Source organism: Protomyctophum parallelum (assembly GCF_964188405.1).
Source record: "Protomyctophum parallelum genome assembly, chromosome: 1".
NCBI classification, from domain to species: domain Eukaryota; kingdom Metazoa; phylum Chordata; class Actinopteri; order Myctophiformes; family Myctophidae; genus Protomyctophum; species Protomyctophum parallelum.
In genome coordinates, this window is record NC_139697.1 from 12503650 (window position 1) to 12575738 (window position 72089).

Consider the following 72089-nt stretch of genomic DNA (forward strand, 5'->3'; position numbering starts at 1 on the left):
CCCCCAGGAGGAAGTCACTAATGTTGCTCTGGAGAGGGAAGTCTGGAACACTCTGGTGGAGCTGTTGCCCCCACGACCCGACTAGGGATAAGCGGTTGAAGATGGATGGATGGATGAATGGAGACTGGGGTCCCAGTCCAGAGATGAAAATCATAATAAAATGGCCTAGGCTACTTTCTATCAATTTAATTTGGGGGTCCTTGAAATGAAAATAGCTGAGAAGCAATGGGTTAAACTGTAGACTATAGTTAATTGAAATTCACAAAATACAATAATGGCACATAAGCATTTTTGGAAACAGGGCTTGGTTTAGAAAAGCCTATATTTTGCGCTAAAGTAATTATTGAATAACATAAATGTAGGTTTTAAGGCTAGAATGGCATTGTAGTGGACTGTAGTGAGAGGCGAGATTGTCTCTCCTTCATTGCGGGACTGCAGGACTAGTCTGGAGATAGTTAGTCGTGAATCAGCTTCAGTCAGTGTTTTGGTTCGTACCTGGAGTTGTGCATTATCTCCGGAATCTCCGCTGTGCACAGCAGCACAGGGGAACTGTCTGTAATATATCCATGGTCGTTTTCAGTTGCTTTCCATGTGCGACACAAAAGTACCATGTGTTTGTTTTGGTAATGGCCTACTGCAGGCGCAGCCACGCTGATTCACGTAATCGCGTAGGACAAAACGAAACCAGCCGGACAAACATTAATGGCATTTTCAAAATGTCCACAAGTTGCGACGGACCCGAGTGATTCTTGCAGCGCGCTGATAGCTAACACTAGTAGTGTGTGTGTGTGTGTGTGTGTGTGTGTGTGTGCAGTGTAGCCTAATGGGGCTTTGCTAGGCAGACAAAGTAACGCAACAGAGTTACAGAATCAAACCACTTTGCAACCAAACTACAATACACAAGCTATCTCTCTGGTGTTGTTCAATCATGACTGTGTGCTACACAGTGACAGATTTGTTATGCTCTGGACGTTCCTGAGCCGCGCGCACGGGCGCATGTTAGGGGGAACACTAACATGCGTTAATTGCGTTAAATATTTTAACGCAATTGATTAATGCCATTAACGCGTTATTTTTGACAGCCTTAGTCTAAACATTAGCTGATCTGTGCACCTCCATGTGTTAGGTGGTGCTGAACGTTACATAGTGCAACTGATGTAATCTCAACAGTCTTTTATAGCATTTCCATTTTTGCAATAAGCATTGAAAAAATTGTAGAACAATGTGTACATTGTGGATGGTTTGGACACGTACAGAGGACGGATAGTGAATATATCGGTAGAAGGATGTTGAGGTTAGAACTGCCAGACAGAAGGCCTAGTGGAAGACCAAAGAGATTTAAAGGCGCAGTGAAACGGAAATGGTGAACAACATGAAAATGGTGTTTCCACATAAACACCGATCTGAAGTTTCTGAACCAATCAGAGCGTCGCATCCCTTCAGGCGATTGGACAGTAGCTAGGGACGTTAGCTATGCTATACGCAACAGCGTGGTATGTGTTTGTTTATAAATCAGATGGTTGGCCAGCTACACCAGTTTACTGTTATGTGGCTTATTTCTACCCTATAATGTTTTCAGATACATATTTTAGCGTGATGAGTTGAAACCGAGTAATACACTGTCTGGATGATATCTTGAATGGAAATAATAATGTATTCTGTAATCAGTAGCAGCTGTGATGGACGGAGGCGCAAATATGGGGAATTAAACGGGTGAGCTTCATTGTTATTGGCTTTTATCGATGTGTATCTCTACACGTCATCACGCAGCACGTTTTCGTTTTAATAAATAAATAATGCAATCGTTTTTATGGACCTTTGATATAAAAACACACAGAAATGAGAATTTTCAAAAACAATTGGCATCCATTGTTAAGGCCCTAAGGATGTGACGGTTTGAAAATTACAAAACCGGGTCGATATTGAATAAAAAATCGACCGAAACGGTAAAACCGACTTTGGCCACTGGAGGGCGCACTTGAGTCATTTTCGTTTTTTTCCATAGCGGTGTAAAGACCATAATTTGAACAACAAAGTGACAGATTTAACACATTTGTCTTTATTTCTCAATGCTCACACAAATGGAAACAAGCCATAGTGTTTTCTTGCCTACTTGGGATCAATTCTTTAAGCATTGTATTTGTATTAAACAATTAACACATCGTGATGCATCTGCACCAGGCCAGCTATATAGGGCTCGTTCGCTAATAGCGCACTGAGCCCACTGTGCAATGCAAACTAATAGGAGAGTGCGCTCCGGTGTGGTATTTCCGAACGCGCCCATAGGGTCCATGAGAGTCCAAAACATATCGCTGTCGTGTCCAGTGTCCAGTCCAAATGTGAGCAACTGTACCTACTGTTTAAAGCCACTGGCCGCTTGCCCGCTTGACTTTTCGCTGACGAGAAACCCCTCTCCCCTGTCGCAGGGTAAACAAAACGTCATATATAGCACATGGCTAATGTGCCAGGGAGGAGGAGGAGGCGGCGCGGCGGCTGTAACTTTCTCCAGGCCAATAATGGATTTAATCATTCCAAATAGGTCTCTCCATTCATTGCTACGGTCGACATGCTCGTCTCGCTGTCTGTTTAGTTTTGACTAACGCAAAGCTACTGCTGCGCTAGTGCGCTGTGCAGAAGAGCCATTGAAGTTTAAGACTCCCAGATTTGCGACATTGATGGGCAGAAAACTGAGCGCTCGAGCACTGTTCATGCAGCCTGGAGTTAAGCGGAGTGGGACTAGCTGAGTTGAGATTGTAGAGCTTGTAGATCTGTCTGTTTTTGCAGCGCCGGTGTCAGGGTAACACAATAAGAAATTACAGGCAGAGATGAAGGAACTGCCAAGCAGCAGCAAGCTACGCTAAGCTATTAGCTAAGTTAGCTAACATCACCACCACCATGGCTGGTGTTGTGTTAGCTTAGCAGCTAAGCCTTAGCTTCTTGCTTCTCTCACTGTGCGGTCTCATGGTGCGGGAACTGTGGGCTGCTGCTTGGGGAGATGAGGGGTTTCTACAGGCGGCTGCTATGACCAAATTGATTGTGTGCAACATCAACATGACAACTGTTTTAAATTATTGTACAGTGACTATTGAAACTTTATTGTAAACAAACAACACTGCGTGGTCCACCCAGCTCCACCCCCCTGCCCCCATTCACTTGAAACCTGACACCTGGTGTGTGTGTGCTGGGCTGCTGGCCGCTCTGCAGGCTACAGCAGGCAGCCAGCAGTGAGCCTGAGCACCGCGGCGAGCGTTGCGACCGCTTCCGTCGGCAAACATAAAAATACGGTTCGGTCGGTTTAAATAAATTAATCCGGTTTACTAGATGAAACCGGATCGTTCCGGTTGAACCGGAAACCGTCACATTCCTTAGTATGCCCATATGATGACCACGGATATGGTCTAAAAGTGTGAAAAACTTCTTTTTCATTTCACTGCGCCTTTAAGGATGTAGTGAAATAGGACATTAAGTTAGTTGGTGTGAGAGAAGAGGAGGCAGAGGACAGGTTGAGATGGAGGCAGATGATTCGCTGTGGCAACCCCTGAAGGGAAAAGCCGAAAGGAAAAGAAGAGGAGACGCTCTTAATTTAGAGCGATTTACAGTAAGCAAGTACGGCACATGGGTGATACATCAAATAGCCTACATAGTCATCGAGAACATCCGGCTAATGAAATTATGCATATACACTATAGGGTGCTATGTCTACATAAATCTAATCAATATCTAAATGGCTTAAGTTGAGCTTTTGCATATGCCTGTAAGGTCGTCGAGGCTAGGGCAAGTGCTACGGCAACTGCTACAGGCTAAGATGGAGTCTGAAGAGGTGGGTTTTCAGACTATGGCGGAAGATTGGCAGTTAGTGTTCGTTAGAGTTCTGATTGCAGTGGGAAGTGCATTCCATAATTTTGGAATTCCTGCGTTGGCTGATCTGAGCAGACGGGAGGGTTTGTAGGGTTCGATCAGACTTGCAAGATATGTGGGTGCTGTCCCTTTGATTGCTTTGAAGGCCAGCATCAGAGTCTTGTACTCTGTGCGGGCAGCAACCGGGAGCCAATGGAGAAGGGGTGAGACGTGAGAATTTTGGCTGGTTGAAGACCAAGCGAGCTGGATCAATTGGAGAGGCTTATGTGCGCATGCCAGTAAGCCAGTAAGGAGAAAGTTGCAATAGTCAAGTTCTGATATGACTGATGTCTGGATAAGTAGCTGGGCTGACTCCTGCGTGAGCAAGGGTCTAATTCGTCGCTGTTGGAACCAAAGTTACCAAAGCATTGTCTATGGAAATAGTTAGCTCCTTGCATGGGGCAAGACTTAGCTGGGAAGAGAAGCACAGTCTTGTCTGGGTTCAGCTTGAGGTGGTGAGAAGACATCCACTGTGAGATGTCAACCAGGCATGCAGTGATGCGCTCTTCCACCTGAGGAGCAGAGGGGTCGAAGGATAGAAACATTTGAGTATCATTGGCATAGCAGTGATAAGATAGATTGTGAGCAGAGTTGACAGTGCCAAGGGATTTAGTATACAGGGAGAAAAGGAGGGGACCAAGTACAGATCCCTGTGGGACCCAAGTTAGGAGGGTTCGGGGGGGATGAAAGCAAGAAACCTGGTAGGTTAGGTAGGAGGAGAACCATGCTAGAAAAATCAGGACTGCAGAATCAGACTGCATGTAGTGCTTCTGTGACTGCAAGGAGTGCAGTTTCCATGTATTGGTCTGGTTTGAATCCTGACTGGTTGGGATCCAGCAGGTTGTTCTGTGAGAGATTGAGAGAAAGCTGGTTAGAGACAATGCATTCAAGAGTTTTGGAAATAAAGGAATGGACTGGGTCTAGTTCTTGACGTTTTGAGGGGTCAAGATTTGGTTTCTTGAGGAGCGGTGTTACTCTGGCTGACTTGAAGGCAGATGGGACCCAGCTTGAGGTAATCAAACTGTTGATGGACGTGATGATGATGGACGTGATGATGTTGATCACGTGCGATGGTCTGGAAAATTGGAGAAGGGATGGGCCTAGTAGAGGTCACTAGTTTTAGGACCTTGTCTGGGGATAGCGGAGAGAAGGACATGCATGGTATGTTGGGGTTACAATTTAAAATTTAGGCATTTAGCAGACACTCTTAATCCAGAGCGACTTACATTTAAGCAAGAACAAAAGCATGGGAATACATCACATAAAAGCATTTATCATGAAACATGCGTAAGCTAAGAAAGTAACAGTGGAATATCTCTATAATGAAACTATACATACACTATAAATATAAACTATACATATTTACTACTATGCTATACATATGTACTATGGCGTGCTATGACTATATACAATACAATTATAGTGCTGTCTACATAACATGCTATAAGTCTGTGTCAAATGCTATCTAAGTCAACAGAAATGCTATCTAAGGGGTTAGGGTAAGTGCTATGGGCCATGATGGAGTCTGAAAAGGTGGGTTTTCAGGCTATGGCGGAAGATTGGGAGTGATGCTGCAGTTCTGACTGCAATGGGAAGTGCATTCCACAGTTTTGGAGCCAGAAGGGAGAAGAGTTTGGGACGTGTGGAGCGTTGTCCCGGCGTTTTTAGTGAGGGTACTTCCAGCTTCCCTGCGTTGGCTGATCTGAGTGCGCGGGAGGGTTTGTAGGGTTCAATCATACTTGCAAGATATGGGGGAGCCATACCTTTGGTTGCTTTGAATGCCAGAATCAGAGTTTTGTATTCTGTGCGGCCAGTGGAGGGAGCGGAGCAGGGGGGAGACATGTGAGAATTTTGGCTGGTTGAAGACCAGGCGAGCTGCTGCATTTTGGATCAGCTGGAGAGGCTTAAGTGCACATGCTGGTAGGCCAGTAAGGAGGGAGTTACAATAGTCGAGTTTTGACAAGACTGTTGTCTGGATTAGGAGCTGGGCTGATTCCTGGGTGAGGAACGGTCTAATTCGTCGTATGTTATAGAGTGTGAACCTACAGGATTGAGTGACAGCTGTGATGTGAGCTTTGAACGAGAGCTGACTGTCCAGGACAACACCAAGATTCCTGGCTGTTGGGACAGATGTTACCAGGGCGTTGTCTACAGAAATAGTTAGCTCCCGCATAGGGCAGGACTTAGCTGGGAAGAAGAGAAGCTCAGTCTTGTCTGGGTTCAGCTTGAGGTGGTTGGAGGACATCCACTGTGAGATGTCAGCCAGGCATGCAGTGATGCGCTCTTCCAACTGAGTGGCAGAGGGGGGGAAGGATAGGAACAGTTGTGTGTCATCGGCGTAGCAGTGATAGGATATATTGTGAGCAGAGATGATAGTGCCAAGGGATTTAGTGTACAGTGAGAAAAGGAGCGGACCAAGTACAGATCCCTGTGGGACCCCAGTTTGGAGGGTTCGGGGGGAAGATAACAGACCTTTCCAGGAAACCTGGTAGGTCCGGTCGGTGAGGTAGGAGAACCACTTTAGTGCCGTTCCACCGATGCCTAGCTCCGCTAGGGTGTCTAGGAGCAGCTGGTGGTTCACTGTGTCAAATGCTGCCGATAGGTCTAGGAGAATCAGTACTGCAGAGTGGGAAGCAGCTTGGGCAGCATGTAGTGCTTCTGTGACTGCCAGCAGGGCAGTTTCTGTGGAGTGGGCCTTCTTGAATCCGGACTGGTTGGGATCCAGCAGGTTGTTCTGTGAGAGATGGAGAGAGAGCTGGTTGGAGACAACACGTTCAATGGTTTTAGAAATAAATGAAAGGAGTGATACCGGTCTGTAGTTCTTGACATCTGAGGGGTCAAGGGTTGGTTTCTTGAGGAGTGGTGTTACTGGCTGACTTGAGGGCAGATGGGACGCAGCCTGAGGTTACTGAGGTGTTGATGATGGAGGTGATGAAGGGGAGCAGATCAGGTGCGATGGTCTGGAAGATTGGAGACGGGACAGGGTCAAGAGGACAAGTGGTAGGTCTAGAGGATGTTACTAGTTGTAGAACCTCGTCTGGGGAAAGAGGAGAGAAGGAGGACATGCATGGTATGTTGGGGTTGGTGTTGGTTGAGTCAGATGCCACTTTATGTGGGAGGGGAGGAAAGGAGCTGCTGATATCATCAACCTTCTTCTCGAAGTAGTTGACAAAAACATCAGCAGTGAGGGATGAAGGTTGAGTGGGGGGAGGGGGTTTAAGGAGGGAGGAGAAAGTGGAGAAGAGCTTCCTTGGGTTAGAAGTATAGGATTGGATTTTGGTGTGGTAGAAAGAGGTTTTAGCAGTGGTTAGTGAGTGGGCAAAGGCAGAGAGGAGTCAGTGAAAGTGTGAAAGGTCATCTGGTAGCTTTGTCTTGTGCCACTTTCTTTCGGCTGCCCTTGGAGGTGTTCGTTCAGATCTGAGAGTTTCAGATAGCCAGGGAGCCGGTGGACATGAGCGAGCTGGCCTGGATGAGAGCGGGTAGTGTTGGTCGAATGCAGATGAGATAGAGGAGAGGAAGGATGAGGTTGCAGTGTCAGGTGAGAGGGAGAGGAATGACTCCAGGGAGGGCAGAGAGGAGAGAATAGAGGATGAGAGGGAGGAGGGGTTTAGGGACTTGAGATTGCGTCGGGAGGTGACGTTTGGAGGGTTAGTAGGTTTAGGCGGGAGGATGGAGAGAGAGAGAGAGAGAGGGAGAAGGTTATGAAGTGGTGGTCAGACCTAATTAAGGGGTTAACAGAGAGTGTGGAGGGAGAGCAGGCTCTGGAGAACACAAGGTCCAAAACATTACCAGCCTTGTGAGTGGGAGGGGAGGGAGATAGGGAGAGGTCAAATGAGGCCAGAAGGGATGTAACGGGCGGTAGGAAGGTTTAAGTCACCCAGTAGAATCAGAGGGGTGCCATCCTCCGGAAACGAGCTGATCAGAGAGTCTAGTTCTTCCAGGAAGTTCCCGAGAGTTCCAGGAGGGCGATAGAGCACAATGAGGATGAGGAGGACTGGCTGTGATATTGAGATAGCATGAAATTCACATGTGGACAGAGAAAGGTGAGAGAGATTTAAGACACGGAAATTCCATTTGGGGGATGTTAGTAGCCCTGTACCACCCCCTGTACCTGTTTGGCGAGGGGTGTGGGTGAACTTGTGTGAAACAGAGAGCGCGGCGGGAGTTGCAGTGTTATCTGGGGTGATCCAGGTTTCAGTCAGAGCAAGGAAATGCAGAGACTTGAGGGAGGCGTGGCCTGAAATGAATTCAGGCATATTCTTTTTGGTAGCTGCGTGGCAGTTCCATAGGCCTCCCTCCACCACAATGTGGTGACTGGGTGAACGAGCTGGATAGATGAGATTTGAGGGATCTCTGTGACTGGAGAGGTAGTGTCTAGGGCGACATGAGGAGGACAGTATAGGGACGGTGGGAAAGCACATTCTAAACAGGTATAAGAGATAATAATAAAGTAATAATAATAAGGTACAATAATAATAAGGTACAACTAATAATTATAACATAATAATAGTAATAATAATAGGAAGTAGGAAGTAAGTTGATACAGAACCCCTAGGACGGCCTCCTTCGATGTGTCTGGGTGTCCAGGTCTTTGGATTGGACACTAGGCTATATTAGTCGGCCTGTGTGATATTTTTTGGATTGGAAATTGGAACGATGCAGTGAAGAAATTGGAACGATACAGCGGAGAAATTGGAACGATACAGCGGAGAAATTGGAACGATACAGAGAGGAGATTGGAACGATACAGAAAGGAAAAGTATAGAAAAGGTTCGGAGTATTGTGTTCACTTACTGTGTACCAAGGAGCAGGTTAACAAAGCAAATGCAGAGTGAGACCGTTAGTCAGATTGTATTTGAAACTGGCCACTATATATAGTGTTGGAGAGATATTTTCAGAAAATTGAGGGCGGAGCTAAGCGTTCAAATGAGCTTGTTGATAGCTGAGTTGATAGCAATTAGTCAGTCCTAATCCCTTTGTTCAGGTTTAAAGGTACAATGTGATTAGTGTGTCAACTAAAACACAGACAGAAGACAACAGATAGTACAAAAATAATAAAGAGAGGAAAAGTATAGAAAGGTTCAGAGTATTGTGTTCACTTACTTTGTACCAAGGAGCAGGTTAACAAAGCAAATGCAGAGTGAGACCGTTAGTTTTGGGTGAATCAGACTCTTCATTATGGGGACGAAGGGAAAAGGTGCTGCTGATGTAATCAACCTTCTTATTGACGTAGGTAACCAAAGCATCAGCAGAGAGCGATAAAGGTTGAGTGAAGGAAGGGGGTTTGGGAGGGAGGAGAAAGTGGAGAAGAGCTTCCTTGGTTTAGAGGTACAGGATTGGATTTTGGTCTGGTAGAAAGAGGTTTTTGCAGTGGATAGTGAGAGGGAGAATGTAGAAAGGAGTGAGTGAAAGTGGGAGAGGACTGGTAGCTTTGTCCTATGCCACTTCCTTTCAGCTGCCCTGAGAGGTGTTCGTTCACATCTGAGGGTTTCAGATAACACACTAAGATAGTGTGGAACATAGTGGAACAGATCATGCAATCTCTCTCAACAGTCTCTCATAGCATTTCCTTTTGGTGTGCAAGTGTTTATTTATTTATTCTTCCAGTCTCTTGATGGTTCTCACATTATTCAGAACTTCTCCTATGCGGTTGTAAGCAGTCAGTTCAGTCGTCTAAACTTCTCCATCATGCTCTGTGTGTTGACAGATTTAAGGAAAGAGAAAGAGCTCGTTGCTGAACAGGAAACTAACCACCTCAACCTGCTTCTGAGGTGACTCACAACGTCCAAGTCAGCCCAACGCATCCGTCCACATCTGGCGGTCAAGCCCAGGCAAGTGTATTTAAACTGGCAAAAACATCATACCGTTAATACTGTATAAAACTGGAGACAAACACGACTTTACAAATTACAGGCCCGTTTCATTGCTGCCTCAGTTTTCTAAGATATTCACAGTGTTGGGAAAGTTCTTTTTATTTAGGAACTAGTCCAGTTCACAGTTCAAAAATTTAAAAATGAACTATTGGAAGCTATTTTTCGTGGCACATTATGTTTAATCAAACAACAACAACTTTCCTCAGTGTTTGTGTTGAGTTGGACCGTGTCTGCTGTCTGTCAGCGTGCATGATCATCATGCAGTAGCTAGAGATGCAGTCCAGTGACGGCTGAGAAAGATTAGTTAATTTGTGTCGGATAGGGATTTATTGGTGGGTTTTCCGATAGATATTAAGGCATGTTTAGGGTGTGCTTTCGCCTGGAAGGCTCACCCTTGAACGAAAGTTGAACGTGGAAAAGTGACGTTCACACACGCCAGAAATGAACGCGTTCACAATGACGTTCATCAAACAGAAATACAGTGCGTTCACGTTCACCCTAAATATGAACAAGTTCGTGAACGATCGTTCTTTGAACACGTTCGGGTACAACACTGGATATTCAATACAAGACTGGACGCATTCATTGAGAAACAAACTGCTGACTGACAGCCATGGCTTCAGAGAAAACATCTCTTTAGTAGAGCCCGACCGATCCGTCGGTCGCACCGATGTATCGGTCATTTTGGGCGCCGATGCCCGCCATCGGACATCAGTGTTTATTTAATCCGATGTCCCGATGTTTATAGTCAGTGACATGTTCTCTGTTTGACATGCACATGAACGTTGAAATGCATTTACACAAACTATCCAGCCGAGGGAGATAGGCTATAACGAGTCCACAGTCAACGAAGAAGCGCATGTTGCGGCCACAACATGCGTTTCTTCGTTGACTCAATTCCTCTTCCTTGAGTCTGCACCGGTAAAGCCAAAAGGTGTGTATATTTATAATCCACAAATGTTTTTCTCATCAACCTCTCGATTATACTGACTGATGTTAAAGTTATCTATGACTAATGCCTTCCCAAGTTCCCAAAGAGAGTTCTATACTATATAATAAACCGAGAAAAACTAGGCGGCATTTGTCGCATGGGACGGGGGAAAAGGCCCCGACCTCCTGGGCTCCGAGGGACTTCCAGGGGCAGAAAACAGAAAACATAATAAGCCCAATGAATTAATCCTTTTTTCTTTGTGTGCACACTACAATCGTAATCGTCTAGGCAGGATACTTGTACAACGCCAAATAAATAGAAATTAACAATTAAGTTTTGTATGAGACGTTAATTACCCACGCTGTGTGTGCTGCGCAGTGCCACACCAACTTCTACAAACTTCAGCAGTTCGTTTAGCCAACTAAAACCCCGACATTTTGTTCAACGACAAATACAAAACGCAGCATAACCCTCAAATTACGAGAGATACCTGAAAGCAAATTCAAAGTTTGGCATGAAAGCAGCAGTCATTACTAGTGGCCTCGTTCCTCCGACGGACGAGAAGAAAATGTAATCATCCCATTATTTGTGTAGCAAAACAATCATTTTCTGTTCGTTTGACGACGGTAGCTTAATCCAATCCAAATGGTTTTTTTTTCCCCCCAGTCAACAGCCATAAGAATACACAATCATGACAGTTTGACGTGCCAAACTTGTGCACATAATGATCCGTGTTCACTATGTTCAGCTGTTGTCTGCGCAGTGCGCACATAATTATATAAATTAATATCCCTCATTGAACGTCATGCTAACTGACTTCACGTTATTTTATGACACAAAGTCACAAACACGTTTTGCTATTCACTTATTGCACAGCCATGGCCTCATTCATACCAAGCAACAACTTAACATGAATAAAAAAAATCACACCTGAGGGAAGTGAGTGCCCCTCAAAACCAGAATAAATAATGTCATTGTGTCAAATAAATTACTGTAATGTAGGCTATTATTGCAAGGTGCAATTTAGTCATGTGTCATATAATATATAGTATTTATTTTTTCCAACCACAGAATTGTATGTACAGAGAAGCTTGCTAAATGGACTTTATGATGGAGTTCGAATAAAATACAATTATTAATTTATTTGGGCAGGCACTGGGGAGGCACTGGGAAGGCACTGGGGAGACACTGGGAAGACACTGGGGAGGCACTGGGGAGACACTGGGGAGGCACTGGGGAGGAAATCAGGGGCACACTGGGGAGGCACTGGGAAGGCACTGGGAAGACACTGGGAAGACACTGGGGAGGCACTGGGAAGACACTGGGGAGACACTGGGAAGACACTGGGAAGACACTGGGGAGGCACTGGGAAGGCACTGGGAAGGCACTGGGAAGACACTGGGGAGACACTGGGAAGACACTGGGGAGGCACTGGGAAGACACTGGGGAGACACTGGGGAGGCACTGGGAAGACACTGGGGAGACACTGGGGAGACACTGGGGAGGAAATCAGGGGCACACTGGGGAGGCACTGGGGAGACACTGCGGGGGAGGCTCTGGGCAGGCACTGGGGGGGCACTGCGGGGGAGGCTCTGGGCAGGCACTGGGGAGACACTGGGGAGGAAATCAGGGGCACACTGGGGAGGCACTGGGGAGACACTGCGGGGTGAGGCTCTGGGCAGGCACTGGGGAGGCACTGGGGAGGCACTGGGGGGGCACTGCGGGGGAGGCTCTGGGCAGGCACTGGGGAGACACTGGGGAGGCACTCGGGGGCACACTGGGGAGGCACTGGGCAGACACTGGGGGAGGCACTGGGGAGGTACTGGACATTTCATATCACACACACACCATGATTCACTAGCCCCCTCAAAAAAAAGCCTTATGTGCCAATGTCAATGTATTCTATTGTTAACCTAAAAAAAACATATTTTTAAGTTTAGAAGTTTTTAAAATGTATTTTTTATTATTTTTATTAATGACTAAACATCGGTCCAAAACATCGGCATCGTATCGGCATTGGTGGTGTAGGTCTCTCCAAAATCGGTATCGGCATCGGACCCAAAAATATGGCATCGGTCGGGCTCTACTCTTTAGCACGAATGGAATTAAAACGGAATCCCACTTTCTTCGTTAAATTAATTTGGTTAATTGAAGAGATCACTTATTGTATAGATAAAAAGAAGTGTGCTATGGGACTATTTGTAGATTTAAAAAAGGCATTTGATCCTATTATCACATATTAGATACATTGGAAAATTAGAGGTGTTATTATTTATTATTTAATTTGTCCCTCCTATACACAGGTTTAATGTTTGTCTTTAGTTCAATGTTTGTTTTGTAAACGCCATTGACAATGAAGGGAACATTTATGTCATAATGTGCCATTTGTCATATTGTCTATATTGTTAATGGCGTTTAATGTTTGTGTTTGCACCTTTTGTTTTACATCACCATTAAATCACCTATTCAACATGAGTTAGACTTTAATATATTAGCGCCCCTCACTTCACACGGATGTGATTTTTTTTTTTTTTTTTTTTTAAGATATTTTTTTTTGCGGCTTACGCCTTTTTATTGATTTTTGAAGGGACAGACAGTAGGCTGACAGGAAACGGGAGAGAGATGGGGGGATGACATGCAGTAAAGGCCGTGTCGGGTCCGGGAGTCGAACCCGCGGCACACTGCGACTGGATTACCAGTCCGGTGCCCAGACCGTTACGCTACGGCCTGGGCACGGATGTGATTTTTAAATATAAAAAAGGCATTTGATCCTATTATCACATTATTAGATACATTGGAAAGGTATGGTATTAGAGGTGTAGAGTTGAACCTAATCATCGTCAAGCTGGCAGACCAAGGCATAAGAGGTCCGGGGGGGATGCAAGTCCATGCCAGGACGGGTGTACATCCAGACGGTCGACCACCAAGGTCTGGCAGTGCTCCAGCTAAACGTCGAGGGCCTCACCATTGCCAAACTCGAGATCATACGCCACCTCTCCGACTCCCACAAGGTTGCAGCCGTCCTATAGGATACCCACTGTATGGCTGAAGACACCCTCAAGCTGCCCCGGTTCCACCTCGCTGGTTCCATCCTCAGACAGCATGGGATTGCAACCTTTGTGAGGTCTGATCTTAGGTGGACAGCCTCTGGCCAATTTCCATCAGGCGTCAGCGTTGAGTGGCTGTCCACCAGGATACAGGCAACATCGGTCGTAAATGTGTATAAGCCGCCACCATCTACACTGACCATGTCGGACCTCCCGCTTGCCCAGGCACCCGCCATCTATGCAGGGCTCCCACACGACACCAGATGGAGAGACGCTGTTTGAGTGGGCCTCCAACGCCAATGCCCAGATCCTGTTTGACCCCAAAGAGCCACCAAGTTTCCACTCCGCAAGATGGAACACCTTCACCAACCCAGACCTCGCCTTTGCTGTGCACGGCAACAGCGACCCTATTCCGGAGAGACAGGTCATCAAAGTGCCCTCTCTGGTGCAGCCAGTAGAGGGTAAACATGTCCGTAGGTGGAACTTCTGGAAAGCCAACTGCCAGGCATTCACTGCGGAGACACAAAGATCATCAGCCCGTCTCCCGGACCCAGACATCGCCGATGTTTACTCAGCCTATGCAGCCTACTGCAAAGTTCTTAAGTGCAGCAAAGAAAACCATCCCGCGCGGCTACAATGCGAGATACATTCCGGGCTGGGACGAAGAGTGCAACCACCTCCTGCAGGAACATCAGCAGGCTGGCTCAAGGGAGGATGTGGACGCGACTGCAACGGCACTACTCAACAAGCTGGATGCCACTCAAAGGGCCAGCCGTAAGGCATGGCAGGTTATCAACCAGCTCACTGGCAGGAAAACAACACCCTCCAAGTGCCCGTTACAGCAGACGCCATTGCAGCCCAGCTCCTGAAGAATAGCCAATTCCAAGGTGCAGACAAGAACTTTGCCGGCCTCACTCTGCGCGGGGTATATTGTTTATTGTTTATTGAATGGATCCCCATTAGCTGACGCCGTGGCGACAGCTAATCTTCCTGGGGTCCATATAAAAAAATACATACAAAAAATACATAAGGTAATTACAAATACATTCAACAAAGTTAAATACATGAAAATACAGAATTACAATTTATTCTATAAAATTAAATGCAACATAATGAGAATAACATTATGGTCATGTGGTCAGCTGTAGCAAGTGTTCCTTTAAAGCATATTTGAAAGATAATTTGTTATGTTAATGTGAGGTGGTAACATGTTCCAAAATGATATTGATCGATACATAACTGTTTGTTTAAGGAGGTTCATTTTTGGAGCAGGGAGTGATAAATGACAGAGGCTTGCAATTCTGGTGTTATGATTATGTCTGTCACTTGATTTTAATAACTGTTTGAAAAAGTAATCTGGTGTCTGATTAGAAATTGTGTTTCTTACAAACATGAGGACACTGCAATGGAGTTGGTTTTTGACAGATAACCAGGACAGGCGTTTATGCATATATTCAATATTTGTGCGAGTAGAACAATGAAGTGCCAGTCTAGCAGCTCGGTTCTGAACAAGTTGTAGTTTGTTCAGGTCTGCTTGAGTCGCCGCTGACCATACAACAGGACAATAATAAAGGTGACAAAACACCAATGACTGCATCACTTGACCCATGACTGAGGATGTCAAGTATGAGCACTTCCTGACCATGGCTATACCTCTACCCATCTTAGTTACAATGCCATCAATATGGTCTGACCATGACAATATACTATCCAGTAGAACTCCAAGCAGTTTAGTTTTCTTAACCTGTTCTATTGGTATACCTGACATTGATAGGTGCAGCTGAGGGTCACCAATAAGCATATGCCTGGTGCCAAAAACAATACTTTTTGTTTTGGCAACATTCAGTGCTAGTTTGTTATTTTTCACCCAGTTAGATACCCTCTCAAGATCCAGATTTAAATTACTCACTAACTCATTCAATGAAGGGGCAGTACTATACAGAGTTGTGTCATCAGCATACATTACCATATGGGTGTTCATAGCCACACAAGGGAGATCATTAGTAAAAATAATGAAAAGTAAAGGACCCAAACAGCTTCCTTGTGGAACCCCACAATAATTATACTTGCATTCGGATAGGCTACCATTAAAAACACTCTCTGTGATCTCTCCGATAAGTAGCTCACCATCCAATCAAGTGCCATATTGCTAAATCCATATGTTTTTAGTTTAGATATCATTATGCCAAATGCTGCACTGAAATCAAGTAAGACAGTGCCAACCATCTTCTTGATGTCCATTTGAGTCAGCTAGTCATCAGTCAACTGAGCTAAAGAAGTTGACGTGGAATGACCTTGCCTATAAGCGTGCTGGGAACTAGTGATCAATTTGTTATAAATAAAATATTCTTGAATTTGCTTAAAAACTACCTTTTCCATTAATTTGCTCAGAACAGGGAGTATGCTTATTGGCCGACTGTTTGGCCCTGTGAATTGTTTCTTTTTATCCTTGGGCAAAGGAATGATCTTTGCCTCCTTCCAAGCCTTAAGACAAACTCCATAGGTTAAGCACCTATATGCCCTCTCTAGGGCACCCAGTGTCGATTCTGACACATCCGGAGCCTTTACAACAGCTGAGCTTAAAGCAAGGCAAGTCCCCGGGGCAGGATAACATCCATCCAAAGTTCATGATCCATCAGAGCAATGTCTACCTTCATCTACCTGGCTCTGCTCCTTTTTCTTGTCTCCATCCATCCATGGACCTCCCGGGGGACCCAGTCATACGCCTTCTCCAATTCCACAAAACACATGTAGATCGGATATGCATACTCCCAGGCCTTCTCCAGGATTCCTGCAAGAGTAAAGATCTGGTCAGTTGTTCCACGGCCAAGACGGAATCCACATTGCTCCTCCTGAATCTGAGGTTCGACTATCGGCCGGACCCTCCTTTCCAGCACCTTGGCGTAGACTTTCCTAAGTAATGTGATACCTCTGTAATTGGCACACACCCTGTGCTCTACACACCCTCCACCAACCTAGTCCCCATATATGGGGGACAAGGGGAGAGCAACGGACTTGAACTCATGCTTCCCGGCACACACCCTCTGATCCCCCTTTTTAAACAGTGGGACCACCACCCCTGTCTGCCACTCCCTCTGCACTGCCCCAGACTTCCACGCAATGTTGAAAAGGCGTATCAACCAAGACAGCCCCTCAACACCCAGGGCCTTCAGAATTTCTGGACGAATCTCATCAACCCCTGGAGCTTTGCCACAGTGGAGCTGCTTAACTACCTCAGTGACTTCCTTCCGGGAGATTGACGACGATCCCCCATCATCCTCAGGCTCTACTCCTGTCAGGGAGAGTGGGTCTGATGTTATTGGGTTTAGGAGTTCATCAAAGTGTTCCTTCCAGCACCATACGACCTCCTCATTTGAAGTCAGCAGAGTCCCATCCTTACTGTACACGGCTTGGATGATTCCCCGCTTTCCCCTCCTGAGGTGTCGTACGGTCCTCCAGAACAACTTTGGTGCCGCCCGAAAATCCTTCTCCATGGATTCCCCGAACTCCTCCCACACCCGCTGCTTTGCCTCAGTCACAGCCGCAGCCCTTCGAGCCTGTCGGTACCCTGCAACTGCCTCCCCCCGGGATAACATATCCCGGTAGGCCTCCTTCTTCAGTCGGACGGCTTCCCTGACCTCCACTGTCCACCAGGGAGTTCGAGGCTTACCTCCCCTTGAGGCACCTATGACCTTCTGGCCACAGCTCACAGCTGCAGCTTCAGCAATAGAGGCTTTGAACATTGCCCATTCCTGTTCAATGTCCCCAACCTCCACAGGGATGCCAGAGAAGTCCCTCCAGAGGTGGGTGTTGAAGTCCTTCCGGACAGAGGTCTCCTCCAAACGTTCCCAGTTCACCCGCACTACACGCTTGGGTTCGACAGGTCTGTCCAGAGGTTTCCCCCGCCATCTGAACCAACTCACTACCAGATGGTGATCAGTTGACAGTTCAGCCACTCTCTTCACCCGAGTGTCCAAAACATACGGCCTTAGATCAGCTGACACGATTACAAAATCTTTGGCCTAAGGTGCTCTGGTACCAAGTACACTTATGAGCATCCTTATGCTTGAACATGGTGTTTGTTATGGTCAGTCCATGACTAGCACAGAAGTCCAATAACAAGCCACCACTCGGGTTAAGATCCGGGAGACCGTTCCTCCCAATCACGCCAGCCCAAGTATCTCTGTCATTGCCCACGTGTGCGTTGTCCCCCAGTAAGACTATGGAATCCCCCACAGGTGCCCCATTCAGGACCCCATGTATGGTGTCCATGAAGGCCGGATACTCTGTACTCCTGTTCGGTGCGTACGCACAAACAACAGTCAGAGTATTCTCCCCTCCAACCCTAAGGCGGAGGGAAGTGACCCTCTTGTCCACCGGGGTAAACTCCAACATACTGGCACTCAACCGGGGCCTTGTGAGTATCCCCACACCCGCCTGAGCCCTCACACCCTGGGCAACTCCTGAAAAGAACAAGGTGTACTCCTTGTCCAAGAGTTTGGTTCCAGAATCTTTACTGTGTGTGGAGGTGAGCCCCTACCAGGTCTAACCTTTAGAGCTCAGCCTCCCGCACCAGGTCCGGTTCCTTCCCCACCAGTGTAATGAAGTTCCAAGTCCCCAAAGTCAGCCTCTGCTGCCCGGGTCTGGTCCATCCAAACACTCCAGTGTCACTGCCACCCTTTTTCTCGTCTTGCTTCCAGAAGTCTGCCGAAGACCTGGCGCCAGAGCCAGTAGTGGACCCACAGCATCCCAGGGAGTAGGCTGGTTTCCGACGGGGCAGGTCAACGGTGGACCGGGTGACACTACTCACCCAGGACATTGAGGACAGCTTTCAAGCCAATGAGAAAGCTGGAGTAGGGTTGCTTGATTTAACGGCCACATACGATACTGTCTGGCTCCGTGGACTTCACCTGAAGCTGCTATGGACAATTCCAGACCGGCGTATGGTGAAGTTGGAGATGCTGTCCAGCCACAGCTTCATCCTCCGGACCAGCGATGGCCAGCGAAGCAGATTGAGGAGATTGAGAAACGTCCTCTCACCGCTGCTATTTAACATCTACATCTATGACCTCCCGGAGACAACATCCAGGCAATTAGGTTATGCTGATGACCTAGCAATCATGTTGCGTCAACCAACATGGTCAGCAGTGGAAGAGGGTCTTAACCTGGACATGAGCATCTTGGATGACTACCTGCGCAAGTGGCGTCTGCAGCTCAGTACCAGGAAGACAGTGTCGGCCGCATACCATTTGTGCAACAGAGAGGCAAAGAGGGAACTGTCGGTGTCCGTTGACAACAAGCGCCTAGAGTACCGACTAACCCCCAAGTACCTCAGGGTTTGGCTGGAAAGGACACTGTCCTACAAACAACACCTGCAGGAAGTTGGATCCAAAGTATCATCAAGGGTCTTGCTTATCTGCCGCCTCGCTGGCACAACTTGCCAGGACACTACGGATATCCACACATGTCTTGGTGTTCTCTGCTGCCGAGTACTGTGCTCCAGTCTGGAGTAGAAGCCCACATGTGATAGAGATGTCCCGATACCATTTCTTTCAGACCGAGCACGAGTACTTTCTTTTAAGTACTTGCCGATACCGAGTACCGATACGAGTACTTTTTTATTTTTGTTGAGTAACCACTTATTTTACCCCCTTTTTTCACCTATTTAATTTAATTTTCATGCCTTGTACTTCTAATGATACTTTAATGTTGAATTACCACAATAATAATAGCCTGAAATGATTTAGAAAAAAATCCAAAATGTTATTAATTTTTCTTATTAGCAATGAAACATTTTGTTCTATTCAAACCATACATTCAAACACAGTAACGCACTATTATTATCGTTTTGAAAGAAAAATGTTGATCTTGTATAGGTGCCTTTCTTTCATTATGCTCAAGGCAAAAATAAATCACCTATGGTCCCTGACTCCCTGCACATGTGCGGGGGAGGGGTGGGGGTGCTGTCGCAAAGAAAAACAACACATGCCAGTTTTCTTTACAGCAAAATAAACTTGCTGCGGCTTTTATATCTTTATAAGGATTTTAAGGATGTTGTGCTTATAACTACAAGAAGATTCCCCTATCCGCCTATACAGTCATGGATTACTTTGTTGGAACTCGTCTGATGGAAATTGTAACTGCTCCTAAGCCATCTTCATCTGGTGCAGTAATAAGACCACCTTCCAACTGATATCTCTAGGGCTTTTTATTTTCCCAAGTGACAACGTGAAAAACTGTAAAGTAATCACATATACTCACATATACTTTTAAATACAATGAAACAATGAAATGTGAATGTCTTTGTCAATCCTGATGTCCGTATTATATAAACACAATGAAATGTACACAAACTATAAACGATACAACGGCAATTAAACTTTTACAGACAAACAAAACAACTGGGAACATATACCGTATGCACCTGCTACACAGATTTTTCGGAGTTCAGTTAAGTTCTTGTTTATATTATTTTCTCTCTTGTCTTTGTCATGTCAGACTCTCTGACAAGTGCAGTACTTTTATCCGACGGAGCACGACAACCTACCTCCTCCCTCACCCTAACCCTAACCTCCCCCGGGGCAGACACCTAAACCTAACCGCAACCCTCTCCCGACCCGCAGCGCACCAACTCGGATGATAGTATGCCTCCCCTCTCTGACATGAAAGAGCTCCTCTCTTCAGCTCTGCTCTGTTTGTTCTGCTCTGACATGCCCAAGACCCGAACAGGTGATTTAAATGAGGTGATTAGAGCAGGTGGGCCTAATTCGACCTGCCCATGAACCAGACAGACCACAAAAACAGAGCACAGTAGATGGCACTATATCACCATGCATTTACCATACAGTATGTACCCAAATAAACACACACATAATGTTCACGTATACATTTTCAGATAGGTGAGCAATAAAATAAAATAGAATAGAAAATAGAAATAGAATATTACAAAATACCCATTGCTGGGACAGTTACAGAAATAACTTTTAATGACCTGCGGCTGCATCGAGACGAGTGGAGAGTCACAACGTAGGTTAATTAATGCTCATTTATTAATCTAATAATGCTGCCCGCTGAATATACAGACACAAATCTAATCATGGAGTACTTTTTTTTTGACCTGGTGGTCTGATATAAATGAAATAAATACTTTTAATGTGCTCCTGCTACAAGTAGAAAGGAAAACTATAACTATCAAAATGTGATTGTAACTGGCTGTCTGAAGCCCACCCCTGTGTCCTACCTGCTGGTCCTAGCGGGAATTGCCCTGGCCGGCCTCCAACGAGAGGCCGCAACCCTCGCACTTGCAAGGAAAGCCCAAGAATACGACTAGCATATCCTGCACGAAACTACAACTAAGGCAGTGTCCCCATGCAGACTCAAATACCGCCACCCCTATAACAGGAGAGCACAATAGATGCTTGGTTCCATCCCTGGGGACCTGTCTACAACACCTGGCAACCACCTGGAAGCGGGAATGGGAGTCGCCTGAGCCAACACGTCTGCACTGCTACATCCAAGTCCCGGGAGATGGAGTTGAAGGAGAACACCTACCATGCCGGCATTGGACCCTGCTAAACCGCCTCCGTCTTGGGGTTGGACGCTTCAAATCGTCCATGAAGGAGTGGGGCCTGGCAGACAGCTCAGCATGCGAGTGTGGCGAGCCTGAGCAGACTGCCGACCACATGATCACCTCTGTACAGACCTCCTTCAGAGGTTGGCCTCTTCCACGTGGGACCAGAGAGACATATGACGAGGATGCACGATGCTAGCTATTTGATGTCAATCAACACTCATAAAGATCAAGTGTGGGGTTCCTCAAGGTTACATTTTGGGTCAAACTGTTCATTCTATATATTAATGATATCTAAAATTAATTATATATGTGTGTGTGTGTGCGTGTGTGTGTACATACTGTATATATAAAGTAGGGGGTAGGAGTAAATACATTTACTTCCTACAACTGCTTTTTGAACTGAAGATTTCCAATGATCGCAATTGTTTTATTTTATTTTATTATTTTACCTGAAAGTTCAAAATAAATTTTATCAAATCATAATGCTTATTATTAACTCCAATTGCCCCAAGTTGAGCCACCAACTAACCAACCGTGTCTGTGTCACCCGCAGGTCACTCCAGAGGACATGGACCCCACAGTTACAAACACAGTGCTGTGGCGCTACCTCAACCTTGAAAGAACAGAGCCAGTCATTGGTCAGCATACTCTCTCATATAACGTTGTCTTGAAATATCTGGTTCTAATGACACTAAATATATATAGTTATACACTGGCCTATGCCGACATACTAGCATGTCCATTAGGCTAAAGCTCATCTTGGCATTCACAAACTCCACCTAGCAGCTAGCACTGCAGGTTGCTAACTTAAGCCACGTTTACACGGTGACCATCAAAACAGAAAATAACAGTGCTGTTGCATACTCTTTTTATTCTGCAGACGGAAAAGTGATTGAAAACTCTAGTGTGCATGCCAGGTGACTAGGTGTCGGTGAGACGCACTGCCCGATACGCATACGTGGTTCTACACATGCGTCGTGACTGACCAGTCACGACGCATGTGTAGAACCACTCCAGTTCTACTTCCTATCACAGCCGTTAGTTTACACAGATTTAATAGCATGTGATGGAAGAGGGTTTCACTTTGTGGTTTCAACCCCCTCGAAAATGCTGTTGCCTAATATTTTATTTTGCGTTTTCTGTCTGTCTGTTAAACAGGGCCTTGGCTAACTTAAGACGCGCAAAATAGGGCTGTCTGTGTCGTGTTTGTTAGCGTGTGATGAGCATTCACTATCCTTCACTTCTTGTCGTTGTTGTGTTGACTTTGTGCCTGTTCTCTGACACTGTCGTCCAGGTTTGAGCATGGTGACAGAGTACCGGAGGCCGGACAACTGCAACTCTTTCCGTTGTCACTGCTGTGAGAAAGTCATCGTTAGTGACCAGGACATGTGTAACCGTCACCTCACAACCGCCAGTCACCGGTACAACTACATAGTAAGTATCTGAGCCTGTGGTGGCAACAAGAGAAACGATCTCTGATTCTTTAACTGGGGTCTTCAATTTTAGGAACCCGACAACATTGCACACGACCACATTGTACCACAAAGTAAATCTCGCAGAACGTGCACACATCAACATACATTGCCTGCCAAGCTGCCAAGTCTCTATTGTGTTTTCAGAACGTCGTTGTTGTGACTCAACACTCTGATCACGCTGATAGTAAGCGTCGCGACATGGGCTGTGAAAGTGGTACCAATGCCTCGAGGGTCCTCCGAATGGAAGACCAACTATTAAGAGAGCTACCTCTAAAGTTCTTATCATTAAAATAAAATGAAACATAGTTTAACTGGGGAAGGAAACGTCTCAAGCATGCAAGTAGAAAGTAAAAATCAGACCAGTCTGAAGCGAGTGGTGCAACAGCACCCCCTATTGGTACTCTAAACATCGGGACATAGGTTAGGACATAGGGACATAGGTTGGGACATTGCTGTTCCTTACTTAACTCACACCCGTACATCATCATGAAATAGTCACTAAGCCTATAATTTGAGTCAAATGTTTCACATTTTGTTTAGCATTGCTTTGGAAATTTAACTTTGTTTGTTTGTTTTTGCAGAAAAAGGTGCGTCCTTTTTTGGTCCGTGATTGGCCTAGCAGTGTGGACCCTAATGAGCACCACAGAGAGCTGAGAGACCTGGCCAAACGGGTGGAGAGAGATGAGGGATGGGGAAGATTGAGGGTAATTGCTTTCAAATGTTTTTTCAGCATAGGGAATGTGAGACTGCTGAGTTTTACCCTACATGATGATGTGCTGTTGCAATAGTAATCCCGCTCAGTACGAAGCTCGGGTTAAGACATTTGGTGCATGTGCTTGGCTGAGGAGCCACTGGGCGACACTGCCAATGTATGTGACAAATATTAGGACTTTTGACTTTAATTTGAATATTGTGTGCTATTTTAAAGGTGACATACACATCCAGTGAAACATCTGCCATCTCCAATGCTACTGGAGCCAAGTCACACCTGACCCAGACTTCCTCCAGTGCAACTTCAGCCATGTCCAAATCCACCACAACCACTTCTAAACCACTCCGCTACATGACAGGTGCAGTCATGGCCAAGTACTGTACTGGAATCTTCCCAAATACAACTCCAGTCATCTCCAAATCGTCCGAATCCCTCGCAACCATCTCCAAACCTACTACGTCCATGATCGCCTCCAAACCAAGTACATGTCCAACCATCTCCGAATCTCAGTTAGAGCTCTGGGACGTTTTGGATGCTGCCTTGGTAGCTGGAGATGATTCCACAAGCCAGTCGTCGAAAGCTGCTGCCAATTCCCCTTTGGAAGCAGATGACACAAGCGAAACAACAGATGTTTTTGTTAAAAGGAATAGAGACCTCAACATGATTCACATATGCAATACTATTGTTCAATTAACTGAACTGTCTAATCTACTCAAATCTACTGGAGCCAAGTCCCAGCTGGAGCCAACTACCTCCAGTGCAACTCCACCCATCTCATGTACTACTACACCCATCTCAAGAACTACAGCCAACTCCGAACCTACTGCACATATCCCCAGTGCTACTCCAGCCATGCCTGAATCCACCGCAACCGTCTCCAAATGTATTACATCTACGGCCACCTCTACACCAAGTACAACAGTCTACCATTCCGCTACTTTCATGTCCAAGCCTACTGCAACCTCCTCAAACACGGCGCCAGCCGTCTCCAAACCCTCTTCATCTACAACCACCTCAACCTTCTCTGAAGCTCTCTGGGAAGAATGTGAGGCTGCTGTCGAAACTACGAGTGCTTCAGGTTAGTTGAATTTCATAAAGTTCCAGTTTCTGTCTGCTCATTTCTTTGTCTCATGACTTCCACTTTCACTTGTGTATCCTGTGTGAGTTCTCTCTCCTGATTGGATACAATTGGTATCCCGACCTGCAAATGCAACAGAGTCTTGTAAAATATATATTTTTATACACATTTGAATCAGCAGCTTATTGGGCATTGTACCTGATATTTGGTACCTGGTTTACACTGTGAACCTTTTTGTTTTAGGAGGAATATCCACAAGGGAGCCTTTGATTGAGCCATTGGGCCACGGAACCATTTCTAAAAATGGTTCCGGGGCCCAGAGGTATGCCGAGTTGTTCTTGCGGGTAAGTCAAATACATCTTCAACCAGCCATCATTGTCATGCAACAGGCCGCTTTATTGTTTTTGATGGGTTGTTTTCTTCAGGAGCCCAGGGTTGTTCTCAGACGTCTGGAGTTAGAGACACCCCTGGTTGTTCAGGGACCCTCGCAGTCGCAGACACCTCTGGTTGTTCAGGGAACCTCGCAGTCGCAGACACCCCTGGTTGTTCGGCGAACCTCGCAGTCACAGGCACCTCTCCACCAGTCTGGGTTCAGCACAACCACACGAGGTAAGCTTGCATTCGCAGCAGTATGCACACAAGAAAAGGGTCAACTTACTGGTCTCCTCCTTATGGACAGTATGGTTCTTGGGGATTTGATTTTAGTTGGGTTTTAAACATTTTTCTTGTATTTTCATTGTTTTTATTTTTGTTTTATTGAGTGGATTGGATGGAGGGAGCCTCCTCAAAGAACATAATTTCTTTGTCTCATGACTTCCACTTTCACTTGTTTATCCTGTGTGAGTTCTCTCTCCTGATTGGATACAATTGGTATCCCGACCGGCAAATGCATTTTCTGCTTACTAAAGAGCTGGAGAGACGGGAAGGCCCCTGTTACTAAACAAACATTCTGTAGCAATGATTACTATCAGAATAAAATGTGAATAATAAATGTCCTGGACACCTCGGCTCCAATGTAGCCTTTTATACACATTTGAATCAGCAGGTTATTGGGCATTGTACCTGATATTTGGTACCTGGTTTACACTGTGAACCTTTTTGTTTTAGGAGGAATATCCACAAGGGAGCCTTTGATTGAGCCATTGGGCCACGGAACCATTTCTAAAAATGTTTCTGGGGCCCAGAGGTATGCCGAGTTGTTCTTACGGGTAAGTCAAATACATCTTCAACCATACACTAGTCTAGTGGCAGCCATCATTGTCATGCAACAGGCCGCTTTATTGTTTTTGATGGGTTGTTTTCTTCAGGAGCCCAGGGTTGTTCTCAGACCTCTGGAGTTACAGACACCACTGGTTGTTCAGGGACCCTCGCAGTCGCAGACACCCCTGGTTGTCTGCTACCCCTCGCAGTCACAGGCACCTCACCACCAGTCTGCGTTCAGCACAACCACACGAGGTAAACTTGCATTCGCAGCAGTATGCACACTTACTGGTCTCCTCCTTATGGACAGTATGGTTCTTGGGTATTTGATTTGATTTTAGTTTGTGTTTTAAACTTTTTCCTTGTATTTTCATTGTTTTAATTTTTGTTTTATTGAGTGGATTGGATTTTGGGAGCCTCCTCAAAGAACAGGCTAGTGTTTCAGTTACGTCCAATGAGGAAAGACGAGGAATCATCTTTGTCTTGAGTAGGCATGTAACGATATATCGTATATCGCGATATATCGATATTATATCCCGACAATATGTATCGATTTATTAAAAATAATCGATTTTTAGGGTGGGCTAGTGTGTGATAAGAAATGTCAGCTGTAATCATATTCCATCATATTCACATGATTTTGGTTTGTGTCTGTGCCCAGGTGATGGTCGTTATTGATGCTCATTAATACATCAAGGAAGGCAATTATCTTTGCAATGTAGTTAAATAAAAATTGTGAAAAAAGCTTTGGGGGGAAGATAAATCATTTAAAAAAAAAGGTAATTTGTCTGGAAAATCATTGTGTTGAAAATATCGTGAAAAATCGTATCGTGAACCTCATATCGTGATACGTATCGTATCGTGAGTTGAGTGTATCGTTACATGCCTAGTCTTGAGCCAATCAAAATTTAGCAAGACTGTGTGTGATGTTAAACCATCTCTCTGACTGAAGTTACCATTTGGCTCTGTTTAACATCTGCATACCATTGTTTTTCTTTCTTTCTTTTGTTTGCACAGCAAATCGTCCAGTTACGTCTTGCGTAGTGAACTGCCAGGTGAATATCAATTCTGTTCTCATCTCCATATAATCTTGGTATCGCCACACTACTTTTCTCTTCTCTATAAAGTACAACCTACTGTACTGCAAGATAATTGTACAGATGACGCTCATTTTGACTCTCGATCAGGTCTGCGGTGTAATGTTCAACACTACTTTGCAATACTTTGCTCATGTGAAAGGAGGGGAACACCAACAGGTTAGCCATATTGTTTTCATAATCATATGTGCACAAGTTAGATTAACCAATTGACTTGAACAGAACTTGGCTGAAATGTGTCCCAATAATGTCTATCTGTGTGTGTCTGTCTGTCCGTCCGTCCACAGAAAATGAAGAAAATCTTTGAGACAGAATTGGAAGGTATTAAAGTATTATACTCTTGTTAATGGTCTGATGTTAACCACATGTACTGTACAGTTATTGACATTAATGCATCTTCTTAACCCTCTGTTCTACAATCACAGCAGATAAACAGGAGTATGAACCAGGTATGATTTATTACTATTCTACATGTTGGGTTGTGCTGCTTAAAACTCCTTCAGCGACACCTGGTGGTCACCAGTTTAGGCTCTGAGTGCCAATTCTCCCATTATAAAAAAAGAGAGGATGTTTTAAAAAAAAAGTAAAAAAATAAAAAATGTTTTTGAAATTACGTCTTGTCGTCTTTGGCACCCATTGCAAAGACGTCGGGATTGCGTCCCTGGCACTTAGACCTAGTGAAACTACAGAATGAAATGCCCCTACTTTTCATTTCACTAGGTCTTTAAACTAACAAACATAGGTCATATAGTCATATACATTCGTTTGTCATTGAATGTAAATTGTAATGCTTAATTGAACGTTTTTTTTATTTTAGGTTCCTTCAGTAATCTATTGATGAACGAATGCCAGTACATCAAGAAAAAGCAGCGGGATGAACCAGTCATCGGTGAGCTGTGCTACATTATGTTATCGTTATAATGTTGAATCAAGAGTTCCATACATTGTCATTTTTCTTTTTAACGTGCAATGAAAAGTTACTACTTCCACGGTTTCAAACACAAATTGTCTTTTGGAATAGGTCTTCTTCATATCGTGGCCTGCGTCTGCAGCACCCGAGCCAATAGGATGCCTCGTTACATGTGCCTGGTTTGTAAGGATACGTTCCGTGCCTCCGAGTTCACAGCCCATCTATGTGATTCATCACACATCAGACAGACACTGGTGAGTCATTTCTTTTCTGTTTGGATGCGATTCCCATCAGAAAGTTGTCAATGTTATTTTGCATGGCTCTGTTGTTGAACACAACACATACACGGCTTAATGTCAGGAAAGTTACACGACTGAGCCACCCAGGTGATGGCAATAATACTAATCACTGTAGTCTTACCGTGCATTACATGAAAACCATCGGACAGTCGTTTAAGTTGATTCAGTTGGATACTGTTTCTCCCTCTAACATTTCCTCGTATTTCTAGTTTTTTTAAAAATTGTCATGTGCAATTGTCCAGTGCATAGCCTACTGCAGGCCTGGTTGACTAGATTTAGAAGACATTTTGAAGCTCTTGCTACTGAAATGAGTGATTATTTATATGGAGAAGTCCCGTCATTTAACATGCATCTCAATGGGTGAGAAGGAAAGCTTATGTCTCCTCTCTTAGTGGCCGTTGCCAACGTGCCTATTGGACAAGGACGGGCTGGGGAGGGACTTAGCGAAGGGCTAATTGGCAGCCCGTTGGGAGGGTGATCTTTCACTGCACGTACTCACTGCACAGAATGTTGAACGGACTGGACTGGAGGAGTAGGACAGCGTTGCTTCTCTGACATGCCGTTCAGAATCTCCGGGATCTCTTCTGTCCTCATTTTAGCCTTACTGTTTGTCTTACGCGCTACTTTCATCTCCATGGTCTCCCACCTAACAATTAAGGGAATCCTTACATCACTTTTTTTTGTAGTTTTGAGTAGTTTTCTTTTTTTTTCCTAAATGTTTTTTTTGCGGCTTTCGCCTTTTATTTTATATTTTGATATCGGAAGGTCGCTAGTTCGTATCCCCGGACCGGCACGTTAAAATTACCACCGCTGAAGTTCTTGAGCTTAGTCCAGTTACCCTGGGTAAACATAGTACCTTTCCTTTCCTTTACCAACTGAGCATGGATTCATATTTCAATTCATACGCTGTCGTTATAGTGGTAAAATAATACCATTATATTTGTTCTATTTATTTCATTCGATGTGTGCTGTAGATGCACCAGAGTCCTGCACGACTACCATTTGCCTGGAAGCCGAATGAGTGTTGGAAATCATTGGCCTGGGAGGAGGAGAACGCTCAAGGACCTGGACACATGATGATCAAGGTAAAATGGTGAACAAGGCACATTGAAAAGTAATTATGTAAGGCTGGGCTATAACGAGTGTTGTAATACTTGACACTTTTATTTATTATGTTAATATTTATTAAGCCCGAAGGCTTCGCCCCTGTTGTTTCTCTACCATTTTTTCTTCTTCCGCCACTTTTGGCAGTTCTGTGCTGTCACTTTCCACAAAATTCGGCAAATGTGGTAGGTAGAGGGTCGTGGGAAACGGTCAATGACTGAAGCTCTCAGTCATTCGTCAAGGACCTCTGACCTTCAGATCTCCAAATTATATGATTGTATGAATTAAATAATCCACTCTATCCACTTCTGGATAATTGTATTTATTCATTTACTTATTCATTTTCAGATAATTGATCTCCCAAGCAAGATTTTTTGGGAGCTCAGTGAAAACTACGACACTGGTGAGTACTGGATTGTCATCATATGCACAGCATTGAGGCTAACAGAGAGAGGTCTAATAAATGGTAAATGTGCAACAATTTATTGCGAATGCAGACCCTGCAGATCATGTCTGTGTGTGTGTCTGTCCCGCTGTTACACCACCCGCCCGCCACCAGAGGGCGCAGCTGTATCACACAAAACACACACACACGCACGCACTCACACACACACACACACACACACACACACACACACACAACTTAACTTAAAAATATGCAGTGAGCACTAACTATGAGACCCTGCAGATCATGTCTGTGTGTGTCTGTCCCGCTGTTACACCACCCGCCCGCCACCAGAGGGCGCAGCTGTATCACACAAAACACACGCACACACACACACACACACACACACACACAACTTAACTTAAAAAACTTAACTTAAAAAAAAAACTTTAAAAACACTTAACTTAAAAAAACTTAACTTAAAAATAAAATCTTAAAAAAACACAAAAAAACGTAACTTAAAAAAAACTTTAAAAACACTTAACTTCAAAAAACTTAACTTAAAAATAAAATCTTAAAAACTTAAAAAAACACAAAAAAACTTAACTTAAAAAAAAACTTTAAAAACAATTAACTTCAAAAAACTTAACTTAAAAATAAAATCTTAAAAAAACACAAAAAAGAGAACTTTAAAAAGAAAACGTTAAAAAAGTATGTAATTTATTCTAATTGTTGTTATTGCCATTTACGAGCTGCGTTCGCTTTCCGCGTTTGCGCGTCTTACTTGTATAGTGCCTTTATCCAAGGCGCTTTACAGAGATTGTGCATTACACACACACACACACACACACACACCGATGACAGAGGAAACCATGCAAGGCACCAACCTGCTCAAGGACACTTCGACTCAGGGGGAGCCTGGGTTTGAACTGGGAACCTTTGGGTTGCCATCCGGTCACTCTACCCCTGAGCCACTGCTGCCCCTATAATAGAGAGGTCCACCAGTGCTTCTCAGCCTGTGGGCCGTGGTGCTATTTCAAATGGCAAAACACTACTATTTGAATGATAATATAACATTAGAACGATGTACGCGACTATAACATTAATAATATCACAAACAGCTCTTGTCATCGTACATCAATTTATGTTGGCGTACATTTGACATTGCTACATAAGGTGGTCCCTTATTGGCCAAGTGCATGTGATTGGTTAACCGATTTGCTCGTTAACATATGACTTAAGTTTTCCCTTCAATGTCAATGGCGTTTAATGTTTTGATGTTTAATTTCCGTTAAGGGGTTAAGGTTATTTTGGGCCAGAAAAGGTTGAGAACCAGTGCTATAGACTGTGACTAATGGTTTCTAATGATTTTGTTGACAGCCTGCAAGGTTCTTGATGAGCACTTCTGCAAAGACTGGCAACATGCAGGTTAGTTTTTAATATTGAGAGGACGTAGATGAATACGCACATCGACCGGTGGATGCTGGGCTAAAAAATACTTCAGTTGACAGATGGAGCCCACACACAACGTTTAACTTTCCATCCTGTGGATTTTCATCAGCTGATTTGAAACCTTGTCAGACAAATAAATAAAGAAGTATTTTTGTTGTACCAATATATGTAGTGATTTTAATATAACATAGTTGTAATATAGTTCATTAGCTTAGTAATGGTTGTGTTTCACTATGACATGTTCTTGTTTTTGTGCGTATAGTTCCAAACATCGTCACACTTGATGAGCTGCAGAGACACATTTGCAGAGACACATCTCCTCAGCTGGGTGAGTATTGTAGCCACATAAAGGGGATGTCCACACCAAGCACGGCCATTCATTATTATACTTATACCTATAACGATGCAAAATGTTGAGAGCTTATGGCCCCACACGGAGTTGCACCACTCAGTTCACACAGCTGTGATTTGTTTTAAGCCTCTGAAATTAAAAACAACTCGCGTCACGAGTCACGACCCATGACCCATAAAAATTGGTCCACGACCCACATATGGGACTCCCGACCCACTGTTTGGTGGGTCATCAGTGGTCTCATGATTCTGTGTAAATTGTCTTTGTACACGTCTTCTTTCCCTACCAGGTCTGCAGTTCATGCTTCATTACAAAACTGACAGAGGGCCATCGGGATCCTTGTGTTTACTCTGTGAGAGGATGCTGCAGGAACATGAGTTCTCCTGCCACGTGTTCAGCTTTGAACACATCAAAGCGTTTCTGGTGAGTACAACAACGTCCTCAAAATGGCCACGTTTCTCCTTTTGTGACATCATGGTTAACGATGAAATCCGTTGCCGAAGGTCAGCTGCAACAAACATGAACGAGTGCAGTGCTAAGAAAAGTGTGGTTGGATAAAATAGTGTGGAGGCCTTGTGGTCAAATAACTTGAGGCTTTTGTGCCCGTCAATGACTGCCCACCAGAAAGACAGCTGGGAGACAAAGCCTTTCAGCAGCCTGTGTCTTGTTATTGGCTAGGTGTTGAAGCAGTAGTCTGGGACATGTGTTGAGTTTGCATCGCACACTCACACTATGCAGGAACGCGGATACTGAGTGGCAAACAGCCCATACATCCAAATAGAAAAGTCCTATCTGATTGCATTAAACGAGATTAAACACACTTTGCCAGTCACTGTGCCACTCGATTTGCCACTGTGCATACCCTGTACCCTCTATAGATCATTAGTCAACTTTGAAATAAGACACTTTATTAGACTCTTATAGTGTGTGTGCGGTGTGTGTTGTGTGTGCGTGTGCGCGTTGCAGCAAAAAGCCCACCCAGGCTCACTGGAATCTAAAGCACAGAAAACCCCTATTTGGAAGTTGCTGGACTTGGCAAAGCAGGCAGCAGAAATCCACTCCACTGGTTGTATACAGGTACCTACTACACATCACGTACACTACAGTGGCAAAAGTGGATTGAAATTCTCGTAGTTGGTTAGTGAGATGGAGCCTGGCTCACTAGGTCAACATGTGTATATCTATCTCTCCATGTTCTGTCTTACAGAAAGTGACATATCACAGCCCCATCTGGGGAGGATATGGAAATGGTGAGTTAACCACTTCTTCCTGGGTTCACACTTCAAAGTGTTGTGGTTTTATGTTAATAATCTATTCAGAAGTTGTGTGCATTTCTGTGACAGTCCACTAATATTTGTAGTTTGAATCCAACTAGTTGTACATTTTACACTTTTTCCCCACCTTTTTTGGACAAGAGAATCACTGCCATAATCGGCCAAATGGCACAGATTTGGCAGGGGTAATTTTCTTTCACAAAGGGCTCATAATCACGTAAACGTCCCGTATATTTCGCAACTATTTCACCACATAAAATCACATAATAACCTGCATATTTCATGGCAAAATCATGGAGTTTAGCCTGCGTAGTCAAGGATCTTAGCCAGCATAATCAAGGACTTTTAAACACGTTTTTCTGGAGGGTCTAGACCCTCATGGTGTAAAATATATCATCTGTGTCTTATTACCTACACATACATGTGTTCCAGCTGTCAAGACGCTGAAAGGGATAAAGAAGAGAGAGGGACATGGGAAGCTTATTCCTGTTTTACCAGAGGGACCGAAACTCGGTAAGCCAAGTCAAATGTTTTGGGCTGGTAAATAAAACAAATGGTAAATGGTGCATTTATATAGCACATACACGCAGGCAGGCACTGATACACCGACGGCACAAACATGACATAAAGATAATCTGATTAACCCTGCTTTATTATGCCTTATTTAAAGATTTTCTTATTTTTTCTCAGTCCCTACAGAAACTCTGAAGGAGGTTGACAAAGACTTTAGAATTGGCACACGTGCCGAAATGACCAATAATCCTGAGAGAGATGCTGACAATGTGAATGATCGCACTCCACTCCAACCCATTGCAGTGGAGACGGAAGCAGTGCCTGTGGCAGATTCCCGTTTCCATGAACACAGCGGGAAGTGTCCCGCTCAGAACACCTCGGATACAGGCACGAGTGTGGACAGAGAGACTCTGAAACAAAGTACAAAAAAACAAAAGAAAAAGCGAAGGAAAAAAAACACTCATGAAAGACTGGTGAAACTCATGGAACATGTCCAGAGTGAGTCAAGAAGAAGCCAGGTACTGATAAAGACCAGGAAATGGGTGCGGCTGCTAAGTCGACGGGGAGAAAACAGCATTCCGAGAGTCAGGAGGACAAGGCCTGGAAAAGAACAGGTGATGCAGGAAAAGAGGCCGAAACGGAAAGGGGCACGACTAGCGAGGACATCGTGTCAAAGGTCGGGAGAGACCTTAGCTCAGAAATGGAGAGCAGCGCACCTGGGAAAAGGCGGAGGGGCGAACACGTCAGGCCTGAGGCAGAGGATGGCAAAAAGACGATCGGCCTGTGAGAAGACCCGAAAGAGGACCAAAGAAGAAGGAGACGGAGCAGGAGACATAAACAGTGTCAACCAAACAAAGACCAGGATGGCCAGGAAAAGGCACAGGAGTGAACACACCAGGCCAGAGGCGGGGGGTAAAATTCCACGAAGACAATACCTGAAAGCCACTGACAAATCCCCTTCGAAAGCAGACGGCACAAGCAAAACTATCTTTAATAATCCTTCTCCTAAAATGAACGTTGTGTCCAAGTCTGTGGCTGAACCATCTGAACTGCCCAATAGCTGCCCAACTGAAGATGCAGCCCAAACTGTTTCTAAAGGCAACGTTGTCACAGCCAAATCATACACTGATGGTAGACGAACAACATCCGCTGTGCTTGCAACCAAGTCAAAATTTGCAACCAACTCAAAACTTTCCATGAGTTCTAAAACGACTGCAACCATCTCCAGTGAAACATCCGCCATCTCCAAATCTACCGGAGCCAAGTCACACCTGCCTCAGACTACCTCCAGTGCAACTCCAGCCATGTCCAAATCCACCACAACCACTTCTAAGCCAAGTACAACAGTCCGCCATTCCACAAAGATCATGCCCAAATCTACTGCAACCTTCTCTAATAGAACTCCAGCCATCTCCAAATCATTAAAATCGACCGCAACCGTCTCCACACATACATCTAAAGGAGTTGCGTTTAAAGCTTCAGATGAACCTGCCTCCACCACCTCCAGTCTGACTGTCGCAGCAGTCTGTGATACTGCAGCTACCCCCAAAGACAAAGTCTCCTCCACAACGTCCAAATCAACGTTGAAAACCGCAACGAACCAACACGTTACAAGTTACTCCAATGTGCTTGCAACCACAGCCAAACCCACTGCATACATGCCCATTTCAACTCCGCCCATGTTCAATTCCAACCCAGACATCTCCAAACCCACTGCATACATCCCCATTTCAACTCCACCTAGGTTCAATTCCAATACAACCATCTCCAAACCAACTGCATACATGCCCATTTCAACTCTGCCCATGTTCAAATCCACCACAGACATCTCCAATCCCACTGCATACATGCCCATTTCAACTCCGCCCATGTTCAAATCCACCACAGACATCTCCAATCCCACTGCATACATGCCCATTTCAACTCCGCCCATGTTCAAATCCACCACAGACATCTCCAAACCCACTGCATACATCACCATTTCAACTCCACCTATGTTCAATTCCAACACAACCATCTCCAAACCAACTGCATACATGCCCATTTTAACTCCGCCCATGTTCAAATCCACCACAGACATCTCCAATCCCACTGCATACATGCCCATTTCAACTCCGCCCATGTTCAAATCCACCACAGACATCTCCAATCCCACTGCATACATGCCCATTTCAACTCCGCCCATGTTCAATTCCAACCCAGACATCTCCAATCCCACTGCATACATGCCCATTTCAACTCCGCCCATGTTCAAATCCACCACAGACATCTCCAATCCCACTGCATACATCACCATTTCAACTCCACCTATGTTCAATTCCAACACAACCATCTCCAATCCCACTGCATACATGCCCATTTCAACTCCGCCCATGTTCAATTCCAACCCAGACATCTCCAAACCCACTGCATACATGCCCATTTCAACTCCACCTATGTTCAATTCCAACACAACCATCTCCAATCCCACTGCATACATGCCCATTTCAACTCCGCCCATGTTCAATTCCAACCCAGACATCTCCAAACCCACTGCATACATCCCCATTTCAACTCCACCTATGTTCAATTCCAACACAACCATCTCCAAACCAACTGCATACATGCCCATTTCAACTCCACCCATGTTCAAATCCACCACAGACATCTCCAATCCCACTGCATACATGCCCATTTCAACTCCACCTATGTTCAAATCCACCACAACCATCTCCAAACCCCCTGCACACATCCCCATTTCAACTCCACCCATGTTTAGATCCAACGCAACCATCTCCAAACCTACATCTACAGCCACCTCTCAACCAAATACAATTCCAGCCTTCTCAGAATTAGCGAAAACTCTCTGGAGAATGATAAGTGAAACTGATTCTAATCCTACGAGTGCTTCGGGTGAAGCTGCCACCACCTCCAGCCCGAATGTCACAGAGCCAGAGGCCTGTGATACTGCAGCTACCCCCACAGTCGAAGTCGCCACCAAAGACTCAGAAACCATTTTGAAAACTGCAACTGTTACCAAAACCCATCCTGCATCTACCTGTGAGCGCAGCCCCGAATATACAAGGCTGTCCGAATCCACAATAAATAGACCTGCAGTGGGTTAGTATAACCTTTTCATTTAACTTTTGTTTTCTATTGTCAATTGTGTTGCAGTATTGTAGACAAATCCACAGAGAAGTGCCCTGCGTGCAGCCATGTTATTTCCTGTAGGTGACTGTGGTGAAAAACACCACTCTAAACACTAACTTTACAAAGATGCCCCGGAACATCGGGACAAACCTGTTTAGTTTATGGCTGCTCCAACAGTAGTGGCGAAAATTTAACTTTGGAGAGACATGGAATGGCAAAACCACTCATGTTCAACATTTTACTGTCATTAATATACCTTAGAGCTGTAATACAATATAATAATAAAAAAAAGTTCACCCGTTCTGTGTTTGGTGAATCACATCTTGATGATCAAGATGTGATTCACCATGTTAATGATTCTTTTCTACATCTACAAGCTCATCTACATCTACAAGCTCATAGCGCGCTACGAGCTTGTAGGTCTGCTATTAAAAATGTGGCGCAAATCTTTGAATATATATTCTTTCAAAGTGAATGTTTTTAACTCGGGTCTAAATGGGTTAAACCTGGTAATTGTTGCCTTACCGTGCCTTTAATCAGACACCTGTGTGTGTGTGGCTTGTGAACCTCTCCAGGTATGAAGTTCATGGTTTCAGTCATGCATTGTGGTCGGTCTACATTGTTCTGTCTGCTGTGCAAGATCAAGCCGCCTTCCTACAGACAGCACGTGTCCGATCCCGCACATGAGAAAAACTACGTGGTGAGTGATTTAAACATTGATATGATGCTGCAGAGTTTTAGGAAAACATGTTATGTACTATACATGTATGTTATGTATCTTCTGAATTATACATTGAGAGGTGGTTTTCTGTATCTTCTGAATGATGCATTTAGAAGAGAAGGTGCCCGGTGTTGACCTCGGATCTATCAGACTCGGAGCTCCAGAAGATTGTCACCGACTTAGACAAGAGAGAAACGGACAACGTGCCGAAGGTGACTAACATCAGGAGTTTTCTCATTTAAAAAGTAATATATTCATTGTGGTGATATAAACATTTTGGATTGTTAGAATAGTCACTCATACACAGTTTGCATTGTGATCGTTTGAAGTTAATCGAGTTATAGAGCGTCGCAGTCGCAGCCCCTTTCAGAACGACAAGGGACCCAGGAAATAATTCCCCATTCATTTTCCCCATAGACGTTTCAAAAAGTATTTATTTAAAGACCTGTAAGCCTCAGACAAAGCCAACTCGGATTGTGACAAATCATGACAACAAACACAATTGTTTGGGCCGAACAAATAATTAGAAGAAAAAAAGGGCAGGGTACAAGTTAACACTTTATTCTTTCTATTTGTCCAGCCCAAAATATTGTGTTTATTGTCATGATTCCAAGTTGGCTTTGTCCAAGGCTTACAGATCTTGAAATAAATACGTTTTGAAACGTCTATGAGAAAAATGCATGGGGAATTATTTCCTGGGTCACTTATTTCCTGGGTGCAAATTACTCATTTGTCTGGGGCCCCACTGGAACATGCTCATGGATCCCTGGGGTTCCAACTTACCTCACTACTACACAGGCACACAAAATGTACAACTTCAGCCGGTGTGAATGGGCAGACATGTTTGCAGATTTCCATGTGATTAAAGGGATTGTGACATTAAAAAAAAGGTTTTGGAATTGTTCTTATTTTTTTTTGGTTTTCTAATCTCAATTGCACCCAAAAAACATGAACTTTTAACATTCAGTAGATTTTCTGTGGTCTGGGGTTTTCTGGCTCAAACAGGTGCTCTGATTTGCCGGCAGTAAGTGACATCACTTACTGCAAATCCCATATATATCAATGGGATTTGCCAGCAGATGTCACTGTTTTCACTGTTTTGCCTGTTTTCATTGTAGCTCAAAAGGCCTCCAAACCCCAAAGAAAACTTCAGACCACAGAAAATCCATTGAATGTTCAGAGTTCAGGTTTTTTGGGTGTAATTGAGGTCATAAAACCTAAAAGAAAAAAGAAAAATAAATGAAAATGAATGTCATAAAACCTTTAATGTCTCGTTATCTTTGCATAGAAAGTGGAAGTCTGGACTGCTGACGAATACGAAGAGCTGTCTACTGCAAAAATACCAAAAGGTAAAGCCCTGTGCACTTGCCAAGAGGACAGCGTGTCGTATACAAACCTTAAAGCAGGGGTCTTCAACATTTTTCAGCCCCTTAGGTGAGAGAGAGAGAGAGAGATGAAGCAGGGACCGCCACATATTGTATAAAATTGTGTTGTGTACTGTAGATTCAACTTTTTAATAGATATAGATCCCTGCAGAAGACTAACCATTAAAGAACAAAGAGCAATGTATTCTCTTTTGTTTTCCTTTTAGTCTTAGATATTGTTAACTACAATATACAATAACCTTGGTCTACAACAGTGTCTAACACGTTGCTGTGCTCTTTCTCCTTTAGCCCTGGCTAAAATAAAAGCCATCTTGATACAGCAGAGAGGATCACAGGATTCACCTTCTGCAACTGATCCTCAACCAGAGAGCCTGAAAGACCAGGACATGTCAACTGGTTTATATGAACCTTCACATCAACTTGATGGTAAATGTTAGCCTCGCATGGCCAGGCTATATCACTAATGCGCAGCGAGCATTTTTTTGTCTTTTTTTTGCACCATCAGATTCAAGTCTGGCCATGCAAGTCTAGGTAAATGTAACAACCTCACAGTTTCTTAAGACTTAAACTGAATTCAGCCTTGAACAAACCAAGACAACAACTTTGTATGCAGGCAAACGGCTAGAAGACCTCTCAGAGGTTACTCTCGCAGGGTGTAAGGAAGAAAGCTTACAGAAGGAAGAGACATGGACACGTGACTGGGCTGCGCCAAGACACTTTCATGGACACTTTCATCACTTTCACTTTTCATAATATTTGTTCATTGTTCATTACTCTATTCATGCCATGTATTCATTGAACTTCCGGTGTGAGATTTGTCTCCCATGAAATTGTCCATGAAAGTGTCATGGCGCAGCCCAGTCACGTGACCATGTCTCTTCCTTCGGTAAGATTCATCGGGTGTAGGACCCAGAATTGACCTTAAGTAAAATCATTTTCCAGTTGTCCAAAAGAATACATATTAATCATCCCTATGGAAAACAACAAATGCATCAAGAATGTAGGATTTGATGGAAATATTGTCACACATGAATTGTACTGACCTGCATACAATGTCATAACATTACAAACCAATCATAATGTTAAAGACGAGCTGAAATGGCTTTTCTCAACCATGTCAAAACGCCATGATGCTGGCTGCTTTTCAGCCAATGGGGGCGGTGGGTAACCTGACTCCGCCAGATTGCGACAGTATTGAGTTCACAAGTTCCCCCCTCCTGCCTGCATCTGGTCTCTCTCAAGCAGAAACGAGGAACTGGAAGCAGCGGGACAAAAATCTGATCTCTCCATAATAATTTAGAGTTGTAGTCTTGTTAGGTTGTGTTTACATTTGTGCTGTGGCAGCGCTTCAATACGTCATCAGTCTCGCGTTGATCCCGCCTCTAGTGGCCGCATATCACTCCGATCAGCATTTTGATCAGAGTACATCGTTTCTGCCCGAGAGGGACCAGATGGGAGCATGAGGAGGAACTCAGGTTAGGCGGTGGGGATTCACTGAGTGAATCGGTGGATCCCATTGCAACACATTGAGCTCTGGTCCAGCTAAGGTTTGTGGCACTAAGGTATTTAAGGAATAGGCTAATGGACGCAAAGCTTAAAAAAAGTTAGTTTGTTTAGTTGTCAGCCCATATTAGTTTCTAATCTCCAGCCGTTTCTGACCATTGTTTATTTGCACTCATCCACCAACTATCACTTCCGTGACCGTCCCTTTTCTCTCTCGTCCATAGGTAATGAAACAAATCAAAGCCCAGATCCTTTGGCCAGTGGCTCAGAATCCTCACGAGTTCATGCCTTACCCCCTGACACCCAGCCAGAAGTTCCACAGAGCTGGGATGTTCAGCTAGAGATTTCTCAGGACCTGAGGACACATCCAGTGGCTCTTCAGCACATCAGGGCACAGCCAGTGGCCCCTGAGGACATCAGGACACAGCCAGTGGCTCTTCAGAACATCAGAACACATCCAGTAACCCCTGAGGACATCAGGACACAGCCAGTGGCTCTTCAGCACATCAGGGCACAGCCAGTGGCCCCTGAGGACATCAGGACACAGCCAGTGGCTCTTCAGAACATCAGAACACATCCAGTAACCCCTGAGGACATCAGGACACAGCCAGTGGCTCTTCAGCACATCAGGGCACAGCCAGTGGCCCCTGAGGACATCAGGACACAGCCAGTGTCTCTTCAGCACATCAGAACACAGCCAGTGGCCCCTGAGGACATCAGGACACAGCCAGTGGCCCCTGAGGACATCAGGACACAGCCAGTGGCTCTTCAGCACATCAGGGCACAGCCAGTGGCCCCTGAGGACATCAGGACACAGCCAGTGGCTCTTCAGAACATCAGAACACATCCAGTAACCCCTGAGGACAGCAGGACACAGCCAGTGGCTCTTCAGAACATCAGAACACATCCAGTAACCCCTGAGGACAGCAGGACACAGCCAGTGTCTCTTCAGGACATCAGAACACAGCCAGTGGCTCCTGAGGACTCTATCCAGCAACAAGGGGTTCCTCAGACTTCCAGGGAATGGCAGCAGGCTCCTCCAGACCCTTGTACATGGCACCAGGCTCCGCAGGACTGTGACACACAATCCTTGGCTCCTCAGTACTCTGGTACGACTCAGAAAGCACCTCAACACCCTGATATACAACCACGGGACCCAGAACCGCAGAAGAGCAGAAGCATCAAACTAGAGGAGACACAGCAGCCACTGGAACGTCCAGACAGGCGGCCGTTCTCGGAACCAGAGAGTGAACACCAGCAGCCTTTTTTGCAACCGCTGCCCCAAGGTATGTGTGGATTGAGTTGCTGTCTTTATTTTCCAAACAATTTTAATTTAATTGAAGTTGTGTTTAATTTAATTTGTCTGTCACTCACAGTGAAAAGCCACGTATCGAGTTTCGTATATGTGAAGCTGTCGGAAGCAGAGAGAGAGAATGTCATAGGTGAGCTTATTTTTATTTTTGCTTTCATGCACTAAAAATCCTCTGGACCCGGCCTCACAGAGCTCGACCAGATGTGGACCAGACCCCTCCACGGAGCCCACCTGTCTATTTCTGTCTATTTCTCTCTGTCTATCTCTCTCTCTCTCCCTCTACCCCCCCCCCCCCCCCCCCCCCCGACACGGTCGAGGCAGATGGCCACCCACCCCAGAGTCGGGTTCTGCCTGACGTTTTCTCCTCTCCTAAAGGGGAGTTTTTCGTTGCCATTGTCGCAAATTCGCAATATTGCTTGCTCTGGGTGGATCTTTGTTGGTTGTAAAGTGTCTTGAGACAACTCGTTGTGATTTGACACTATAAGAAAATTGAATTGAATTGAATTGAATTGAATTGAAAAGATTTGTGATTTTTTTTCCCCAGGTCTGAGCTCGGTGCTGGAGTGCCGGAGTGGAGAGATATCTCCAAATTTTCCATCATTCTACATGTGTCGTAGCTGCCAAGAGACTGTCCAACTCAAACACATCTGTGAACACATCATCAGCATCGATCACCGATTTAACTATATGGTCAGTGGCCTTTCCAGTACTTACGAACAAAAGTGAAGAACTGTGTGTATGTGTTATTAGGGCTTAGAAAGGGGATGGCACTAGTTGGCTAACATTTCGTGGTGTAGGTCTTCTTTTGCACGGTTTTATCCGTTGTCACAGCTCAAGCCGCTTGAGTGAGTGCGGTGATGAGCGGGCCAGAGGCCCGCAAACACCTGCACATCAGGTGCAGATGTTTGCGCATGCATAGAACTGTGCTCTAAAAGCATGTCCACTAACTGTGCTCTAAAAGCATGTCCACTCACAAGTTTTAATGCACTAACTTGACGCCTCCAGTGTGTCCTGTTGAAAACGGCAGTTAAAAACGAATTGGTCTTTTTGTGTCTAGTCTGTCACTCAGGCTTTAAACATTCACAATATGAGAGTGGAACAGTGGCCATGTTGAGCTGCTGTTTGAAATGTCTTCTGTATGTTTGTTTGTCCTAAGGAGTTCGAGTTCCCCCATATAATGACTGCAATCAGGAATAGAGACAGGTGGGAGGACAAAGATAAGAAGGATGCCTTTGAGATGGCCATCAACAAAATAGCCGAACGGGAAAGGTTTTACCAAATGGATGCTGAGGTAACCATATTAATTGTTACTGCGCAACCGTTTGGTTGCAAGGAGTTGCATGGCGACCCATTGTGTGTTTTGGCTATTATGCATTACAGGTTTACTTACTTTACTTTAAAGATATGTAATGTAATTTAATCAGCTTTTAACAGCACTAATATTTGCATACAGAATACAAATGCAGAGAAGAAAATATGTCTGATGGAGTTTAATTTAGATGTCATTTTGGAGTTCACTATAATGCTATTTACGTTTTGCCTATTGTCATGTTTTCTCTTGTCAAGGTTATACTGCTTGACAAGAACTCATATCTTCGTGTCCGAGAGGCTGAATTCAATGAAGGTGCAGTAGTTCCTAACCGTTTTATTCATTTTTTTTTCCTTTTTACCTAACAAGTTTGAATGTACCATAATGGTGTCAATACACATCCAAGTCTATGATCGCAGTTGTGATCCTTGAATGTGTGCTGTTGTAACTGTAGTGGATTGATTGTCTGTAGGCATCCACATACTGGAGGACATCCGTAGACAACAGAATGTGACCTCCTCCTGTCCACCTGCTGACCAACAACCACCAGGTGAGAACCTCTCCATCTACAGACAAGCTTAAAACAATGTTAGACTAGTTATCCAGGTCAAAAGGGGCAGACAAGAGCGGAGATCAAGGTATACTAGAACCAACGTCTGCAGTGCATACAGATATGGAAATGTTCCAGCTAGTGACCACTCTTGAAGTTCATAATCTTATTACCATTGTTTCCAATTCAGAAGCTACGGACAACAAAGAAAGCGTATGTCTGACGAAGAGTCTGATTGAGACGACTCCGGTCAATTTAGCCAAGGTGAAGGCGGAGCCGATCCCAGAGCCTCTGGATGCTCACAACTCGCATAGAACAGGTGTGTGATGCCAACAATACTCATTACAGTGTTAAAATAGTAACTTAGTTGTTCAGATATTTGACTGAATGGACGCATGATGGCAGACTCCAGCTTGGTCTGGTTAAGCGTTCAGGTTTGAAGGGCTCACTTTGTGTTAGAAATCTAGTTCAAATTTGGGTCAGATCTTTCACATAAAGAACCACAGTGCTATCTGTGGTTGCTATAACAATGCATTAAAACCTCTGTCACATCCTGGGGCGGCAGTGAATGCGTCACCATCCATCCTCACTGGATCGGGGAGTTCTCTACTGTACATCATATACATTGTGGGTTTTCAGCGAGCTCACTCAGTTTCTGCAGGTACTGCTTTTCTAGTTGACGTAATTAGTGTGTTTTGGTGGCCTCAATGCTCATCTCCACAACTGACTAAATATAGACATTGTAAATTGTGGGGGGGTTTTCTCCGTTGTAATTCAAAGTTTGTATCTTGATTTTTTTGTATCTCAGAACTTTTTTGTTTTTATTTTTGAACTTGCCCCTCCTATGTCCAGCTTTGAGGGTCTGTGTCAAAAGATAAAAGTGTAAACACAAAACATTGAAGACAAAAGTGAGGACACAAATTGTAATTGGCCAGAATGAGATGATGTATGATGACGTATGATGATAAGAGCACCCCTCAGTTCACACGGATGTGATATTTTAATTGTTTTATTCAGTGGCTGAAATGTGTTAATTGTAACAGAGCAGCTGCATTCATAGCTTTATGGAAGGAATGTTTGACATGCTTATGAATTACATTTTGTCTCTGGGTGTGTGACTGTATCCTTCCTAATATATTTGTCTTTCCCCCTCTCTCCAGAAATGACAAATGCTGTGAAACATGGTTTGGATTATGTGTCATCGAATGGAGATGCAGAGATGGCCAAACGGAGAAGAAGTTCAAAGTCTCTCGATGGCAGTGCCACTGCCACTTGTGATGGCCACTCAGGTCCTTATTTGAACATTTCATCGACTGCCATTCGTTGTCCCACTCCTCTAAACCAAGATGTAATTGTGAAAGTAGAGCCCACTCAGTCTCCTCTAAACCAAGAGGTCATAGTGAAAGTAGAGCCCAGTCAGTGTCCCTCTCCCCAAAACCAAGAGGTCAGAGTGAAAGTAGAACCCACATCAACACCTACAACTATGGTTTCTCAAGTGTTGCACTGTGAGCCTTCACAAGTGCAACGTGAGACCGAATTAGAGCAGAACATTGAATGCTCTCCAACACATCCAGCCTCAGCTGCATCTACTGAGGCGTCAACTCCCTGGTTCATAGATTCTTTGCTGGCCGAATGTGAGTCACAGCCCGACCTTCACACCACCCTGTCTCGTGCCAAACAAGCCCAAGAACTGCCCTCTAGTGAACCGATAACGAACCTCAAACTAGACAAGTTTGCACAATTAAAGCTTTTGGTGCGAGCCTATCGAGGCTTTCCCACTAGCCCGAAGTTTACTGATTCTGATTCCAGAATCAACCAGCCCACAATGGTAAGCCCCAGTGACTCTGTGCCAGCTGTAAGCTATGACATCCCAAGCCAGCAGTTTACTGATTCTGATTTCAGAATCAACCAGCCCACAATGGTAAGCCCCAGTGACTCTGTGCCAGCTGTAAGCTATGACGTCAAGTCACCCAGAACCCATATATCTCCCCCCAAACTTCATTAGCCCCCGCTCTACATTGACAACACACCCATAGTCTCCGCAGTCACAATGTTCTTAACTGGCTTGACATGCCAAGACAACAGCAGCTCGAATAATGTTCCTGGGAAACATTGTCTCTTATCTTATCAATTAACACCCACTGGTGCTTTACATTTAATTTTCACCAGCCACAGTTTAATCGTATGCCTTTTTGTCTCACATTGATTGGTAGACTGCATACAGTATTTCAATTCCTCTGAACCTAACCTCTGTTTAACGTTGCATAATGTCAGCCAGTCTGTGTCCAAAGTTGGACTTGTGTTTCTGTCTCCTCGCCTCCGTCCTCCAGCAGTGACCCCAGGAAATCAGCGTAATTTGCTTTTCAAGGAGCCAGGAGAGAGGAGGCTCCGCAATGGCACTTAATTTATTTTTGTTTTTTTTAATTGAGACATACAGGTCCATTGTTTTATGTTACTGAGCCAGCAAGTATTATCACAGGATGTTTTAATGTATTCTGTTTAGTGTGGAGTGGACCAATCTCAAAATGTTGTATAAAGAATGTTTATAGGCTACTTGCTTTACATATTTTAATATTTTTTTGTATTTTCATACCTTTTTTCTTAATAAAAGTATTTGCCAGGCGTGACAATTGCTGATATTCAGACAGTACTAAAGCCCCCCTTGCCCAAATGGAGCCGTGCCCAGTTCTGGATGAATAACGAATAATATAATGTGGGGTATATGGGTTCTGGTATTCAGACAGTACTACTCTAGTTGATTAGTGTGTACTGCTATTGACATTAGGGATGGGAATTATCAAATAATTCATTAATTAATACGTTTTGATAAGCTTAAGCAGCGTTTTTGTAAAATATGTGATAATCTTAATTTCCCGGGCTCAATGTCTAACATAAAAATCTACATTTTGCTGATATAGAGAATTAATAGTAAAGGCATATCATATTCCTTAATCAAATATTTATTTGACCATTGACGATACAGAGCCAGGCAATGGCATCTTTGTATGTGCGTTCCTCAGCCATACATGTGCAAGCACAGTATTACATTCACAGAAAACCACCCAATGATAAAACTGCATAATTTTTGATTAATTAACGATTAATTATTAACTGTTAAGTTTAATTGATTATCATACTATCATTGATCATACTACAGTGTCACATACACATCAAAGGTAGGACATCTGCCTGTAGATCTGCTACTTTTGAATTTGAATCCTGAAAAGTAACAGTTTTGGAGATATGGGTCTGATGTTCAAATTGGCTTACCATATATAGTCATGGCACAGGCATATCAAGACCCACAGGAACGCACGCAGGGTGCCGGCCCGGTTCCGGCAGGCCACCCGCATCCGAAACAGTTGTACGGTTGTACTGTACTGTACTGAAAATCATCATATATACAGTTAATATGTGTGTGTTTGTGTGTGTTAGGATGCGCACAGGTGGTGGAAAACAACCATGCTGTTTTCTTGCTCAGACCCAGGCAGCCAGCCAGCCACACACACAGCTCTGTAAGGGAATAAAAAAATCAGTTACATTTACTTTCAGGTCAAAGTGAGCTAGTTTGACTTTGACTACTTGGTCTGTATAGGCCACTGGATGATAGAACAACACTGCCACCTAGTGTATGCCATTGCCAAAGAGGGGAGAAGGGGGCTGGTCACGTCAGTGTTAGGTCAGTGACAGCTATGGACATCTTTAAAGAGTGTATGAACATTGAACAATGAATGCTGCTGTTGGTTAACAGTCTTGAACAATTGCAGATTTAAACTAGAAAAAGTGCCCTTCTGGGCACAGGTCTCCACCAGGATAGGAATGTGGGACATTGCAGCTTGCCTTCATCTGGTGGTTGGATAAAAGGGCAACAAAAGTAAACTAGGGAGTTGGCATACAAAGTTATCCACAGATCCGTGCAGTTAGAGGTAAAAACACTTTTCGGCCAGTTATAGCGCCACCTTGAGGCTGAGTTGAAATTGTTCATGCGGCATTTCTTCCTCGGCCTATAGTGGGAATGTGCGTGCAGAATTTCACGGAAATCACGCGATGTGTTCATGATTTGCAGCATTTTGTTTGAAACTGAGCACTCCTGTGAACTTTGGAAGCCAATCTTAACCAATCAGGATGGAGTCTGAGAAATCTGAAAGACCCGTTTCGTTGAATGGCTCTAGAGAGACTGTGTACCAATTTGCGCGATGTTTGGACAAAATCTGTAGGTGTACTGTGCAAAAACTTGTTTTGCACAAAGCGGCCTCCTGGTGGCGCTATAACAGGCCGTTCTGGAAAGTTTGGGGCAGAGGTTCATCGTTGGCATCCAGGGAGTGTGTGTGCAAAATTTGGCATCGACCGGGTTAACGGTGGCCGAGATTAGCTGCTCACCGACACACACACGGACGGACGGACGGAGTGCAAAACATACTCTCCCCCCATGCCTTCGGCCTGGTGGAGACAATAACAATAGGCCTATAGCCTACAATAGCACAGTGAGTCACAGACTGGGGGGTCCGGGGAACCCATGCAGTACCTACCTGTCAGTTGCTGCAGGTGTCCGGGGACCCCCCAGTAGGCCTACCTACCTGTCAGTTGCTGGTGTGCGGGGACCCCCGTTAGGCTACTGGCTGGGGGTCCCAGAGATAGAAATGCCACTAAATGGGGGTCCGCAGTCTAATGCATGTCAAACTAGCCCTAACCTAACCATAACCTCACAAAAACAAGCAGTCCGTGTTGTAGGAAAATTACCAACGGGGTTCGAACCGGCAAAATTAAGAGGCTAAGACTAAGTCAGATGACTAGTCCAGTACACCACCAAGGACACTGCCAAGTTAGAGATCGGGCTCTGTATTGTGTATTTAAATTGTGACGTCAGCCACTTCCGGATTCTATTCCAGGAAGTTCCACGTCATATATTTTCTCTCGCGGGCGTGGCCTCACCCCGGAAGGAAGTGACGGCCGGCACCCTTAAATACGGAAGAGACGCGTGGAGCCGAGTTTGGTCAGTGTTTGTTTGGAAGTGCCACGTCACCATCGGAGCAGGTATGTTATTTACTACTTAACGCTGTTGTTGTTTTTGTGTTCAAACGTCTATCACCTATGAAATTACTTGTTATGATGTTTATATATGATGTTTCTACAAAATTGTAAAACAGTGTTTCAGTAGCTGAATGGTTACCGTCGACGGTTTATAAACACCGGGCCTGAGTTCACTTCCCCGTCGAGAGTGTTTTTCTACCAAACAAACACAATTGCTTTTGCGTCGAGGTCCACGGACCACCATGTTACATAAATAGACACAATGGTGGTCAGTGGCTCAGATACTGAATGGACCTCTACTAGATGCAAAAACTTTTGTAAGAAGAAAACACACTCTCAGTCCTGGACGGGGAGTAGCCCGTGACCAACGTTACATTAACGTCGACAGTACCCACTCGACTACCGGAACACGGCTTTGAAGAGTAGTATTCACATATATAAACACAACAAGTAACTTCAAAAGTGAACATGTTTGAGCCACGGACTACCATTTCACATTAATAGACTCTCACAATGGTGGTCAGTGGCTCAAATGCTGAATAAATAATCGACTAGAGGTGAATAGAGTATTGTTTGGTATGTAAAAGGACAAACATTGTGAAAATTGTCGGGAAGCAACAAACATTCTTTGAAATTGGAGGGAAACGATTTCGGGCACTCATGTTAACAAAGCTCAGTCACTAACCACTATGGCTATGCTACAATCAGCATTATATAATTGTATCGCCGGCCGCAGCTAGAAGAATATGCAGGCTTTAGACTCTCTTTAAGGATAGATGACAAGGAGTTTATCATTGGAACGCCACCGGTCGCTCCGTTTATTATAAATCCCCACAACAACTGATCACAGCCAACACTGGCGCATCACAACACTGCGTCATCAAAGCACGCCAGCCTTCAGGCAAAAGCAAACGATCCTCGAGCCTACATAATCAAAGGATCAAAAGTAGCAATCTTCTACATTCTCTAATTGTGTAGTTTTTTGGAAATTAAGCAGATGCTTAACAACAATTGAACTATTGAGAGTGTAAAGATCTACTATTGGGGTCCATTTGGTTACCTAAATTAAATTGCTCTGTATTGTGACAGTAATCATTGCTATAGAGTGTGTTCAGTAACAGTGTTAAATAGCTCTATAGTGTGACAGTAATCATTGCTATAGTGTGTTCAGTAACAGTGTTAAATAGATATTGTGACAGTAATCATTGCTATATTGTGTTAAATAGCTCTATATTGTGACAGTAATCATTGCTATAGTGTTTGTTCAGTAACAGAGGTCTCCCGGTCTCTCCAGCTTTTTGTTAAACAGAAAAAGCATTTTCTGAAACTGCAATTTTATCCAATCAGGAACGCAGTCAGGATACAGATTAAACAAGTGGAATTGTAATGACTGTAACAGACAAAATTAGAACTGGAACATTATAAGCTCATAAATAGCTACTTTCTCCTGATTGGCTGAAAATGTGTCACCTACCTGATTTTTTTTTTTTAAATATCGTCACCTTATTAAACTAATTGCCTTCAAGGTTTTCAGGAAACACAGAAAACTGTGCCAAATGTAGAATAGGCCTATATTATATTTCTAAAATTATTTCAATTCCAAAAAATATGAAAAAATATGACTTGACATACAAATAAAGGTGTATGTCAATCATGTAACATGTAAGGATAAAATGACTTAGGCCAATATCTGAACATGCCATTTTAACTTAGGCAATTATAAACGTTATTTAGGCCAAATTACTTCTGCAGTAAGTGACTTAGGCAAAATGTTTTATTCCAATTATTTGTAATTGACCATGGTTTAGGGTCAGCCTCAGAGTGTTTAAAATAATATCAGAGCACAAAGACATTTGACACTGAAGGGGAGTTAATGGGAGTGAATTTCGAGTGAATGGGACTGAAAGGGAGGTACTGTTACTATGGGACTGATACTATGGGAGTGACAGTCCCATAGTAACAGTACCTCCCATTCACTCCCATTCAGTCCCATTCACTCTGAATGGGAGTGAGTGGGAGTGACAGTCCCATATAGTAACAGTACCTCCCATTCACTCCCTTTCACTCTGAATGGGAGTGACAGTCCCATCGTAACAGTACCTCTCATTCACTCCCATTCACTCCGATTCAGTCCCATTCACTCCCCATTCACTTTTATTCACTCCCATTCAGTCACATAGTAACAGTACACCCCATTCACTCCCAATTCAGTCTCATTCACTCCCATCTTATCGTCCCATAGTAACAATACCTCCCATTCACTCCCATGCACTCCCATTCAGTCCCATTCACTCCCATAGTAACAGTACCTCCCATTCAGTCCCATGTACTCCCATAGTATCAGTCCCATAGTAACAGTACCACCCATTCACTCCCATTCAGTCCCATGCACTCCTATAGTATCAGTCCCATAGTAACAGTACCTACCTTTCACTCCCATTCAGTCCCATTCACTCCCATTCTATCAGTCCCATGGTAACAGTACCTCCCATTCAGTCCCATTCACTCCCATTTTGAAAGGTGTGTTAAAATGGCCTAAGTCACATTTTATTATGACTTAGGCAAAATAATATGGCCTAAGTCTCCCTCTTGACATAGGCCATTGTTTGAATAGGGTGTAACTGAAGGCCTTTTACATTAGGGCTTGGGCGATTTTACCAGAGGTGGCCAGCATCACCAGGTGGTGATTTAGGCCAAAAGATTACTTAGGCCATTAGTTTAATAAGGTGACGATATGATATATATGATATGGTACTTTATTGTCAGTTCAGAAATTTATCTTGCAACACAGCAGCCAAGTATGCAGAACACATATACACGCATTTGACATAACACAAACAACACAATTGACATACATAAAGACATGAAGACAAGAGCAATATCCACCGCTTAGATTATCCTGTGGCTACTACAACTCCTGATTAAACCCTTTTATATTTATTAAAGAGCTGGAGAGACAGGAATATTCCTGTTACTGAACACACACTATAGCAATTATTACTGTCACAATAACTTTGTACTTTTGCTACTGATGTTTGTGTGCAACATTTGAGCTGGTGTCAAGTCACCTTAATTCAAGTGATAGATTATATACAGGGGCATGCCATATGGTCTACCTGATCTACTGGTAGATCACAATGTACCTTTTGGGCACCCCTGCAATACAGGATTCCTGTCCAGAATTGTTTTTTAATTAAATATAGAGGGTTTAAGTGTAGGGTTTGTCATGTTGGTGTTCTCTATTACTTTTCGTCCTGGGCATGACGTTAAACTGTCCAGTGTAACTCCAAGTTACATGGGGTGGGTATGGTCTGAGAGTTTGTGATGCTCAGTTCTTTTTTTGCGTCTCGGTTCCTCAGGTGGAAGCTGCATAGTTGGGTTTTTGATGGGTTGGGTTTCAGGTGGTTGTATTGTAGTAGCTTGACATTTCTTGGAGGGCACTTTCAAGGACAGACTCAATCTTCTGGAAGTCTGCTTGTTGGGTCGTAATGCAGAGGTTGTCGGCGTAGATGAAACGCTGGCATTAGGCATTGGGTAGTGGCTGGTCGTTTGTGTAGATATTGAAAAGGAGGGGGGCGAGCACGCTACCTTGTGGGAGGCCGTTCTTTTGGGCTTTCCATTTACTCCTCTGGTCATTTAACTGGACATAGGAGCGCCTGTTGTTGAGGAGGCTTTTCCTGACCATTGTGCGGTGTTGGACAGTGTCGTAGGCAGCAGAGAGATCTCTGAATGCTGCTCCAGTTATTTGTTTCCCCTCAAACCCATCCTCAATGTGTTGGGTGAGGTTGAGCTCTGTCCAGCACAGGAGCGGCTGGGACGGAAACCAGCTTGGTCTTTAGTCAGCTTGGTATCTATGAGTGGCAACGAGGCGTTGGAGTAGCAGCTTCTCATATAGCCTTGTAGGTGATGCAGAGGGAAATGGGTCGGTAGCTCTTTGTGGATAATGGGTCTTTGCCAGGTTTAAGGATTGCAACCACTTTGGCCTTTTCCCAGACAGAAGGGATGGTTTTCTGTGCTATGCATGTGTTCAGCATCCCCACAAGCCAGGTCTTTGCGTTGGGTCCCAGGTTCTGTAACATTTCTGCCAGTAGGTCATCAATCCCTGCTGCTTTTCCGGGTTTCAACTTTCCCATTGCCGTTTCAAGTTCTTCTAGGTCGAAGGGTTTGGTTTGAGCGCTGGCTGATTGTGGTTGGTCTGATACCACTGTGCGATGGTATTCTCCTGTGGGTCGGTGGCGGTCTTGGTCACAACTGGTGGCCAACAGTTGTAACCAACACCGCCACCGACTCACATAGATTACCATCGCACAGTGGTATCAGACCAACCACAATCAGCCAGCCCTCAAACCAAACCCTTCGACTTAGAAGAACGTGAAACTGCAATGGGAAAGTTGAAACCCGGAAAAGCAGCAGGGATTGATGGCCTACTGGCAGAAATTATACAGCACCTGGGACCTAACGCAAGGACCTGGCTTGTGGGGATGCTGAACACATGCATAGCACAGAAAACCATCCCTTCTGTTTGGAAAAAGGCCGAAGTGGTTGCAATCCCTAAACCTGGCAAAGACCCATTATCCCCGAAGAGCTACCGACCCATTTCCCTCCTGCCTCACCTACAAGCTCTATGAGAGGCACTATAATTTCTGAACAGACTATATTTACATCAATATGTCTGGGTCCCCACCTACTCACTCAGGGTTGACGTGTCACACCTGCAGTGATGGGAGGGGCACCAAAATGTGGTATTTTGATTGTTTAATGGGGGCACTCCCTTAGTATAAAAGTGTATGTTTTGTGTACACATGACCTGATGAAGATCAAATAGATCGAAACGTTGTCAGTATTTCAATAAAGAACGTCTTTCTTATACCTGTGGTGTGCGGGCTCCATCCAATACCTACACCAGTTGTGATGCAACAGAGTTTGCTGTGACCGTTGTGAATTATGGGTGGTGTGGTTTTTGCCAAGACGGTGGATTGTGGCCCATGCCTTCCTGCTGTTATTTGTCATGTTGGTGTTCTCTATATCTTTTCGTCCTGGGCATGACGTTAAACTGTTCCGTTCGAGAGTACCAGCGACCCTCGAATGTAAACAGCCACGAAAGGAAATGATGTGTGTGTGAGGTGTTCTCTATGGGTTGGGTTTCAGGTGGTTGTATTGTAGTAGCTTGACATTTCTTGGAGGGCACTTTCAAGGACAGACTCAATCTTCTGGAAGTCTGCTTGTTGGGTCGTAATGCAGAGGTTGTCGGCGTAGATGAAACGCTGGCATTAGGCATTGGGTAGTGGCTGGTCGTTTGTGTAGATATTGAAAAGGAGGGGGGCGAGCACGCTACCTTGTGGGAGGCCGTTCTTTTGGGCTTTCCATTTACTCCTCTGGTCATTTAACTGGACATAGGAGCGCCTGTTGTTGAGGAGGCTTTTCCTGACCATTGTGCGGTGTTGGACAGTGTCGTAGGCAGCAGAGAGATCTCTGAATGCTGCTCCAGTTATTTGTTTCCCCTCAAACCCATCCTCAATGTGTTGGGTGAGGTTGAGCTCTGTCCAGCACAGGAGCGGCTGGGACGGAAACCAGCTTGGTCTTTAGTCAGCTTGGTATCTATGAGTGGCAACGAGGCGTTGGAATAGCAGCTTCTCATATAGCCTTGTAGGTGATGCAGAGGGAAATGGGTCGGTAGCTCTTTGTGGATAATGGGTCTTTGCCAGGTTTAAGGATTGCAACCACTTTGGCCTTTTCCCAGACAGAAGGGATGGTTTTCTGTGCTATGCATGTGTTCAGCATCCCCACAAGCCAGGTCTTTGCGTTGGGTCCCAGGTTCTGTAACATTTCTGCCAGTAGGTCATCAATCCCTGCTGCTTTTCCGGGTTTCAACTTTCCCATTGCCGTTTCAAGTTCTTCTAGGTCGAAGGGTTTGGTTTGAGCGCTGGCTGATTGTGGTTGGTCTGATACCACTGTGCGATGGTATTCTCCTGTGGGTCGGTGGCGGTCTTGGTCACAACTGGTGGCCAACAGTTGTAACCAACACCGCCACCGACTCACATAGATTACCATCGCACAGTGGTATCAGACCAACCACAATCAGCCAGCCCTCAAACCAAACCCTTCGACTTAGAAGAACGTGAAACTGCAATGGGAAAGTTGAAACCCGGAAAAGCAGCAGGGATTGATGGCCTACTGGCAGAAATTATACAGCACCTGGGACCTAACGCAAGGACCTGGCTTGTGGGGATGCTGAACACATGCATAGCACAGAAAACCATCCCTTCTGTTTGGAAAAAGGCCGAAGTGGTTGCAATCCCTAAACCTGGCAAAGACCCATTATCCCCGAAGAGCTACCGACCCATTTCCCTCCTGCCTCACCTACAAGCTCTATGAGAGGCACTATAATTTCTGAACAGACTATATTTACATCAATATGTCTGGGTCCCCACCTACTCACTCAGGGTTGACGTGTCACACCTGCAGTGATGGGAGGGGCACCAAAATGTGGTATTTTGATTGTTTAATGGGGGCACTCCCTTAGTATAAAAGTGTATGTTTTGTGTACACATGACCTGATGAAGATCAAATAGATCGAAACGTTGTCAGTATTTCAATAAAGAACGTCTTTCTTATACCTGTGGTGTGCGGGCTCCATCCAATACCTACACCAGTTGTGATGCAACAGAGTTTGCTGTGACCGTTGTGAATTATGGGTGGTGTGGTTTTTGCCAAGACGGTGGATTGTGGCCCATGCCTTCCTGCTGTTATTTGTCATGTTGGTGTTCTCTATATCTTTTCGTCCTGGGCATGACGTTAAACTGTTCCGTTCGAGAGTACCAGCGACCCTCGAATGTAAACAGCCACGAAAGGAAATGATGTGTGTGTGAGGTGTTCTCTATGGGTTGGGTTTCAGGTGGTTGTATTGTAGTAGCTTGACATTTCTTGGAGGGCACTTTCAAGGACAGACTCAATCTTCTGGAAGTCTGCTTGTTGGGTCGTAATGCAGAGGTTGTCGGCGTAGATGAAACGCTGGCATTAGGCATTGGGTAGTGGCTGGTCGTTTGTGTAGATATTGAAAAGGAGGGGGGCGAGCACGCTACCTTGTGGGAGGCCGTTCTTTTGGGCTTTCCATTTACTCCTCTGGTCATTTAACTGGACATAGGAGCGCCTGTTGTTGAGGAGGCTTTTCCTGACCATTGTGCGGTGTTGGACAGTGTCGTAGGCAGCAGAGAGATCTCTGAATGCTGCTCCAGTTATTTGTTTCCCCTCAAACCCATCCTCAATGTGTTGGGTGAGGTTGAGCTCTGTCCAGCACAGGAGCGGCTGGGACGGAAACCAGCTTGGTCTTTAGTCAGCTTGGTATCTATGAGTGGCAACGAGGCGTTGGAGTAGCAGCTTCTCATATAGCCTTGTAGGTGATGCAGAGGGAAATGGGTCGGTAGCTCTTTGTGGATAATGGGTCTTTGCCAGGTTTAAGGATTGCAACCACTTTGGCCTTTTCCCAGACAGAAGGGATGGTTTTCTGTGCTATGCATGTGTTCAGCATCCCCACAAGCCAGGTCTTTGCGTTGGGTCCCAGGTTCTGTAACATTTCTGCCAGTAGGTCATCAATCCCTGCTGCTTTTCCGGGTTTCAACTTTCCCATTGCAGTTTCAAGTTCTTCTAGGTCGAAGGGTTTGGTTTGAGCGCTGGCTGATTGTGGTTGGTCTGATACCACTGTGCGATGGTATTCTCCTGTGGGTCGGTGGCGGTCTTGGTCACAACTGGTGGCCAACAGTTGTAACCAACACCGCCACCGACCCACATAGAATACCATCGCACAGTGGTATCAGACCAACCACAATCAGCCAGTCCTCAAACCAAACCCTTCGACCTAGAAGAACTTGAAACTGCAATGGGAAAGTTGAAACCCGGAAAAGCAGCAGGGATTGATGACATGCTGGAAGAAATGATACAGCACCTGGGACCTAGCGCAAAGACCTGGCTTGTGGGGATGCTGAACACGTGCATGGCACAGAAAACCATCCCTTCTGTCTGGAGAAAGGCCAAAGTGGTTGCAATCCCTAAACCTGGCAAAGACCCATTATCCCCGAAGAGCTACCGACCCATTTCCTTCCTCTGCATCACCTACAAGCTCTATGAGAGGCACTAACATTTCTGAACAGACTATATTTACATCAATATGTCTGGGTCCCCACATACTCACTCAGGGTTGACGTGTCACACCTGCAGTGATGGGAGGGGCACCAAAATGTGGTGTTTTGATTGGTTGATGGGGGCACTCCCTTAGTATAAAAGTGTATGTTTTGTGTACACATGACCTGATGAAGATCAAATAGATCGAAACGTTGTCAGTATTTCAATACAGAACGTTTTTTGACACCTGTGATGTGCGGGCTCCATCCAATACCTACACCAGTTGTGATGCAACAGAGTTTGCTGTGACCGTTGTGAATTATGGGTGGTGTGGTCTTTGCCAAGACGGTGGATTGTGGCTCATGCCTTCCTGCTGTTATTTGTCATGTTGGTGTTCTCTATATCTTTTCGTCCTGGGCATGACGTTAAACTGTTCCGTTCGAGAGGACCGGCAACCCTCGAATGTAAACAGGAGTAGCAGCCTCTCTTGTAGGTGATGCAGAGGAGGGAAATGGGTCGGTAGCTCTTTGGGGATGATGGGTCTTTGCCAGGTTTGGGGATTGCAACCACTTTGGCCTTTCTCCAGACAGAAGGGATGGTTTTCTGTGCCATGCATGTATTCAGTATCCCCACGAGCCAGGTCTTTGCGTTAGGTCCCAGGTGCTGTATCATTTCTGCCAGTATGTCATCAATCCCTGCTGCTTTTCCGGGTTTCAACTTTCCCATTGCAGTTTCGAGTTCTTCTAGGTCGAAGGGTTTGGTTTGAGGGCTGGCTGATTGAGGTTGGTCTGATACCACTGTGCGATGGTATTCTCCTGTGGGTCGGTGGCGGTTTTTCGCGTCTCGGTTCCTCAGGTGCAAGCTGCATAGTTGGGTTTGTGTGTGTCTTTCTTTTTCTGTCTTTCTTTCTTAGGACGGAGATCAAGGTAGACGCCGTTGGAAGGCTCAACACAAGCCGATGCCCCTAGAGATCCATCCCAAAGCTTCCCTCAGGGAGTTCAGCAAGCCAGCTAGCCAGCAAGCCTGCCCAGTCAGCGAACGCAGCCAGTCGGCTCCGCCAGTCAGCCAGTGTAGAAAGTCAGGCTGCCAAGCCAGAGCATATCAGCCGTTGCAGTCAGCCACTGCAGCCATACCAGCCTTGCTCAGTCAGCTCAGCCAGGCCTCTCTCGAGGCCTGGCTCTCTGTCTGCCTGGCCCGGTCTGCCCTGCCCTGCCTTGCAGCAACAGAACCAGCCTTTCTGGCAAGCCAGCCAGCTCAGAATGCGAGCTGAGCAAGCCAGTGCAGCAGCAAGCCCAGACTAGGTTACCGCAGCCTTACTGTGCAGCCACAGCCACTCAGCCAAGACCAGCAGGAGCTGGCCAGGCTCCAACCCTTGCAGCGCAGCCTTAGGCCGGATAGTCCCCCTGCCTGCACTTTGTTGCCTTCCTGGCCTGTCTGCCTGCCTAGGCGCCTCGGTCTTCCTGTCTGTCTGCCTTGGCCTGCCTGTCTGAAACTGGTTTAGACTAACTGCGTGCTTGCCAGCTGCGTTGGCTTGCTGAGCTCGTATTCTGAGCTGGCTGGCTTGCTAGCAAGGCTGGTTCTGTTGCTGCAAGGCAGGGCAGGGCAGACCGGGCCAGGCAGACAGAGAGCCAGGCCTCGAGAGAGGCCTGGCTGAGCTGACTGAGAAAGGCTGGTATGGCTGCAATGGCGGACTGCAAGGGCTGATATGCTCTGGCTTGTCAGCCTGACTTTCTACACTGGCTGACTGGCGGAGCTGGCTGGCTGCGTTGGCTGACTGGGCGGGCTTGCTGGCTAGCTGGCTTGCTGGGCTCCCTGAGGGAAGCTTTGGGATGGATCTCTAGGGGCATCGGCTTGTGTTGAGCCTTCCAACGGCGTCTACCTTGATCTTCATCCTAAGAAAGACAGACAGAAAAAGAAAGACACACACAAAGTCAACTATGCAGTTTCCACATGAGGAAGGCAGGCAGGAAGGCAGGCAGGCACAAGCTGCCTGCGTGCTTGCTTCGCCCTCCAGTTGCTGCTCCAGTTATTTGTTTTCCCTCAAACCCATCCTCAATGTGTTGGGTGAGGTTGAGCTCTGTCCAGGACGGGACGGAAACCAGCTTGGTCTTTAGTCAGCTTGGTGTCTGAGTGGTATGAGGCGTTGGAGTAGCAGCCTCTCTTGTAGGTGATGCAGATGAGGGAAATGGGTCGGTAGCTCTTTGAGGATGATGGGTCTTTGCCAGGTTTGGGGATTGCAACCACTTTGGCCTTTCTCCAGACAGAAGGGATGGTTTTCTGTGCCATGCATGTGTTCAGCATCCCCACGAGCCAGGTCTTTGCGTTAGGTTCCAGGTGCTGTATAATTTCTGCCAGTATGTCATCAATCCCTGCTGCTTTTCCGGGTTTCGAGTTCTTCTAGGTCGAATGGTTTGGTTTGAGGGCTGGCTGATTGTGGTTGGTCTGATACCACTGTGCGATGGTATTCTCCTGTGGGTCGGCGGCGGTGTTGGTTACGACTGTTGGCCACCAGTTGTGATGCAACAGAGTTTGCTGTGACCGTTGTGAATTATGGGTGGCTCCCTGAGGTCCTTGATCGCCATTGGGTCCAACAGTGGTCATTGAAGCGTGCACACACACATGCACACATGCACCTACACACGCACAGGCGCACATGCGTATGCACACCTGGACCTTTAAATGAACAACAACACAAAAACTAAGGCACTGGTGTCGGACTTCTGGTTTACCGGAACGGGGTTCAACTCCCTGCAGTGCCCTGCTCAATGTGTTGTATTTACATGGTTCATTGGTCCATTACTTAGGCCATTAGTTTAATAAGGTGACGATATGATATATATGATATGGTACTTTATTGTCAGTTCAGAAATTTATCTTGCAACACAGCAGCCAAGTATGCAGAACACATATACACGCATTTGACATAACACAAACAACACAATTGACATACATAAAGACATGAAGACAAGAGCAATATCCACCGCTTAGATTATCCTGTGGCTACTACAACTCCTGATTAAACCCTTTTATATTTATTAAAGAGCTGGAGAGACAGGAATATTCCTGTTACTGAACACACACTATAGCAATTATTACTGTCACAATAACTTTGTACTTTTGCTACTGATGTTTGTGTGCAACATTTGAGCTGGTGTCAAGTCACCTTAATTCAAGTGATAGATTATATACAGGGGCATGCCATATGGTCTACCTGATCTACTGGTAGATCACAATGTACCTTTTGGGCACCCCTGCAATACAGGATTCCTGTCCAGAATTGTTTTTTTATTAAATATAGAGGGTTTAAGTGTAGGGTTTGTCATGTTGGTGTTCTCTATTACTTTTCGTCCTGGGCATGACGTTAAACTGTCCAGTGTAACTCCAAGTTACATGGGGTGGGTATGGTTTGAGAGTTTGTGATGCTCAGTTCTTTTTTTGCGTCTCGGTTCCTCAGGTGGAAGCTGCATAGTTGGGTTTTTGATGGGTTGGGTTTCAGGTGGTTGTATTGTAGTAGCTTGACATTTCTTGGAGGGCACTTTCAAGGACAGACTCAATCTTCTGGAAGTCTGCTTGTTGGGTCGTAATGCAGAGGTTGTCGGCGTAGATGAAACGCTGGCATTAGGCATTGGGTAGTGGCTGGTCGTTTGTGTAGATATTGAAAAGGAGGGGGGCGAGCACGCTACCTTGTGGGAGGCCGTTCTTTTGGGCTTTCCATTTACTCCTCTGGTCATTTAACTGGACATAGAAGCGCCTGTTGTTGAGGAGGCTTTTCCTGACCATTGTGCGGTGTTGGACAGTGTCGTAGGCAGCAGAGAGATCTCTGAATGCTGCTCCAGTTATTTGTTTCCCCTCAAACCCATCCTCAATGTGTTGGGTGAGGTTGAGCTCTGTCCAGCACAGGAGCGGCTGGGACGGAAACCAGCTTGGTCTTTAGTCAGCTTGGTATCTATGAGTGGCAACGAGGCGTTGGAGTAGCAGCTTCTCATATAGCCTTGTAGGTGATGCAGAGGGAAATGGGTCGGTAGCTCTTTGTGGATAATGGGTCTTTGCCAGGTTTAAGGATTGCAACCACTTTGGCCTTTTCCCAGACAGAAGGGATGGTTTTCTGTGCTATGCATGTGTTCAGCATCCCCACAAGCCAGGTCTTTGCGTTGGGTCCCAGGTTCTGTAACATTTCTGCCAGTAGGTCATCAATCCCTGCTGCTTTTCCGGGTTTCAACTTTCCCATTGCCGTTTCAAGTTCTTCTAGGTCGAAGGGTTTGGTTTGAGCGCTGGCTGATTGTGGTTGGTCTGATACCACTGTGCGATGGTATTCTCCTGTGGGTCGGTGGCGGTCTTGGTCACAACTGGTGGCCAACAGTTGTAACCAACACCGCCACCGACTCACATAGATTACCATCGCACAGTGGTATCAGACCAACCACAATCAGCCAGCCCTCAAACCAAACCCTTCGACTTAGAAGAACGTGAAACTGCAATGGGAAAGGTGAAACCCGGAAAAGCAGCAGGGATTGATGGCCTACTGGCAGAAATTATACAGCACCTGGGACCTAACGCAAGGACCTGGCTTGTGGGGATGCTGAACACATGCATAGCACAGAAAACCATCCCTTCTGTTTGGAAAAAGGCCGAAGTGGTTGCAATCCCTAAACCTGGCAAAGACCCATTATCCCCGAAGAGCTACCGACCCATTTCCCTCCTGCCTCACCTACAAGCTCTATGAGAGGCACTATAATTTCTGAACAGACTATATTTACATCAATATGTCTGGGTCCCCACCTACTCACTCAGGGTTGACGTGTCACACCTGCAGTGATGGGAGGGGCACCAAAATGTGGTATTTTGATTGTTTAATGGGGGCACTCCCTTAGTATAAAAGTGTATGTTTTGTGTACACATGACCTGATGAAGATCAAATAGATCGAAACGTTGTCAGTATTTCAATAAAGAACGTCTTTCTTATACCTGTGGTGTGCGGGCTCCATCCAATACCTACACCAGTTGTGATGCAACAGAGTTTGCTGTGACCGTTGTGAATTATGGGTGGTGTGGTTTTTGCCAAGACGGTGGATTGTGGCCCATGCCTTCCTGCTGTTATTTGTCATGTTGGTGTTCTCTATATCTTTTCGTCCTGGGCATGACGTTAAACTGTTCCGTTCGAGAGTACCAGCGACCCTCGAATGTAAACAGCCACGAAAGGAAATGATGTGTGTGAGGTGTTCTCTATGGGTTGGGTTTCAGGTGGTTGTATTGTAGTAGCTTGACATTTCTTGGAGGGCACTTTCAAGGACAGACTCAATCTTCTGGAAGTCTGCTTGTTGGGTCGTAATGCAGAGGTTGTCGGCGTAGATGAAACGCTGGCATTAGGCATTGGGTAGTGGCTGGTCGTTTGTGTAGATATTGAAAAGGAGGGGGGCGAGCATGCTACCTTGTGGGAGGCCGTTCTTTTGGGCTTTCCATTTACTCCTCTGGTCATTTAACTGGACATAGGAGTGCCTGTTGTTGAGGAGGCTTTTCCTGACCATTGTGTGGTGTTGGACAGTGTCGTAGGCAGCAGAGAGATCTCTGAATGCTGCTCCAGTTATTTGTTTCCCCTCAAACCCATCCTCAATGTGTTGGGTGAGGTTGAGCTCTGTCCAGCACAGGACGGGACGGAAACCAGCTTGGTCTTTAGTCAGCTTGGTGTCTATGAGTGGTATGAGGCGTTGGAGTAGCAGCCTCTCTTGTAGGTGATGCAGAGGAGGGAAATGGGTCGGTAGCTCTTTGGGGGTGATGGGTCTTTGCCAGGTTTGGGGATTGCAACCACTTTGGCCTTTCTCCAGACAGAAGGGATGGTTTTCTGTGCCATGCATTTATTCAGTATCCCCACGAGCCAGGTCTTTGCGTTAGGTCCCAGGTGCTGTATCATTTCTGCCAGTATGTCATCAATCCCTGCTGCTTTTCCGGGTTTCAACTTTCCCATTGCAGTTTCGAGTTCTTCTAGGTCGAAGGGTTTGGTTTGAGGGCTGGCTGATTGAGGTTGGTCTGATACCACTGTGTGATGGTATTCTCCTGTGGGTCGGTGGCGGTGTTGGTCACAACTGGTGGCCAACAGTCGTAACCAACACCGCCACCGACCCACATAGAATACCATCGCACAGTGGTATCAGACCAACCACAATCAGCCAGTCCTCAAACCAAACCCTTCGACCTAGAAGAACTTGAAACTGCAATGGGAAAGTTGAAACCCGGAAAAGCAGCAGGGATTGATGACATGCTGGAAGAAATGATACAGCACCTGGGACCTAGCGCAAAGACCTGGCTTGTGGGGATGCTGAACACGTGCATGGCACAGAAAACCATCCCTTCTGTCTGGAGAAAGGCCAAAGTGGTTGCAATCCCTAAACCTGGCAAAGACCCATTATCCCCGAAGAGCTACCGACCCATTTCCTTCCTCTGCATCACCTACAAGCTCTATGAGAGGCACTAACATTTCTGAACAGACTATATTTACATCAATATGTCTGGGTCCCCACATACTCACTCAGGGTTGACGTGTCACACCTGCAGTGATGGGAGGGGCACCAAAATGTGGTGTTTTGATTGGTTGATGGGGGCACTCCCTTAGTATAAAAGTGTATGTTTTGTGTACACATGACCTGATGAAGATCAAATAGATCGAAACGTTGTCAGTATTTCAATACAGAACGTTTTTTTTACACCTGTGATGTGCGGGCTCCATCCAATACCTACACCAGTTGTGATGCAACAGAGTTTGCTGTGACCGTTGTGAATTATGGGTGGTGTGGTCTTTGCCAAGACGGTGGATTGTGGCTCATGCCTTCCTGCTGTTATTTGTCATGTTGGTGTTCTCTATATCTTTTCGTCCTGGGCATGACGTTAAACTGTTCCGTTCGAGAGGACCGGCAACCCTCGAATGTAAACAGGAGTAGCAGCCTCTCTTGTAGGTGATGCAGAGGAGGGAAATGGGTCGGTAGCTCTTTGGGGATGATGGGTCTTTGCCAGGTTTGGGGATTGCAACCACTTTGGCCTTTCTCCAGACAGAAGGGATGGTTTTCTGTGCCATGCATGTATTCAGTATCCCCACGAGCCAGGTCTTTGCGTTAGGTCCCAGGTGCTGTATCATTTCTGCCAGTATGTCATCAATCCCTGCTGCTTTTCCGGGTTTCAACTTTCCCATTGCAGTTTCGAGTTCTTCTAGGTCGAAGGGTTTGGTTTGAGGGCTGGCTGATTGAGGTTGGTCTGATACCACTGTGCGATGGTATTCTCCTGTGGGTCGGTGGCGGTTTTTCGCGTCTCGGTTCCTCAGGTGCAAGCTGCATAGTTGGGTTTGTGTGTGTCTTTCTTTTTCTGTCTTTCTTTCTTAGGACGGAGATCAAGGTAGACGCCGTTGGAAGGCTCAACACAAGCCGATGCCCCTAGAGATCCATCCCAAAGCTTCCCTCAGGGAGTTCAGCAAGCCAGCTAGCCAGCAAGCCTGCCCAGTCAGCGAACGCAGCCAGTCGGCTCCGCCAGTCAGCCAGTGTAGAAAGTCAGGCTGCCAAGCCAGAGCATATCAGCCGTTGCAGTCAGCCACTGCAGCCATACCAGCCTTGCTCAGTCAGCTCAGCCAGGCCTCTCTCGAGGCCTGGCTCTCTGTCTGCCTGGCCCGGTCTGCCCTGCCCTGCCTTGCAGCAACAGAACCAGCCTTTCTGGCAAGCCAGCCAGCTCAGAATGCGAGCTGAGCAAGCCAGTGCAGCAGCAAGCCCAGACTAGGTTACCGCAGCCTTACTGTGCAGCCACAGCCACTCAGCCAAGACCAGCAGGAGCTGGCCAGGCTCCAACCCTTGCAGCGCAGCCTTAGGCCGGATAGTCCCCCTGCCTGCACTTTGTTGCCTTCCTGGCCTGTCTGCCTGCCTAGGCGCCTCGGTCTTCCTGTCTGTCTGCCTTGGCCTGCCTGTCTGAAACTGGTTTAGACTAACTGCGTGCTTGCCAGCTGCGTTGGCTTGCTGAGCTCGTATTCTGAGCTGGCTGGCTTGCTAGCAAGGCTGGTTCTGTTGCTGCAAGGCAGGGCAGGGCAGACCGGGCCAGGCAGACAGAGAGCCAGGCCTCGAGAGAGGCCTGGCTGAGCTGACTGAGCAAGGCTGGTATGGCTGCAATGGCGGACTGCAAGGGCTGATATGCTCTGGCTTGTCAGCCTGACTTTCTACACTGGCTGACTGGCGGAGCTGGCTGGCTGCGTTGGCTGACTGGGCGGGCTTGCTGGCTAGCTGGCTTGCTGGGCTCCCTGAGGGAAGCTTTGGGATGGATCTCTAGGGGCATCGGCTTGTGTTGAGCCTTCCAACGGCGTCTACCTTGATCTTCATCCTAAGAAAGACAGACAGAAAAAGAAAGACACACACAAAGTCAACTATGCAGTTTCCACATGAGGAAGGCAGGCAGGCAGGCACGCAGGCAGGCACAAGCTGCCTGCGTGCTTGCTTCGCCCTCCAGTTGCTGCTCCAGTTATTTGTTTTCCCTCAAACCCATCCTCCATGTGTTGGGTGAGGTTGAGCTCTGTCCAGCACAGGACGGGACGGAAACCAGCTTGGTCTTTAGTCAGCTTGGTGTCTGAGTGGTATGAGGCGTTGGAGTAGCAGCCTCTCTTGTAGGTGATGCAGAGGGAAATGGGTCGGTAGCTCTTTGTGGATAATGGGTCTTTGCCAGGTTTAAGGATTGCAACCACTTTGGCCTTTTCCCAGACAGAAGGGATGGTTTTCTGTGCTATGCATGTGTTCAGCATCCCCACAAGCCAGGTCTTTGCGTTGGGTCCCAGGTTCTGTAACATTTCTGCCAGTAGGTCATCAATCCCTGCTGCTTTTCCGGGTTTCAACTTTCCCATTGCCGTTTCAAGTTCTTCTAGGTCGAAGGGTTTGGTTTGAGCGCTGGCTGATTGTGGTTGGTCTGATACCACTGTGCGATGGTATTCTCCTGTGGGTCGGTGGCGGTCTTGGTCACAACTGGTGGCCAACAGTTGTAACCAACACCGCCACCGACTCACATAGATTACCATCGCACAGTGGTATCAGACCAACCACAATCAGCCAGCCCTCAAACCAAACCCTTCGACTTAGAAGAACGTGAAACTGCAATGGGAAAGGTGAAACCCGGAAAAGCAGCAGGGATTGATGGCCTACTGGCAGAAATTATACAGCACCTGGGACCTAACGCAAGGACCTGGCTTGTGGGGATGCTGAACACATGCATAGCACAGAAAACCATCCCTTCTGTTTGGAAAAAGGCCGAAGTGGTTGCAATCCCTAAACCTGGCAAAGACCCATTATCCCCGAAGAGCTACCGACCCATTTCCCTCCTGCCTCACCTACAAGCTCTATGAGAGGCACTATAATTTCTGAACAGACTATATTTACATCAATATGTCTGGGTCCCCACCTACTCACTCAGGGTTGACGTGTCACACCTGCAGTGATGGGAGGGGCACCAAAATGTGGTATTTTGATTGTTTAATGGGGGCACTCCCTTAGTATAAAAGTGTATGTTTTGTGTACACATGACCTGATGAAGATCAAATAGATCGAAACGTTGTCAGTATTTCAATAAAGAACGTCTTTCTTATACCTGTGGTGTGCGGGCTCCATCCAATACCTACACCAGTTGTGATGCAACAGAGTTTGCTGTGACCGTTGTGAATTATGGGTGGTGTGGTTTTTGCCAAGACGGTGGATTGTGGCCCATGCCTTCCTGCTGTTATTTGTCATGTTGGTGTTCTCTATATCTTTTCGTCCTGGGCATGACGTTAAACTGTTCCGTTCGAGAGTACCAGCGACCCTCGAATGTAAACAGCCACGAAAGGAAATGATGTGTGTGAGGTGTTCTCTATGGGTTGGGTTTCAGGTGGTTGTATTGTAGTAGCTTGACATTTCTTGGAGGGCACTTTCAAGGACAGACTCAATCTTCTGGAAGTCTGCTTGTTGGGTCGTAATGCAGAGGTTGTCGGCGTAGATGAAACGCTGGCATTAGGCATTGGGTAGTGGCTGGTCGTTTGTGTAGATATTGAAAAGGAGGGGGGCGAGCATGCTACCTTGTGGGAGGCCGTTCTTTTGGGCTTTCCATTTACTCCTCTGGTCATTTAACTGGACATAGGAGTGCCTGTTGTTGAGGAGGCTTTTCCTGACCATTGTGTGGTGTTGGACAGTGTCGTAGGCAGCAGAGAGATCTCTGAATGCTGCTCCAGTTATTTGTTTCCCCTCAAACCCATCCTCAATGTGTTGGGTGAGGTTGAGCTCTGTCCAGCACAGGACGGGACGGAAACCAGCTTGGTCTTTAGTCAGCTTGGTGTCTATGAGTGGTATGAGGCGTTGGAGTAGCAGCCTCTCTTGTAGGTGATGCAGAGGAGGGAAATGGGTCGGTAGCTCTTTGGGGGTGATGGGTCTTTGCCAGGTTTGGGGATTGCAACCACTTTGGCCTTTCTCCAGACAGAAGGGATGGTTTTCTGTGCCATGCATTTATTCAGTATCCCCACGAGCCAGGTCTTTGCGTTAGGTCCCAGGTGCTGTATCATTTCTGCCAGTATGTCATCAATCCCTGCTGCTTTTCCGGGTTTCAACTTTCCCATTGCAGTTTCGAGTTCTTCTAGGTCGAAGGGTTTGGTTTGAGGGCTGGCTGATTGAGGTTGGTCTGATACCACTGTGTGATGGTATTCTCCTGTGGGTCGGTGGCGGTGTTGGTCACAACTGGTGGCCAACAGTCGTAACCAACACCGCCACCGACCCACATAGAATACCATCGCACAGTGGTATCAGACCAACCACAATCAGCCAGTCCTCAAACCAAACCCTTCGACCTAGAAGAACTTGAAACTGCAATGGGAAAGTTGAAACCCGGAAAAGCAGCAGGGATTGATGACATGCTGGAAGAAATGATACAGCACCTGGGACCTAGCGCAAAGACCTGGCTTGTGGGGATGCTGAACACGTGCATGGCACAGAAAACCATCCCTTCTGTCTGGAGAAAGGCCAAAGTGGTTGCAATCCCTAAACCTGGCAAAGACCCATTATCCCCGAAGAGCTACCGACCCATTTCCTTCCTCTGCATCACCTACAAGCTCTATGAGAGGCACTAACATTTCTGAACAGACTATATTTACATCAATATGTCTGGGTCCCCACATACTCACTCAGGGTTGACGTGTCACACCTGCAGTGATGGGAGGGGCACCAAAATGTGGTGTTTTGATTGGTTGATGGGGGCACTCCCTTAGTATAAAAGTGTATGTTTTGTGTACACATGACCTGATGAAGATCAAATAGATCGAAACGTTGTCAGTATTTCAATACAGAACGTTTTTTTTACACCTGTGATGTGCGGGCTCCATCCAATACCTACACCAGTTGTGATGCAACAGAGTTTGCTGTGACCGTTGTGAATTATGGGTGGTGTGGTCTTTGCCAAGACGGTGGATTGTGGCTCATGCCTTCCTGCTGTTATTTGTCATGTTGGTGTTCTCTATATCTTTTCGTCCTGGGCATGACGTTAAACTGTTCCGTTCGAGAGGACCGGCAACCCTCGAATGTAAACAGGAGTAGCAGCCTCTCTTGTAGGTGATGCAGAGGAGGGAAATGGGTCGGTAGCTCTTTGGGGATGATGGGTCTTTGCCAGGTTTGGGGATTGCAACCACTTTGGCCTTTCTCCAGACAGAAGGGATGGTTTTCTGTGCCATGCATGTATTCAGTATCCCCACGAGCCAGGTCTTTGCGTTAGGTCCCAGGTGCTGTATCATTTCTGCCAGTATGTCATCAATCCCTGCTGCTTTTCCGGGTTTCAACTTTCCCATTGCAGTTTCGAGTTCTTCTAGGTCGAAGGGTTTGGTTTGAGGGCTGGCTGATTGAGGTTGGTCTGATACCACTGTGCGATGGTATTCTCCTGTGGGTCGGTGGCGGTTTTTCGCGTCTCGGTTCCTCAGGTGCAAGCTGCATAGTTGGGTTTGTGTGTGTCTTTCTTTTTCTGTCTTTCTTTCTTAGGACGGAGATCAAGGTAGACGCCGTTGGAAGGCTCAACACAAGCCGATGCCCCTAGAGATCCATCCCAAAGCTTCCCTCAGGGAGTTCAGCAAGCCAGCTAGCCAGCAAGCCTGCCCAGTCAGCGAACGCAGCCAGTCGGCTCCGCCAGTCAGCCAGTGTAGAAAGTCAGGCTGCCAAGCCAGAGCATATCAGCCGTTGCAGTCAGCCACTGCAGCCATACCAGCCTTGCTCAGTCAGCTCAGCCAGGCCTCTCTCGAGGCCTGGCTCTCTGTCTGCCTGGCCCGGTCTGCCCTGCCCTGCCTTGCAGCAACAGAACCAGCCTTTCTGGCAAGCCAGCCAGCTCAGAATGCGAGCTGAGCAAGCCAGTGCAGCAGCAAGCCCAGACTAGGTTACCGCAGCCTTACTGTGCAGCCACAGCCACTCAGCCAAGACCAGCAGGAGCTGGCCAGGCTCCAACCCTTGCAGCGCAGCCTTAGGCCGGATAGTCCCCCTGCCTGCACTTTGTTGCCTTCCTGGCCTGTCTGCCTGCCTAGGCGCCTCGGTCTTCCTGTCTGTCTGCCTTGGCCTGCCTGTCTGAAACTGGTTTAGACTAACTGCGTGCTTGCCAGCTGCGTTGGCTTGCTGAGCTCGTATTCTGAGCTGGCTGGCTTGCTAGCAAGGCTGGTTCTGTTGCTGCAAGGCAGGGCAGGGCAGACCGGGCCAGGCAGACAGAGAGCCAGGCCTCGAGAGAGGCCTGGCTGAGCTGACTGAGCAAGGCTGGTATGGCTGCAATGGCGGACTGCAAGGGCTGATATGCTCTGGCTTGTCAGCCTGACTTTCTACACTGGCTGACTGGCGGAGCTGGCTGGCTGCGTTGGCTGACTGGGCGGGCTTGCTGGCTAGCTGGCTTGCTGGGCTCCCTGAGGGAAGCTTTGGGATGGATCTCTAGGGGCATCGGCTTGTGTTGAGCCTTCCAACGGCGTCTACCTTGATCTTCATCCTAAGAAAGACAGACAGAAAAAGAAAGACACACACAAAGTCAACTATGCAGTTTCCACATGAGGAAGGCAGGCAGGCAGGCACGCAGGCAGGCACAAGCTGCCTGCGTGCTTGCTTCGCCCTCCAGTTGCTGCTCCAGTTATTTGTTTTCCCTCAAACCCATCCTCAATGTGTTGGGTGAGGTTGAGCTCTGTCCAGCACAGGACGGGACGGAAACCAGCTTGGTCTTTAGTCAGCTTGGTGTCTGAGTGGTATGAGGCGTTGGAGTAGCAGCCTCTCTTGTAGGTGATGCAGAGGAGGGAAATGGGTCGGTAGCTCTTTGAGGATGATGGGTCTTTGCCAGGTTTGGGGATTGCAACCACTTTGGCCTTTCTCCAGACAGAAGGGATGGTTTTCTGTGCCATGCATGTGTTCAGCATCCCCACGAGCCAGGTCTTTGCGTTAGGTTCCAGGTGCTGTATAATTTCTGCCAGTATGTCATCAATCCCTGCTGCTTTTCCGGGTTTCGAGTTCTTCTAGGTCGAATGGTTTGGTTTGAGGGCTGGCTGATTGTGGTTGGTCTGATACCACTGTGCGATGGTATTCTCCTGTGGGTCGGCGGCGGTGTTGGTTACGACTGTTGGCCACCAGTTGTGATGCAACAGAGTTTGCTGTGACCGTTGTGAATTATGGGTGGCTCCCTGAGGTCCTTGATCGCCATTGGGTCCAACAGTGGTCATTGAAGCGTGCACACACACATGCACACATGCACCTACACACGCACAGGCGCACATGCGTATGCACACCTGGACCTTTAAATGAACAACAACACAAAAACTAAGGCACTGGTGTCGGACTTCTGGTTTACCGGAACGGGGTTCAACTCCCTGCAGTGCCCTGCTCAATGTGTTGTATTTCATTCATTGGTCCATGGTCTCAGGTCATTGAGCGGCGCGCTATAGTGCGCGATTCTTCATCATTGTTGAGGATTTTTTAAAGGTGAAAATCAAGGAAAAGCAAAAGGCTATAGTCCATGGTCACGGACCGCATACTGGTCAAGGTCATTTATACTGGTGAAGATCATTTACTAGTCTTATAAAGGTCATTTATACTGGTCAAGGTCATTTACTAGTCTCATGAAGGTCATGTATACTGGTCACAGTCATATACTGGTCACGGTCATTTCTACTGGTGAAGGTAATTTATACTGGTCAAGGTCATTTGTACTTGTCAAGGTCATTTATACTGGTCAAGGTCATTTACTAGTCTTATTGAAGGTAATTTATACTGCTCAAGGTCATTGATATTGGTCAAGGTCATTAAGTGGCACGCTATAGTGCACGATTCTTCATCATTGTTGAGGATTTGAAAAAAGGTTAAATCGCAGAAAAGCGAAAGGCTAAAGTCCATTGTCACGGAGGGCATACTATAGTATGTTGTTTTTCTATTTTTGGTGGTGTGCGGGCTCCATCCAATAACTACACCAGTTGTGATGCAATAGAGTTTGCTGTGACCGTTGTGAATTATGGGTGGTGTGGTCTTTGCCAAGACGGTGGATTGTGGCCCATGCCTTCCTGCTGTTATTTGTCATGTTGGTGTTCTCTATATATTTTCGTCCTGGGCATGACGTTAAACTGTTCCGTTCGAGAGGACCGGCGACCCTCGAATGTAAACAGGTGCTGGGACAGGGACAGGTGTTGTCTTGACGCATCCCGTGATGATGCGACAGGTGTCATTTAGGGCTGTGTCGACCAATTTGGTGTGACGTGATCGGCTCCAGCTTTAGCAGGCATACTCTGCTGTAGAGAAAGACAGGGCCATGGCAGTTGCACGGATTGTTTGTGGGTCTGCACCCCACTTGGAGTTCACTAGTTTTCACAGGATGTTATTGTGGGTGTTGACCGTGGCTTTTGTGTTCTCCAGGTGTTTTTTGAAGAAGAGTGTCCTGTCCAGTGTAACTCCAAGATACATGGGGTGGGTATGGTTGGAGAGTTTGTGACCATCCCAAGTGACGCTCAGTTCTTTTTTCGCGTCTCGGTTCCTCAGGTGGAAGCTGCATAGTTGGGTTTGTGTGTGTCTTTCTTTTTCTGTCTTTCTTTCTTAGGACGGAGATAAAGGTAGACGCCGTTGGAAGGCTCAACACAAGCCGATGCCCCTAGAGATCCATCCCAAAGCTTCCCTCAGGGAGCCCAGCAAGCCAGCTAGCCAGCAAGCCTGCCCAGTCAGCCAACGCAGCCAGTCAGCTCCGCCAGTCAGCCAGTGTAGAAAGTAGGGATGCGCCGATCCGATACTCGTATCGGAGATCGGCGCCGATCCAGGCTAAAATTCTAGATCGGGAATCGGTGGCAATGGGCCGATCCATTATCCGATCCAGTCAGATGCCGCTCCGTTCTCCCGTTGGAACTTGAGACATGCTCCTTCCCAGTGCGCACACACAGTCAAACAGCCCCCTCGCTCCCTCAGCCCTCTCCCTCCTGATCCTCGAGGGAGAGGAGGGGCTCGGGCTGCGCTCAGTCACTGTGCACTACACTAGTCTGTCTCGAGTCGTTCTGTCACTTCTGTCCCGGGTGTCCCCCCGCTGTGTTCTTAACTTTTTTAGCAGGTCGCTCGTATTTCTTTATGTAAGATAAAGAATCCGATGAACACGGAGAGCCAAAGAGGACAGTTGCCAAAGCCTCCATTCAATTACATCCTACTTGTTGTTGCTGTTCCTCATGTTAGCGATAGCTGCTAAAGCTATCAACAGTAGCCTACCTACACAACATTGCTAGGCTAGCAAGCTAACGTTGCAGCAAAGGGATCGTTGGTGTGTGTGTGTGTGTGTGTGTGTGTGTGTGTGTGTGTGTGTGTGTGTGTGCGTGCGTGCGTGCGTGCGGGGATTCCGAATATTAAAATAATAATAG

General features: G+C 46.1%; 1 protein-coding gene across 2 annotated transcripts; it reads left to right on the plus strand.

The window, feature by feature from the left end:
• The first annotated feature begins 35419 nt into the window (after positions 1–35419).
• Positions 35420–45688, plus strand: LOC310867512 (uncharacterized protein). 2 transcript variants are annotated; one of them, XM_083777626.1, is made up of 13 exons: positions 35420–36271; positions 36877–37001; positions 37136–37234; positions 38311–38371; positions 38696–38833; positions 40135–41196; positions 41287–41352; positions 41767–41912; positions 42379–42513; positions 42789–42846; positions 43004–43081; positions 43272–43400; positions 44242–45688. In XM_083777626.1, the coding sequence occupies exons 1-13, from the start codon at positions 35482–35484 to the stop codon at positions 45084–45086; spliced, it is 3732 nt and encodes a 1243-aa protein (XP_083633752.1). In that variant the 5' UTR covers positions 35420–35481; the 3' UTR covers positions 45087–45688. The 2 variants fall into 2 exon arrangements, with proteins under 2 accessions (XP_083633752.1, XP_083633753.1); XM_083777627.1 differs by having other exon boundaries at positions 43275–43400.
• The last annotated feature ends 26401 nt before the right edge of the window (positions 45689–72089 follow it).

Excerpts from the sequence above, each read along its gene's own strand:
- LOC310867512 (XM_083777626.1), top strand. The coding sequence starts at position 35,482 with ATGTTCAATTCCAACACAACCATCTCCAATCCCACTGCATACATGCCC. Across the intron at positions 36,272-36,876 it reads AATAAATAGACCTGCAGTGG|GTATGAAGTTCATGGTTTCA; the intron begins GTTAGTATAACC and ends GAACCTCTCCAG. Across the intron at positions 43,401-44,241 it reads TCACAACTCGCATAGAACAG|AAATGACAAATGCTGTGAAA; the intron begins GTGTGTGATGCC and ends CCCTCTCTCCAG.